The sequence below is a fragment of the Polypterus senegalus genome, chromosome 17, assembly GCF_016835505.1.
Source record: "Polypterus senegalus isolate Bchr_013 chromosome 17, ASM1683550v1, whole genome shotgun sequence".
Lineage (NCBI taxonomy): Eukaryota > Metazoa > Chordata > Cladistia > Polypteriformes > Polypteridae > Polypterus > Polypterus senegalus.
The window spans coordinates 17,437,504-17,509,016 of NC_053170.1; the positions used below are offsets into that span (position 1 = coordinate 17,437,504).

Here is a 71,513-nt window from a genome sequence, read left to right on the forward strand (position 1 = left end):
AAAGAACCACAAGGCCTGAACAAACATTTTGGGAAAGCCTGCACCATCACAGGGCCAACCCGGGACACACTGGAAGCTGTTATGGATGGTGGCAAAATGGGATGATGCAATGAAAAATCTTCTTTGGGAGATATGTCCTCTTAAATCACTTTTGGCCAAATGTGTGCTAAGAGGTGCCTCTGGGGGTCTTTTCTACCTGCTGCAATAAGGCAATTATGTCCCCCAACCCATGCCATGTCCCAAACTAAATGCTAAAACTCTAAGTTCAATTTGAAAGTCCTGCACAATACACCTTTATTATTTAATGATTTTATTTGTGTTTGTGTGTTGAGGAGGTTGTTGCAATGAGAGATTTACTACTCTGTTTGTTCTATGTTCTCACTTTTTACTTAATCAAACTTTTTTTTTTTTTTTTTTAGAATGTTATTTAAAGTGTTTGTTGTGCTGGCTCAGTAGATCAGCAGGACTGGCTGCCCATCAAATCCTGTCGTTCAGGGGTCAGCCACACATAAACTAATGCTGGTGCTCCCTCTAGTGGCCAAGGAGCTGCAGGAGAGCAGGTCTGTGGCCAGTGTTTCTTCACTATGATCATAGTGAAAAGTCAAGCAAAATGACACCTTTTATTGGCTAACTAAAAATATTACAGTATGCAAGCTTTTGAGGCATTCGCTTCCCGGGTCCTCCCTGCATGGAGTTTGCATGTTCTCCCCGTGTCTGCGTGGGTTTCCTCCCACAGTCCAAAGACATGCAGGTTAGGTGCATTAGTGATTCTAAATTGTCCCTAGTGTGTGTGTGTGCGCCCTGCATCACTTCAGACCGTTACACTGAAATGCTAGAGAACTCTTTGCAGCCCCAACTGGAAAAATGGATGTGATGGATGCCTCGTGTCAACAGGATGGACCAACAGCTCATGCGGCATGGAGATCAATGCAAGTTTTATGGGAGCTGATCTCCGTACACGGCGATGTTGGGTGGCCTTCACATTCTCCTGATCTTGTTCCATGCAATATCTTCTTGTGGGGCTATCTCAAGTCAAAGGTATACACACACCAACCTCAAAACCTTGAAGCTCTCAAGGATGCTGTTCTCCACGAAATCTCTGCTATTCTCCTTGAAATGGCTGAACGAGTCATGCAAGCATTCACAAATCGTCTTGAAGAGTGTATCGCTAATGATGGACACCACCTTGAAGACATCATTTTTAAAACACAGTGCGAATTTGTTTTGCGTACCCTTTCTTATATCGTAATGAAATTTATTTTATCTGGTAGCGTTTGAAATGCGGTACTTCTTTTATAAATGATTATACATTGTATTTTTGTGGGAACGAAAGTTATCTTTTAAAGCAAGTGAAATACATATATCTCTTTTTGCACCATATTTCTCTTGTCTGATCGTTTCCACCATTGCAGAAGGGATGGGTATTGGCTCTGGTCTGCCCTGCATCAAGAAAGAACACATCCCAAAGGAGAGAGAGAGAGCGCCCCCTACTGGATACAAAGTCGCAAGCACAGTCCACAGCTCCCTTACTTCTCCTGTCTTGGGGTCAAAAGAACAGGAAGACCACAGAATTCTGAGTAAGCAACCAAGAGAATGCGTTCCTAATGGACAAGGCACTGCTTGCTACAGGTAAGAAGGAGCTGTGCCATCAGAGTGAACATGCAGGTAAGAATTTCACCATCCTCTGTACACATGACAGTAGTGATCTTATGAAACTATCATGGCTGATAGAAAAGCACATAGACAAAAAGCGGGCACAATAGTTGGATTTATTAGTAAAATGTGCCCAGTCATAAATCCATGGCAGCACACATGCTCATTGTTCCTGGTCCATTCATTGCCCACCATCTTCCATCATCCTGCAGTTTTTGATTAGTTGTGCTGGGCTCTGAAATGAAGAAGTAAAGGACAGATTTTACCTTACTGAAACAACAAGAAAAGGAAACAGATGAAAATAAAAATGTCAAATTATTATGTATGTAGTACTGTTCTGACCCACACAAAGTTGTTTACATAGAGATGGGTGGGCCACTTCAACCCTCACCAATGTGCAGCGTCCACCTGGGTGATGCAACAGCAGCCATTTTGCGACATTACACTCACCACACATTAGTTTTTAGGTGGTGAAGGGATGAGAGATAGTAAGCCAGTCAGAGATAGAGGATGATTAGGGGGCCAAAATGACTAGGCTTTGGTAGGCAATATAGCCAGGACATCGGGGTACACCCTACACTTTATGAAGAGATCTTTTATAACCACAGATAGTCAGGACCTCAGTTTTACATCTCATTTTATGCAGCACAGTGTCCCAGTCACTGCACTGGGGCATTGGGGTCCACACTCATAAATCGGTGTGAGTGCCCCCTGCTGGCCTCGCCAACACATATTCTAGCAGCAACTCAAGATTTTCCTAGATGGTCTCCTATCCAAGTATTGGCTGGGCCTGAACATGCTGAGCTTCAGACAGTATCTGTATTTATTTATTTACTTACTTACTTATTTATTAAGTGCCTCGTCAAATGAAAGGGTTATGGGAATTCCAAGCCTATTCCTGCAGCATCAGACACAAGAAGGGAACTGGAAGGGTGCCAGTCCACAGCAGGTCACATTCATGCCTATTTATATTAATCGATAACCTGACCTCCCACCACACGACCTAGTCAGAGGGGATGCCAAACTTACTAACTGTGTTTGCTCATCTTGTCCCCTGAGGATGTTGAATTACATGACTACAAATCACAGGGGATGAGGTTGACTGGGTGACCCTTTCTCTAACCATCAGTAAAGTGCTGTCCAACTGCGCCAGTGCTACATGAATTCTTTCCAGGTACAACAAGTTCAGCTGCAGTTTGTTCCCCAAACCCCCCTTCCCCACACTTCATTCAAGGTACGTAAAACACAAGACCTCAGACAGGTGAGCTCCTCTTCTTCTCCTCTTTTGTTGGGTCTAAAACACCCTGGTTCTTTATTCCTTGTCACTGCATTTTATTCATTGGACGTCCAACTAAGCACTCATTGGCTGAGCAGGAGGAGCCACAGACCAGTGGGACTTGGTCACTGGAGATGTTAGATTACATAATTGGTGACCATCAGGGCACACCACAAGTCTGTGTCTGAAAATCACTGGACAGGTTGTGTAACATGATGGGGCCATGACACGTCTTTGAGCTGTGGGATGATACCTGGATCTAGACCTATACATGCACAAAGGGAGAATGTGCAAATGTCACTCGGACAGCAACTTGGCTGGGACATAAAGTGAAGAATAATGGACCAGTGAGGCAGCAGTGCTTCAAGCTAAGCTATTGTTGTGTTCCCTCCCTGGCTGGGGTTCAAATGTCTCATGTTTCTCTATTTTGATCAATTTTATGTTATCAGAGTGGATTATTTAGTCTTCCTGTGTCAAAGTGTATTCCGTATTCCATCTACAGTCATGTGCCGATTTTACAGCTGGTCAAGTTAAAGCAATTTGTAGCTGTGGCCGAGGGTGACAGGAAAACAATAGGGCGATGCTGTTCTCAGAATTGCCAAATCGAGTCGCAGCCACACATTTTTCATTATTATTGTTGTTATTTCACAGGGTCTTATGTTTTCTGACTCTTGGAAGGCTCTTTAATGTTTGTTTTGTTGGGCGCTGCTCCGCATGGCTATTTCTTTTGTATTCAGCCCACACTGCCTTCTTTCCGCCGATGTTCCTCAATCTCTATGGTGCAATACCCCAGTTTTCCCTATTTTAAATGACAATTGTTTCACCAAGGGAGCAGTTTACAAGCACGATTAGGGGTACCCCTTGGTGAGACATATCGTGCAGTGCTGCTGATCGGTTAGATGAGCCAACTTACAATGGCAACCTGCTGCCTTCCAGTGGGTGAGAAACAGTGCCTTATACACAGATCTGGTGTGCAGCCACCGAGACGTGAAGATCGGTTTGGGCGACTCTGTACCAGCGGTCATACCAGTGACTCGCACCAGACCCTCGGAGCCTCAGTTGCAAAGACATATGGCTAAACGGAGCTATATTTTGAAACAGGACTGTTGTTTAGTGGGTGCTTCCCCAATTGGCTGGGCCACCTGTCCATCATTGCATGGGACAGCCATTGGACCTCTAAAGGCTGAGGAAAACCCGTCCATTGCAGTTCATTGAATGCACTTGTGGTGGTGGTGAGTTCTCCTGTGTGTTTTACTTTTTAATTATTTTGTGGAGTCCTGGATTTTTGACTGTATGCCCTGATTTTTGATTTTGTTTGCTGGACTTTTGATTATCTTCCTTGCATTGCCTTTGCCTATTCAGCCATTCCCTGCTGTGCCTTTTGTACTCTTTGGAAATGTTTAACAGAGATTATTTATTTTATTTATTTTTTAAGAAACCTTTCATGTAGGACAATTATTTATTGCCCTTTTTGAGTGATAGCTGGGTTGACTGACCCCCCCCTCCCACTTTACTTTGTGACTCTCAGATTCACAACTGCTGTCTGTATGACAAAACCAGACAATCAAAATAAAAAGATAAGATGGGTGAACCGAGAAAAGTTGAGGAGATTGCCACTGTAGCCGTTTAGACAAAATAGCTGTACAGCGCTAAGAAGTCAAACTTTACCAGTCTGACATGTCTGCTTGGCCAGAAGCCAAGCATACTCAAACCGTCCTGCTGGCTCATATGAGCACTTTGGGTGGGGTGCTGTGGTATAGTGTTACCTTTTGTCCCCTTGGTCCAGTAGATGGTGATACTCTGTGATTTCAGTCTCCAGCTTGGACTTGATGCCCAGCAGCACATTGTACTCCTGCTGCTGATGAGCGGCATCTGTCTTGATTTGCGTCAGGTTGGCCTCCATCCTGTGTATGAGAGCTTGCAGCTCAGCAAAGTGGCCGCTGTTCTGTTCCTCCGTCTCCTGCAGGCTCGTCTCCAGAGTGTCATTCTTAGGAAAACAACCGTCCCCAATGTTAGTTGTGACACCTCAAAGGGCACCAGCTGACTTTTATTTGTGTTCATGTTACAACTTACCATGCTGAGCAGAGACCTCAGGGTGATCTCCAAGACCTGGGCAGAGCGTCTCAGTGAGGAGACCTCTGCCTGGCTGGACTGAAGCTCGTCTGATGGGCAGGCTTCTGGGTGACTGTGGCTTTCATACTGCAAAGGAGCAGAAAAGAGTGAGACTCTGTGTGCACTCCCACACCATCACCTTTCTCTGACCCATGCACAGGAACCATTTGGAATAACCAGGTACATCTTTAGGGATGTGGAATAAATGAGCTAAACGCGCACAAACACAGGGAGATCCTGCATATTACAGGTGCACAATGACCAGGAGTGGGGATTTGAACCCAGAGTGCTGGATCCCCGTAGCAGATGCCCTGAACACAGTGCCACTCTGGTAAAACAAAGGAATTAGAAATGATTGATGGTCAGTTATTCCCAATCAGTTTGGGTACAGAAAGGGAAAAGGCCATTCTTCACTTAATCCAATCATTTCTGCTGTGCAGCTCAAAGACGGGCACAAAAAGGAAAACTAATAACCAATGTTGACCAAAGTGGAACGCCCAGCCTCACAGGGGCTTTAACTGGTGAGTAGTGCTGGGCGATATGGAAAAATCATATATCACGATATGGATTATTTTATATCACAATAACGATATATATCACGATATACCACCCACAATAAAGTACGTTTCCAGTTATTCTCTGAAAAGTTTGACAAAAATATCATTGCATACTTTTTTTTGCAACTTTATTTTGAAGTGACATTTAACTGAACTGTCACAAAACCACAAGATGGAGTTTCTTTGCGAAAAAGTTCATTTTTATTCTTGATTATCACTGATATAAAGGGTAGAGTATGCATTGCATAGCGACAAGACATTATCATTCATTTGTCATAGCCTATTTAATGCAATATTTTCTTTAGTAATTGATAAAATTAGGTTAGAAACGATAGAAGAGAAATAGGACGATAGACACTTTTCTATCGTCCCCACGATATATATCGTCATATCGCCCAGCACCACTGGTGAGCATAGACTCTGACTTCTTGTATAGCTGGACTGGCAGATCTATGGACTTTGTTGGTCTCGCGTTTTCAGTCACTTGTGTCTTGGTCAGTGCTGATCATTTAATAACCCCAAAACCCACCACTTGTACCTTCTTACCGTCCACAGTCATGGCATTTGGGCCTAATGAACAGGAGGTGCAGCCTCACCGTATTCTTTAGCCAGCTGTCCAGCTGTTCAAGGCTTCTCTCCAGAACATCTGCACATTGAGCTCTGACTTGGTCCATGACCTCACCAAGGCTGTCCTGCTGGGTAAGCTTCACGTCCACATTGATGGCTCTGTCCAGTTGACCACTGGCCCTCAGTAGATCCTGCAGGGAGACAAAAGAAACTGGTCAGCCCACCCCATTGGCAAAACCCAGTTTTTTAAAATACCATTTTTTTTTTTTAATTAATTCATTCCAGGGTCTTGGCTCCGCCATTTTGTGCTTGTCTGTCATTTGAGATTTTGTCATCAAAATTCACCTATAAAAGATGGTGGCTCATAGCTTGTGACATCCATGTGTTAAGTCCTATTTAAAATCCACCTCATTCCCCGAGCTATTTGGGAAAACTTAACACAAAGTTATAGTAGGATGTTCTTCAAGTGTTTGAGTTTTGGTTTGTTTCACACGCCCTCTGACCCCGTTTTCCCCATATCCTCAGTAGTTTGGTTTGTGGTTGTACCCCCCCCCCTGTTCACTTCCATCCCATTTCATGCAGATCACAACCAAAGGATGGTCTACTCAGGGAGAAGCTAACATGAAAAACCAGAAACCCTGAGACTCTTGGCTTTTGATGATCCACTTTAAATACATTTCTGTTATCCTGCCTGTTGACTTTGGGTCCAAAATGACTGCTGAGTTTAACGGTAAGCAAACCCCACTAAGTCTCCCCTTTTCACTATGAAATTTCCTAATGTAATCTTATTTACAAAACATTAATTGCTTTAATTTCAAATGCTATGTTGTCATAGAGACAATGCACAATTAGGCTACAACTTTTGTCTTTAGGGTAATTTTTTACCCATTATATATTAGATCACTTAGAAACTAATATACCATTTATACTCACGTATAAGTCAGGTCTAGAAACCCAAGAAGTTGATCATAAAATCAGACCCCAACTTATAAGCCTGTTCAAAAATGCGACAATAAATAAATTTTTTTTTTTAACATCTTGCTTCCTCCAATCTCGCACCAGTTCCTCAGACACATCGAATTTTGTTGCAGTGGCGCAGTTGCTAATTTCTTTTGCCACTTCAACAACTTTTAATTGAAAATCAGCTTCATATTTTCTTCTGATTGAATGCTCCATCGTAGATAAGGGATGCTCTTACGATAAAGGTGTATGAGGGTGTGAGATACACAAAACAGTGCAAACGTCGCTTCAGAATAGTTTGGGTATTACTGTGTGGTCACGTAGGCACAATACATAGGAAAAAAAGGGCCGTGTGCTCTGTGGTGACTCTCTCAGGTGCGTGTTAGCATATCATAATCTATGGTACCAATAGCATGAGTTTTCCATATTCGACTTATACGACCGACATTATAAAATACTGGAAATTATATGTTAAAATCAAGACCCGACTTATCTGCGGGAGAACTTAAATGCGACTATATACAGTAAGTCATTATTCTGTTCTTTGAGTCATTTATATCCTTTATATAGACCCCAAGAGTGTATTATTCCCCCCTCCTTCCTTGTATATGCTGCGCTTTGTCACAAGTTTTTTTACTTCATTTTCTCCCCAGACCAGCTCTTTGTACGTTCGTTTCATCAGCTTCTCTAGTTGCTCTTCTTTCTTATGAGAGCTTTTTGTCCTTATCCATTACCACTTGATTCTTAATTTGCGTGTGTGCGCGTGCATGGGGGACTTGATTTTAATTTCAAGGACAAAGTTATGAAGTTCTTTTCAATAAGAACACAGAGAGCGGTTGGTAGTTTGGTGAGTGCAATTTTTTGCAGTAACAACCACAGACACATGGAATAAATGACCAAGTTGTCTGGTGGAGAGGAAGACTTTAGAGATCTTTCTATATCGACTTGATGTTGATGTTATTTTAAAAAAATGTAGGCGATTAGGTTTGTCGAGCTGGTTGGACTGAATGGCATCTTCTCATCACAACTGTTCTACTATTGCCATTGACAAAACAACCTCCCCATTTCTAGCAGGGTCCTAATATAAGTAAAGGTGCCACGCCAAAGGCCTCATTCCTCTTTCCTCAAATCATGATGGCATACTTCTCTGCCCAAGAAGCTCTTTGCTCGATTTTTGACAGTCATATTCAGGAAGATTTTTTTTTTTAAAATAAGGTAGACAATACAGCATAAAACTCAGAGCTTGACTCTGCTTCAGATGATGGTGAAGATTGTGAAAGGGTGACATGGTTGTCCAAAAATGGACAAATAATCTTATTTATAAAACTTTGCTTGGATTCAAGTGTGAAAATTTGCATACGTCAAAAAAACAAGAAAATGTGCATGACAAAAAAGAAAGTTTTATAAAATCTGGGTTACGCATATTTCCATGCAATGTACTCTTTATATATTACAATCACTGAGTAAATGTGTGTACGTGAGCCCGCCTCGACTGCCACTCCGAAACATCCACATATGCAGCATGTTAATCAACCTCATACATATGCAATTATGATGCTGCAGAACCTCATTGGCTGGTAGAGCAGCCTCCCACCTGACCCCACCCTCTACATTCAAGAGTAGCTGGCCGTGTTCCACAACTGTGAGTGGAAGATCACGTGCGCCATCACAGCACCTCTCCTCTGTGTTCTGGGGGTCCGAGAAAGGCGTAAGGCGCCATCCTCTGAGTGGGTAGCTGCTATCACCTGAAGTGAAAAACTGAGGGTTCAGCCAGTTACCTTAGCAAGAGGATGGCCACCACATACAGCACCAAAGTGACTTTGCCTCTAAATAAATGAATCACTGGCTGACTGTGGCCACTGAGACACGATGTTTGCTGATCACGTCTTGTGCATTAATGGACTGTCACTGCTCACAGTTAACAAAAGCAGCTTCATTCTTGCTAGGTCTTGCTTATCACAATATAAGTTCAGTGAAGTGCTCCAATTATGTTAGGAAAACAGACACCGATACAAATTACCTTTTTATGTTGGCACAAACATGTCATGGTTCATGTATGTTCACTCACACCATATGAAAACTGGATGTAGTGCCTCACTGCTCGGTTAATGGTTTCCAGCATAGCGGGCATGACGGAGTGAAGCTTGGGCTGAGATACAGATAAGTGATAACAAGTAGCTGATATAAGCTGACAAAGAACCACAAAAAATTCTTCAGTGTAAATGCGCAGCATTGGCCCACTTAAAAAGTAACTAAAATATGCCTGTGCATCACATTCATCACTTCTGTGGTGTAACAGGTTGGGCACGTCAACACTCATTATAATAACAGCGCACTGATATGAGTTGTTACTAATGTGAGCCGTCATTTAGCTGGTTTGGCATCATTTCCTAGTTTCTCTATAATGTTGCATACGCATGGTCACAGCTGTAGTAAATTTACACAATGTTCCCCACGTCACGTGTTCTTTTATAAATCCCAACATTTGCATGGGAAGCTGTGTCTGCACATTTCAAGCCACTTTTTGTGAGTACCCAAGCTTTATAAATGAAGCCCCCGGTCCTTGACACCACCATTCGGTGTCCTTGTGCTGCTGGTATTGCAGCACCTCAGGGCCCCTTGCTTTAGCAATTCCCAGTGCACAAGGCAGGGCCTCAAACTCCCAACTTTAGTTCATACCAGCCTTGGGTTTGGGGGAATCAACATGGGGGTGTGGGGGGGTCAATTTAGGATCTCAAGTTATCCTGCATCTCTTATGGAAGTGGAAGAAAAAAAACCCAGAAGTAGAAAAAGTGTTTGGTTGGGTGAGGGGAACATGTAGACTTGGCAGAGGAATGACGGAGTGTGAGCTGGAATGGTGAAAGAGCTTCATAGAGCAGATGGATGCCTTTACAAATTCTTGATGGTCTGACCTCCTTGTGGTTAATCTTCATGACCAACTTCTCCTCCTGCAGCTGCTGGGCCTCCTGCGCCAGGCCGACTCCTGCTTCTGTGATCTCTTCAAGGGTCTTCCTCAGGTCTCTTATGAAGGCCTCATTGCTGAGCCTTTCTGCCCGCTCCTCCTCATACCTAAAGTCACAAAAGAAGATAGACATGTGACACATAAGAGGTCAGGGGTCATAGCAGTGAATAAAGGTGGAGTGAGAATGGCAGAAGCAGACTGCAGGGTGTGCTATAGAGGCAGAGCCACCAGGTGACCAGAAGACCCAATTACAACAAAGTCACACAGAGACTCACAAAGCAGGGACAGAGTGTGGCAGCAGTGCACGCTATCACATTTTCATTTGAACACACAGATGTTAGTCTACATTTTGTCTTTCGTCCACACCACCTTGGCATTTTAACTCCCTAAAATGGAGACTTTTAAAAACATCGACTTGGTGGTGCAATGTGGATGGACAGAGTTGGTCAATCCATTAGACATCATAGGCAGCTGCCATCTGAGGAGCATCATTTATGAAAGTTAATGAGCACATTCTCTGGACACCGGGGGGTCATAGAGAAGTCATAGAAGTCTGATATTAATGTCCCTGGTGTGTGCACAAAGGGGGGGCTGTTTGTGCTCCTGGAGGCGCATACTCTCTGTACACCGAGGGGTGAAGGTCGTTGGATTGTGATAATGAGTGGGTGCCGTTAATTAAAGTAAGCCTGAGGGGTATATACCCCCATTTGTCAAACTCTGATGATCCCGAGTGTGCACATTGCTACCTGCCATTTATGAAATTAAAAGTGTGCCCACCTAGCGGAGTGCTCTCCTTAAAGTCTGCAGTATATGCACAAAGGGGTGCTATGGACACCAAGGGAAGATGGGGTGAAAGGTCATCGGCGTCCAATAATATGAACTACCTGTTATGTACGATGGACCACGCCTAGAGCTCCAAATGGACTTTGACCGTTTCTATTGATGGGTGAAAATGGAGAGTTTTAAAAATGGCAGACCCTACTCGCGCTGTGATTGGTTTGTGCTCATTACGTGGCCCGTTCCTGGTTGGATCCCGCTCATTACAATGTCTCATTGCCTGATTGGTCACTCTTCACTATAACCCAGCACAGAGCCATGGCGCTGCTTGTGTTGCTTACTCCTGTGCGTCTTAGTTTTGTTTTTTGCCGTTTGAGTGCTGCTTATGTGCTCATGAGGCAAATAATTTACCAGATGCTACAGTTTTGAGATAATCCCATGGCTGGCAGTTTTGTCATTTGTTCAAGGATTTATCCACCCATGTGTACGTGCCCAGTGTAGGCAAACATCTGTGTCGTATGCATTTCCAGCTGTTTTAGTAAAGGATGTGAGAACGATAATCTAGACAGAGATTATTTTCACTTTAGAAATGTTGTAGTGTGGACACAGGAGAGATGAAACAATGGTGGCACAGAGCTTGCCAGTGAGACAGAGATGCCAGTGAGGAAGAACAGATGGAAATGTCATGAGTAGTACCAGGTGCCAACAGGCAATGAAATGAGAAACATGGCAATAAACTCTGAAGTACTCTATTGGGGGTACTGGCTGAAAGCAAAGTGGCACAGAACCTGCCAGTGCACAGTATTATAGATGGGTGCCAATGCATATAGTGCCGGACAGAGGTGCACATGAGCAATAACAAAGCAAAATGTCAATAAAGAGCTTCATGTGCCAGGAAAAATTCCTAGAAAACTTGGTGCAAATGGACAATATCTGAGGGATGGGCAGTAAACAGTATATTAGGATGCCAGAAGGATGTAACACAGGTGGGTGCGAGTGGTCAGAAGCAGAAGGGCATGCACTAAGTGAACAGAATCAGAAAGAAGTGTCAGCAAATACTCCAACCAAGAAAAATGCCAGTCAGGAGTGCCAGAGAGGTGAAAAGAACCAAAGTAATTCTACAGAAAGGTGCCCATGAACAGCAGAGTGTCAGCAAGAAGTGCCACCGACTGGCCTCACAGAAGGGTGTCACTTAAGAATGCCAGGCCCACCTCTGGCCCCCCGGGGCTCGACTCCACATTCCTGAGCCCGTGACACATGGTGTGTTATTTGCACTCACTTTGACTGCAGCTGGAGGGCAGCCAGGTGCAGGTTGTCCACTTCGGTTACCAGACGGGACTTGTCTTGTAAGGCAGCGAGAATCTGTCAACAGAACACAAGAAATAAAGTAAATGAGACGTGAGAGCTGAAAACACAGAAGGGCGCCCATCACCCTGTAGGACGCTGTAAGGTCACAGCCTCAGTGAGAATCTCATGCTCCAGTGACTTCCTCCACGTCCCCTCCCAGGTTTACAAAAGGCTGATTCTAACAAGCAGGCCACCACGCCTTGGGGGGCCAGAGGCTTCTTTTAGGGAAATACCGAGGTTGAGAAGGAGGTGGGGAACACTCGGTCCCCGGGCCTGATGGGGCAGGCCGCTGTACATTTATGAGAATCCAAACAAATCTGATCATCCATCTCCTGAATGACGGCAGTGAGGTGCAAGGTAGGAGCTAATCCCGCCAGGATGCCAGGCCCACTTGTGTTGATGTCTACTCTGCCAATTTAACTGCAAACAAATCGGGGGGACCAGACCCACAGGGACATTCATCTGCACTAATAAAGAAAAGGATGAATTACAGAGGATGTGTAAAGTGATTTAGACCAAATGCAGGGGCATGTCTAGATGTAAGGTAATGGAAAACTGGCCTAATCCAATTCAGGGAACTCTGGGGCGGTTGGGGGGCCAAAGCTTATTTCAACAGCAATGAGGTTGAGGCAAAAACCAACCCTGGATAGGTCGCAGGTCCATCTGAGTCACCCACAAGTCTCTGGAAGTAAAAAGAACAATGAGAGGGTCTTGAGGAACCCACACAGACTCAAGGGGCATACTGACTCGATCAGGGTGGCATTCTAACCCAGCAGCCGTGTTGTCCACTGGGCCACTAATGTCACCCCATCACTTGTCATTACCTCTTTAACGGCAATTTCAGGGTTTCCCTGGCTATCCGGTTGCTCCTCAAATGTGTTTATGTTTACTTTTGTTCATTTAGCAGATGCTTTTATCCAAAGTGACTTACTAAAGGGGTCAATGTAATCGAGTAAGCTGGGGACTGTTGTGAAACAAGAAGGTTAGAAAACTGACCCTCACAAGTGAGGAGCTCAGAACGACTCAGGAGTACTTCAGCCTTCGTAGCTACCAAGAACCTCATGTCAAAACCATTGTCAATTAGATAATAAGATATTCACGGAACAGGGGCCTAATGCATAACGCCGTGCGTAGAATTTACACTATAACATGGCATAAGCACAAAAGCGGAAATGTGCTTCCGCACAAAAAAATCCAGATGAATAAATCTGTGCGAATGCCAATTTCCACGTTCCTCCGCTACATAAATCCCGGTCAGTGTAAAAAGTAACGCACGTGCACACGTCTGCTGTTCCGCCCCGTTTCCTCCCAGAATTACACCTCTTTGAATATGAAAATCAATATAAACAGCCCTTAAGCTCAACGTTCTGTGAAAAGATAATGGCAAAAGCACGGGGGGAAATAGAAGAATTTCAGCGAATACCAAGTGGAGGCAAGGAAAAACGTACTATTTGTTGGTTTAAACAGTGGTACAAACAACACAAGGAAGTTGATCGAGTGACATAGCGTATCGGAGAAACTCGAAAGCTCAAGTTCACAAAGTCGCGCAGTGCCTGAAATAAAAAAGAAGTCACATATCAAAGTCACCATGAAAAGGTGAGTCGTAGCCCACCGTCTAAGTGTCATATGAAAGCTTATTAGAGTACAGAGAAAACAAAATAGGCACACAGTGGGGAAAAAAAAGCACGAAATGTCAACTTTAATCTCGAAATTTCCACTTTAATCACGTAGTTTATTTTGTCATGAAAGTAGAACATCATAAACTTCATCTTAAAATCATTTAATTTACTAGTTACTCAAATCTCATTGCAACTAAAGTTGTACGTTAAATGCTTTGTTTTGTATTTGATCTTCTATGTGCTCTATGTGTGTGAATCACTCCGTGCTTCCGGGCTTTCTCTTCCTCTGAACGGGACACAGAATCCATTACATTTGTAATATTACAGCTCTCTGAATAATTAAAATACTGAGATGTTTAATTGATATCATTTTCATGATGATAGGAGTTAAAGCATGTTATTAAACATGGGAAAACGGTGGCGCAGTGATTGTTCATGTCTCATGCAAGATGCTTGCTTTGCCTTGCACGACCTTCGATGAAATAATTTATTGTAGCAGTACTGTCTCTTTCAAACGTACTAACCCCCAATTCCTGTCCTTACTTTTCTTTCTCCAAGTAACCAATCACCACACAATCAGCTCTGTAATAGACGTTAAGCCAACTGTAAGCTTGGAACGCCGAATCTTCAAAACTTATAAGGAACTTTGAATAATCTTCGTAGTACATGTTTAATTATTCTATCCATCTATCCTTCCAGTGTCAAGCCAGTCCCAGCAAGTATACAGCGTGAGGCAGGAACAATCTGTGAACGGAGCGCCAGAGCTTTGCTAGCACTGTGACACCGTGTCCTCACATGTTTAATTATTAACAATATTGATTATTTAAATGAAGTTAAAGTTTTATCTGTAATCATATGTAAATATGCGCTTTATAAAGAGGCTCAGGCTGTGCAATATTATAACTGTAGTGCAAGTTTACAGTGAGGTGATTGTACTTATAAGTACTAACAGTTCTACAAGGAGCAGTTGATGGACTGATTGAGTGCATTTAGAGCTCTTGGGATGAAACTCTTTCTGAATCGCGAGGTCCATACAGGAAAGGTTTAAAGTGTTTGCCATGTGAGAAGCAGTTCAAATAGGAAGCATGGCTGAGGCAGCGTGTGCTTGATGCTGTATACCGATAATTCTCTTTCCGATCAGCTGCTCCGAGTGGTGCAGTGAGAGTAATATGGAAAAAGATGATCTGCTGTGGCAACCCCTAACAGGAGCCGCTGAAAGAAGAAAAAGAAGGTGCAGTGAGAGTAACAATGCTAAAGCAGCTATGGTATTTGGAATAGTTTGACTATTCTGTGGACCGTTACATTGTTACAGGTCAATTACAATCAGATGCATTAAACTAATAAACAATATGCAGTTAATTTCAGTGTATTTATAAAGCCACGTCAGGGATGTGGATCTAAAAAAGAAAGGGTAACCACACAGGAACAGTAGCACTGCTTTGACGCTGGGTGCTGCCAGTCTGCAAAACTGAGCACAGAACTTGCGTACGCCAGGGTATGAGCCACCGTGGAAATGTGCATGGTTTTATGGCAAGTTTAGGTTTTATGCATTGCGTGGAAACAGGCTTACGCAACATTTTTTTGCATACGCACCGTTTATAAATGTGGCCCCAGGAGAGTCTTTGAGTGGGCGGTGGTCTTCCACACTCTCTAGATCTCACTACACTGTTAGGTGGCACCACTTCAGGCTTCCTCTGAGCCTCATCCTCCTCCACCTCCATCTTGGTGCACCTGACTCCTGACCTGACCAGAGGGGACTGGGCGGTCTCATGGTCTGGAATCCCTACAGATTTTATTTTTTCTCCAGCCGTCTGGAGTTTTTTTGTTTTTTCTGTCCCCCCTGGCCATTGAACCTTACTCTTATTCGATGTTAATTAATGTTGATTTATTTTGTTTTATAATTGTGTCTTTCATTTTTCTATTCTTTAATATGTAAAGCACTTTGAGCTACTGTTTGTATGAAAATGTGCTATATAAATAAATGTTGTTGTTGTTGTTGTTGACTCATCCTTTGCCTTGCCCTGCATCCTAGCAGAGATCCACAAAATTAGAATGAGTGAATTCTGAGAGACTCACGTACAACGATAACCTCATGCAAAAATGGACGTCTCTTCTTCAAACAAGTCTTTCGTGTTACAGGCTGCCTGTTTGTGGTTCCGGTGCTTGTCCTCCTGTTCTTCAGAAATTGTTAGACTCACATGCTGGATCGCACACGCTGCTGTGGAGTTTGCTTAATCTAACCAGAACTTTGGAATTCTTCTCCAGTTAGCCATGGGACCAGACCTACTGATTTTTGCACAAGTAGTTTTTGAGAGACCTCATTTATCTAAATATACACGGGGCATACACATGTATGGAGGCAAACACGAGAGCGGGCACTGAAAGAAATGAGTAGGTGAAGGTAGCTGACCAGAGCACATTCTGAAGTGCAAGAACTGAACACACACACACCTCTATCGTAGACAGAGGCATTTTAGCCACTCCGCACCGATCTGTTTGACCCATTTGTGTTTAATTTCAAGTTAAATCATTTTCAGGTCATTCATGTCATTCAACCCGTCTACATTTATTTGTGTTGTCCCAAGGGTCGCCCTCCGGCCTCATCAGAGGAAAGCACTAAGCACCCCGGGAGACCATGGGGGGTGGGGCAGTGCGATCACATACTCTCCTGTCTCTTTTGTCACCCACCAGTCCACTCCGAAAAGGCGCCCACTGAGGAAAAATTACCCCGCCCCCTTTGCGGTCTATGAGCTGTAAAAGCAGGAGGTGGCGCCATGGGGCTCCGACCCGGAGGCCTGACCGCTGTTCAGGGCCTTTAAGCCGCTGGCTGTGTCCTGCTTGTGTTTATTTACTGTACCATCAAACGCTTGTTAACTTGAGTAAAATGAATGAGGGTGGGGGGGTCATCTTCACTCCAGTCTTACCATCACGTATAATTATCATAAAAGTTAATGGACTTCATTGTATCATATTGTAAAATCTTCTTGACTTGACTTCACTAAAGGGGGTGGACCACCCCATCCTGATTTCTCTTCTGTGTACTAACCATTAATATACAGATATAGGAAGGACACTCTGACTTTAGGGAGCTTCAAAGCTCGACTTGATGCTGATTTGGTGGGCAAGTGTTGTTGGGCTGGATTCACCTTATCTTCTTACCTAACAATTCATGGCACCTGCTCCGGGGTTGGTTCCTGCCTTTCACCCAGCAGTGACAGTATAGACCCCCTGCCCACCCTCCCTTAGATTAAGTGGGTTTAATAATGTAAATATCCATATGAATTATTTTCCTCTTAATTCTCTGCACCCCTCTGATGGACTAAGCCAGATGCCCAAATCGGTCAGTCAAGTGCTGATAGTGGTAAGGACAACATATGGCTATGTGGCATGACACCTGTCATTTTAGCACTGTGCCCCCAAGAGAGAGTCGGATGGAGAGCTATTTTAGGTCCTCCACACTTTAGAGTCCATTTATTCAAACTTCATTAGTATGAGCCTAGCATTTTGAAATGTGCCACTGGACAAGGGCCATTTTACTGCTCATCTTCAGAAAGTGCATGTCAGTATGTCCTAGTGTGCCCGAGTAAGGTTGACGCAGGGTGAAAGACAGCGTGAGGGTCACTTTGGGGGGGATTGGGTGTCATTCTGCTGTGCCCCAGGGCTATTTCTGAGCAGACCCCTGTCTCAGTGTGCGGCTCACAGCCCTCCACTCTCTTTCAAATGGTCACATAGTCAAATGATCTAATCATCCATCCTTCCCACAATCCCTCCCACCAAATCCTCTGAAACTCAAGTTATCAGCCATTCACAGTTTCCCCAACTAGGACCAAAGAAAAGGTGTCCAGCCAGCAGAGGGCAGCACCTCCTACCTGATCACACAGGCAGCTGATGGCCGCCATGTATCCACTCGTGTCCCGAGGCTTCAGTGACCGCGTCTCACTCCATTCGCGGATGTGCTCCTCCAGGCTGCAGTTGGTGGACTCCAGCAGACGCACTCTTTCCAGATAGGAAGCCAGGCGGTCATTAAGGTCCTTCATGATCTCCTTTCCACTGCTGCCCACATACATATCAGTCAGAGAAGAATCCCCTACAGTCATGGAAGTGACCTGAAGACTCGTCCCAGGGATCCACCTTCTCTTTTCAACTACTGCCGCTCCGACAGGTGGTAATCCATGTGGATGTATCAAACTATCGGTGTTTGTAACTGACCTCACAGGCCTGATTCCAGAAGTTACCCCCTGGCTCATGATATCCAAGTGAGCACGGTCCATGTGTTTTCTGTTGACGCACATGACTGATCTGAGAGACATCGTTCTGTTTTCTGCTTTCTCTAGAGTCCCCAATTTAGCAGGATCTACAGGAACAAGCTCCTCCCTAGCAAGTAAGACTGATCCAGCAGGCATAATGAAGGACGGACCCTCTTGTGGCTGTAGAGTGGACTCATCGGGCATCATGGAGGCCGGACCCTCATCTGGCTTTACAAGTGAAGCAGCAGGCCCATTATCAGCTAGCATGAATGATCCAACAGGCACGATGAAGGCCGGACTCTCACCTGGTAATAGGACTGATCCATCAGGCATGCTTGAGGCTGGTTGGTCCTCTGGTAGTAGGATTGATCCAGCAGGCATAATGGAGGCCAGACCCTCACCTGGAAATAGGACTGATTCAGCAGGCATAATGGAGGCCGGACCCTCATCTGGCTTTACAATTGATGCAACAGGCCCGTTAGCTGCAAACATGAATGATCCAGCGGGCATGATGAAGGCCGGACGCTCATCTGGGAGAAGAAATGATCCAGCAGGCATAATGGAGGCAGGTTGGTCCTCTGGTAGTAGGATTGATCCAGCAGGCATAATGGAGGCTGGACCCTCCTCTGGCTGTAGAGTGGACTCATCTGGCATAATGGAGGCTGGACCCTCATCTGGCTTTACAATTGATGCAGCAGGCCCATTAGCTGCAAACATGAATGATCCAGCGGGCATAATGAAGGCCGGACGCTCATCTGGGAGAAGAAATGATCCAGCTGGCATAATGTAGGCAGGTTGGTCCTCTGGTAGTAGAATTGATCCAGCAGGCATAATGGAGGCAGGTTTCTCTTCTGGCTGTAGAATTGACTCATCTGGCATAATGGAGGCCGGACCCTCATCTGGCTTAACAATTGACGCAGCAGGCCCGTTGGCTGCAAACATGAATGATCCAGCGGGCATGATGAAGGCCTGATGCTCATCTGGGAAAAGAAATGATCCAGCAGGCATAATGGAGGCAGGTTGTTCCTCTGGTAGTAGGATTGATCCAGCAGGCATAATGAAGGCAGGTTTCTCCTCTGGCTGTAGAATTGACTCATCTGGCATAATGGAGGCCGGCCCCTCATCTGGCTTAACGATTGACGCAGCAGGCCCGTTGGCTGCAAACATGAATGATCCAGCGGGCATGATGAAGGCCGGATGCTCATCTGGGAGAAGAAATGATCCAGCAGGCATAATGGAGGCAGGTTGGTCCTCTGGTAGTAGGATTGATCCAGCAGGCATAATGGAGGCTGGACCCTCCTCTGACTGTAGAGTGGACTCATCTGGCATAATGGAGGCTGGACCCTCATCTGGCTTTACAATTGATGCAGCAGGCCCATTAGCTGCAAACATGAATGATCCAGCGGGCATAATGAAGGCCGGACGCTCATCTGGGAGAAGAAATGATCCAGCAGGCCCATTATCTGCTAGCATGCATGATCCTGCAGGCATGATGAAGGCCGAACCCTCACCTGGCAATAGGACTGATCCAGCAGGCATGATTGAGGCAGGTTGTTCCTCTGGCTGTAGAGTGGACTCATCGGGCATAATAGAGGCCGGACCTTCATCTGGCTTAACGAGTGACTCAGGAGGCCCATTATTTGCTAGCATGAGTGATCCAGTGGGCATGATGAAGGCTGGATGCTCACCAGGAAGAAGACATGATCCAGCAGGCATAATGGAGGCTGGACTCTCATCTGGCTGTAGGTTTGATTCACCAGGCTTGATGAAGGCGGGACCCTCACCTGGCAATAGGACTGATCCAGAAGGCATGATTGTGGCAGGTTGCTCCTCTGATAGTAGAACTGATCCTGGTTGAAGAGTTGATTCCACAGGCATCACGGAGGGTGGATGCTCATTTGGCAGTGGGACTGATCCAACAAGGTTGATACCAGTGGGCTCCGCATTTGCATTCATTTGAACATGCCTTCTGCGGTTATACATGACTGACCCGACGGGCATTATTCTGTGCACTACTCTCTTCGGTTGAGTACCTGAATCAGCAGGCTCCACTCCAGTGATCTCCTCACTAGCCAACATAATTGATCCAGTAGGCATGATAGAAGGTGGCACTTCATCTGCACCTTGAAGTGATGCAGTAGGGCGGTCAGCAGCTGGCACTTCTTTTAATGATCCAGCAGGCATGATCACTGCTAACTCCTCAGCTAGCCCTGTGACTGACTCAGCAGGTGTGGCTGCAGCAGACCCTTCATCTGGCTGTTGCACCGATCCATCAGACATGATAGCCGCAGTAAGCTTCTTGCTGACCTGCAAGTCCAGCTGAGTCTTGCTGAGATTCTCTGACCCTGAGGCGTGTGATTCACCTGCTCCCGGCTGAACCTGTTCTGTCACTGAATGGCCGGCTTCAAATTTAGCTTCAGCCTTCACAGACAACATCACACCAGGAGGCGAAAGAAGAAGTTGCTCTTCCAGCTCCCAAATAAATTACAGGAGTCTGCGGTCGAGATCTGCCCCTTTGTGCTGATTGGTTATTGGTAGAGGGGGAGGGGGACACCTCTGGAATTACTTAAACGTTGTAGAAGTGGAGAGCCCGCCTTAAGCAATTTGGGAGTTGCATATGTGGTTGGGGGGTGGGGGGTGAGAAAGTCACACTAGACGCCTTGTATCAGGAGGGCATGCAGCAGTGAGTGCCACCTAATTGCTCGTGTGGGTGGACGAATGTCCTGTAAACTACAAATCTGACTGCACACTTGGCGTGAATGTTCTTGGTAGTTTTGTACCCCTCAAGCAGTTTATTGTGCTTCCCCCTCCTAGTAGTCGGCACCTCCTTTGTAAACCATAGCAATTGGATCTCCACCCCTTCCCCACATTTCTCATGATAAATTGGTAGATGGTTCAATTTCTGTCCCCACCCAGTACTTAAGTAAGAAGAGGAATCTTACTAATCCACCTTGGTGGGGTGTGGTATCTTACAAGTAACATACAAGAGATTGCATTACAGAGCATTGGGCAATCTTTTGGCATCCATGAGGTATGATAAGGCCTGCAAGCCTCTGGAATTTGCAGGTCGGATGAGAGAAGGTTGGTCCACTCATATCCTGACTATGGAGACCTTCACTGTTGCACTTGCCTCACTCCTAGGTGACTGATGAATGCCCATGCACTGCGTCGTCCTAGATAACAAATCCTGCCACCACCTAAACCTGCTTAGCCAGAGCAGGGTCTCGGGGAAGCTGGAGCCTATACCAAAAAGCTTCAGGTACAAGGCAGGAGGAATCTCAGGACAGGACACCAGGCCATTGCAGGGTGAACGTGCCCACACACATGGGCCAATTTAGCACCATCAGCCCACCCAAGCTATGTGTGTTTAGACTTTGGTAGGAAACTGGAGCACCCAGAGGAAACCCAAAGTAAAATGGGAGAGAACAAGCAAACTCCACACAGGGACTACCACTGCTGTCCTAGATGATGATGATGCCCATTCTAGAGAAATTCTGTAAAACGGGCATGAGGCTGATCACGCCATCCATCAATGATGATTTGACCATGGCTATTCCCTGCGGGGCTAATAAACCAATGCCAGGAGACTTCCCTCCTGAATAAAGTGTGCTTCTTTAGGACTGTAGGTCCTTATTGTGCGTCTAGAAAATGGCCAATCTGCCCAGAGCACCTGCGCTGGTTGTAATGAGGGTCTGCACCTTCCTATCCATCATCTGAGTGCTGTCTGCTCCTTGAACTTAAACATGGCCAAGGTTTCAGATGCCAGGGGTTGAACACCTCAGTGAATACACCAACCATGCCATACTGTCAGTTAAGTGTTGGCCATTCTGTGGGCATCAGGCTTAATCAAAGTTTATAAAGATTTGAAGCAAGAGACTGTCAGCTGAAATTCAGATTTTCTCAAAACTGCTAAAGAAAAAATACCGTCGGGCCAAGGATTTCAAGACAAACCCGACACAGGGCAGGTCCACACCATAGTAAGAGTGCCAACTGCGTGAATGTCCCTCTCCAATGGAAAAGTGTGTTCAGGCCATGTAAATTGTTGCCTAGCAGCTGGAAGGTGGGCGTGGCTTAAACAGGACAGACACACCCATTGCACATCCTGCTGATGACGTCCCTTAGGCAGAGACCCCCATATGATCAAATATGTGGGCATAATCAAAACTTGAGCTTTGTGTAAAACAAAAAAGAAAAGTTGACTAATTTATTCAAGGAAATATGAACAGATAAGTAGTTTTAATCTATTGAAAAAGTAAGCCATCCCTGGCTGGCATAGTTGGTTTTGCTGCCAATCTTTGGTAGATGTTTCCTGTAACTGTCCAGCAGTCTCAGACATTGACTGGTAGATGAAGTTCATTTCCACTTCTGACGGCAGAGTTTGTTCATTTACGTGATGTTTGAGGGGTGTCTTGCATGCATAAGCCCCCTCACACCACCACAGTATCTCAGTGGGTATTCAGATCTGAGCTTTGACTTGGCCATTCCAGAACCTTCCATTTCTCGATGGATTTAGGGTCATCGTCATGTAGCAAAGTCCACTTTCAGCTGTGCTTCAATCTTCTGACAGGTGGTCCCATTTCATCCTCTGGTACAATGAAGATTTTGTATTGGAGTCCATTTTGGTGATCTGCCCAGACCCTGACGCAGCCCCAAACCATAACACTTCCTCCACTGTGCTTTACAGTTGCTGTTGGGTTCTTCTGGTCAGATGCTGTCTTGTGTTCCACCAAATATAATAATAATAAGTATGCTTTATTTATATAGCACCTTTATGTCGTATGTCTTTGCTTTGTCTGGCCAGAGCACACTCTTCCAGAAGTCCTGGGCCAGGTTCCACTCTCACATCGCGATGTATAAAAACTAAACTTGCCGCAAATTTGCATATGCACATTTCCACTTTTGTCCGTACACCATGTTTTAGTGTGAATTCTACACACGGCATTATCCATGAGGCCCCTGGTCTTTTTCTCTGTGTTCATGGGCAAACTTTTGTCTTGCCTTAATGCTCTTTCTGGACATCACGTGCCACGTTAATCTAATTTGCGCCCTTTTTAATGGTGGACCCCTGCACTTTGACATCAACAGCTTGCAAGATCAACCTGTTGGTCCCGTGATGAAATTCTGTAGGCCTTAGAGACGTCGTTCTGCTCTTGCAGGGTGTGGTGTTATGGGTCCACAGCTCGTTGAGCGAAGGCCATTTTTAAATAATCACCGCACCCGAGTCGGCTTTGTGAGGGGGGGCGATGTTGTAGCGAGCACAGGTGAGGAACTGCCCACATTCGTGATTGCTCCCGTGGCTAATGCTACAGCTGTGATGGCCCCGCGTCATTTTAAAAAGAAGCGCGAGTCGGTTTTGGGGAGGTGTAAAAAAATGGAGAGAGGAGAAAAAGAGGACGGAGGTTACAGGGAGCGAGGAAGCATGCGGTGCAGGAGAGACAGACACGCGGTGTGTGTGTGTGGTGAGCGCGCGATCGAGCGCTCTAGGGCAGCTGTAAGGAAGCTGGGTGTTGGGCAAACACCCAGACGTTTCAGTTGGATGTCGCTCCCGCTGAGCGATCAGGTAGCGGAGTGACCAGGAAGGCGATGGCCGCTGAGAGGCCATGGAAAGGCAGCGAAGTCGGAGACTTGGTGGTTGGAATCCCAACGTGGGCGACCTGGCCGTTGGTGGAAACCAAGTTCTCTGAGGCTGGGATGAGTGCCATACCGGAGCCAGGGTTCGGGAGGTCTCCAGTCTCATGCGTGTGTTTCAGGAGGGCAGCTGCAGAGAGCGTCTTGCCTGCTGCTAAGCCCTAACGGGATAGGCAGGTGAGACGCTAATAGAAACGATGCACCGGATTTGTTATTGTTTTAAAGATTGCTTCCTAAAGAAGATTTTTAACCTCTCGTTTTAAAGGATTGTTTTTTCTTATTATTTTAACCTCCACGTTTTACCTTTAATGGATTATTTATTTAATGAAGAACTTTTGAATGGACTGCACTATTTATTTGAACACCTGTTTTGTTGACTGTTTTAATAAAAGCACTGTTTCACTTTTAACCATCCCCTTGCTCAGATGCTCAATTATTTGCCTTCATTGACTAGCTCACTCGGTTTCATTATCGACGGTGTGGGGTTCAAGTGCTTCCAACAGCAATGGGAGTGTGGAGCCTGAACCCACATCGTCACACAGGGGTGGCCTGACCTGCTCAAGCTGCCCATTGTTTCCAGTCTCTTCCACTTGTAGAGGATCTTCTGGTGGATTGCCAGTTGTTTGGAGATCTTTGTAAATCCCTTCCCAGACTCCTAGGCATCCATAGCCTACTTTGTGAAGGCCTCAGAAAGCTCTTTTAGTCTTGGATGGCGATAACGCACACACACACACCTCAACACCGAAGAGCAAAGCAAACTCTGTGTGTGAGGTTTAAATAAGAGCGTGTCAGATGAGGTCCTCCCTCATGATGTTCTGATCATTTTCACCGGACTCTAGTTTGAGGTATTTAAGGTTGTGATAAATGGTGGAGTGGGCTTACTTTTTCCACATGCGACATTTGTATTTATGTTTCTTTAAATTATACAGTGGACTACAAAATGTAAACATGGCCTGATGTTTGTTATCTACGGATGCTGTTTACATGGCGGTCAAATCTACACACGTCCACCATACGTTAAAAGAGAAGAAACATTTCCTGGGGTGCACTTACTTTTTCACATGACTGTATATATACACCTGTACATGCTGGGATATTAACATTAAGTCACACCACGGCCCACCTGCTGCAAATGGGCCCTCTGCCCCACCCTTCATTGTATACACACCATTAAAGTGACACCAACACCGAGAACTTTATCCAGCTGCTCTTTTATTGGAATGTCACCAGACAAACGGGGGTGTGGTGGTCACTCCTGTCCACCAGGCTGATAATCCAACCCCAAGGGCCGTCAGGTAGTAGTCTTCTGGCCCAGCTATTTGAAGTCTTCTGTGGGTGCTGTCTTTCCGTCTGCCATCTCTGCCCCAGTCCTGGGCACATTGTGGGGGGTGTTGCCTCCACTTATTTCTTTAAAAATAAATAAAATAAAAACGTCAGAATGAGAGGCTTAGCAAATGTGAAGCCACCCCAGGCCAGTCGTGATGGCTTCTGCCTCCTGGCACATTCTTTCCCCCTCTCGGCGTTTCGCTCCATTAAGAGAGGAGCCCCCCGGCGCTTTTTTCACTGTGAGTGAAGGAGTGGAAATGGAGGAGGGTTACAATGGAGCCAGCAAGTCCACACCGGTCAGGCTCAACTATGTAAGCCAGTAATACTCCATTGTCAATCAAGGTGACAAGGTCACAATTCCTCAGGGGTCTTAAGTAAGTCTCCTATCACGACATTCTCAGACTTCCTTAATCCAGACTGGGGCCACATGGCACTGGTCCATCACAGGGCACTTCATACCCACCCTGGGCTAATCTGCAGACCCTGGTCATAGCAGAGCCCAGTTAAACATGGGGAGAACATTCAAACTCTACCCAGACAAAACAGCCAGCAACTATGAGGCAGCAGTGACAACAATGGTACCACCAGGAGGCCTACCGCCCAACGTCGTTGCATTCTCACACCCTATTAGTCCGATTCACTGACACAGAGCGCTCCAGAGCTTATGCCATCAGCAGGGGGCGCCAGTCCATCACAGGGTACACCTACCCACAATTAGCCAATCTGCAATCACCAATTACTAAGAGAACATGCAAACTCCTCACAGACAAATGCCCAGGATCCATCCATGAGACTGCAGTGCAAATAACGGTACCACCATGATGTCAGCAGTCCAGTGCTAGAACATTCTCAAACCTCCTTAGTCTAACTCTGAGGAACAGGGGACTGGACCCGACAGCTCTGTGCATGGCACCACCCACAATGGACCACTTTGCAACTATCCATCTTTTGGGATGAGAAAAGTCAACCAGAATAAAACCCATCTCAACCCCGGGAGGGCAGGCCAATGCCGGGACACTGGACCCATGAGACTTCTGCACTTAATCGTTGTGCCACTTTTGCTATTGAATTTCATAACAATACTCTCGGACCTCCTTGATCCATCTCAGGGGGGCTACAGCCTATGTCGGCTGCATCGGAGACACCAGCATTCACTATTGCACGGTGCCGGTCAGCATTGCTGGTACTCGGGAACAGGAGAATCAACATGACAATGACAGGGTTCAGCGCTTGAACTGTGTCACTCTGCAGCCCCCTAAAACCCAATCTCTTATATAGCACCCTGTACAATTCTTATATTCATTGTATTTGGAACAATCACATACCCTTTAGCTTGAGGTCTTCTTGCTTGTTTGGGTTCCTTGGAGACAATGGCGGTGAGGGTGGCAGTGGCAGTGTTTTTGACAGAAGAGAAAGAAGATTTTAATTCAGTTGGATCCAGTTTGCATTCGTGATTGAAGTCACACTCAAGTTGCATAAGAAACAGCAGGCACACTTTCCCCAAATAAGCCCCCCTGCTAGTGACTGACTGCTCCCCCTCCCAAAGCACACAGAGCTGGGACCCTCACTGCCCTCCGCTTTGTCGTTTAATAGATGCTTGCACAGCACGTGCTTGATGGGACAGGAGACTTGGAACCTTAAGGCTGGACTTTGCCATTGGTCAAGCCAAGACCCTTTATTTTATATAGAGCCTTTCTACAGGAAGCTGCACCTGAAGCATCCTTACAAGTACAGAGCTCTGGTTTAGCTGCTGACATTTATTTATTTATCTGTTATTAATTTATTTATGTCCATATTTGGAACTCTGGCAAGTTTGGTGACCCTGAACCAGCTGCTTTGGAGTTTAGAGCCCAGCACCCCCACGTCACAGAAGGTGGGCTCCCTGTCTAAAATTGTTTTGTGGCCATGGTCACATCAGATAATGGCAGGTGTCACCTGTATACCGTAAATGACAGTAATGGTCACTGTGGCTGGTGTTCCCTTGATAAACATGAAGAGTGGTCATTTGGGTGGGGGACCCCTAGCTAAACTCTCATAGTGGTCCTACAGATGTGTACTCATGGTAAATAATTGTAGTGGCCCTTGACGTCGGCTGAACAAATCCAGTCCACTATTTATAAAGGTCTTAATTAATGTTGACTTATGTTTATCTTTTATTGTGTCTTCTATTTTTCTATTTATTTTGTAAAGCACTTTGAGCTACATTTTTTTGTATGAATATGTGCTATATAAATAAATGTTGATTGATTGATTGATTGATCATGCTGCAGCTCCCTGGCAACCACAGCTGAACAGAATTCTGCCAACTTCAATCTGTGGCCATGCATATGGTGGCTGAATGGACATCCTCACTAGTCAAGTGTGTCATTAAGCTTCTCTTCTAACTGTTGCCATTTCCCAGCCCATAAAGCACGCAGTCCCCTGGTGCCCCCCATGCCCTTGGCACAGTGCCATTCCTGCCTCTCGTTTACCTTTTGTCCTCCATGTCCAGCAGGCGGCGATACTCCTGGATTTCAAGCTCATGCCTGGTTTTGAGGTCCAGCAGCGCCTTGTACTCCTCGTCCTGCCGTGACGCGTCCCCCTTGAGCTGTGCCAGCTCGGCCTCCAGCTGGTTGATGAGGGTCTGCAGCTCGCTCAGCTGTGTGTAGTTATGCTGCTCCGTCTCATGCAGGCTGCCCTCCAAGGCTTGTTTCTGTTGGAAAGAGGAAAGATGGATATTAATGGGCTCAGGTCATCATCCTCTTGAGACACCAGAATGGGGCTGCAGTCAAGTCAAGTTTTTCCTGCAGTTATCCCTCTGCCATCTCCTTGGGTCTGACTAACATTCTGTAGGGGACAATGGAGGACTTTTGGCCTGGCTGCCTATTCATAGCTGCTGCTTAAAATACGAGGATGACAATGACATGTCAATCATCAGAGGGGTTTAAGGGGCAGTGTGGAGCAGCCTGGCACTGGAATCTCTCAGGCCCTCCACCATTCCGCAGGTCACATCAAAAGCCTCTTCTCATTGGTGCGCTTCACATTCGAGGCCCCAATCAGCTTCTGTCCCTGCTGTCTGTCTCCCGTGTCACACGCCTTCCAGTTTAAACACATTGAATTGACTCCCCGGTGTGAGTGTGCAGACGGTGATGTGCTCTCTAAGACTAATGTTCTAAGACTGCCGCAGTTTAGGAGATACCGCGTGAAGATGTAGCGGTGGTCTACTGGCAGACTATGAAGTCCATTTGTTAACCCACTTAGTTTATTTGTTGGGGGGAGCGTCCGTTCTCTGGCTCAGCTTTCGCTCATTTTAATACGCTTTGCGTTATAAATGTCCTTGTCTCTAAAAGTATTAAAATGACCACCGAGGTGCTTTACGGAATGGAGAAAGACAATTAACTTTGCGAAATGGCTCGGGGATCTCTTCTGTTGGTCACCAAGAGTTGCAGTTCAGGCTCTGGCCAACGGGTGGCAGCAGCACACAAGTTTTACAATCCTGGCTTCTCGGCGCGCTTTGAAGCTCGACAGCCCCCAAACCGACCCGCAATGCACCTCATGGCAGGCTTGAACCTTTGACGTGCCTTGTGGGCAAACTCCTCATAATAAGCCTTGTGGGCATAACTGCTCGAAACCAAGAAGTGCCAGCACGGTTGTTTCTCGAGGATCTTAAGTGGTCCTGCACTGCTGTGCGCATAGTATGACTTGTGACGGACAGGGGTCCCGTCCACCATGGTGTTCTGTTCTGCATCCCTTAGCACTGACATGAGCTCCGCACTCCGGAAATGAGAAATGGCGGCACTCAGATATTAACCTCGCCTTTATAGAGTGCTTTCCTCCCCACCTGTCAATTATATAGTGCCTTACGCATCTGTCTTTCGTATAGTGCTTTCCCCTCTATTATATAGTATCATAAATATGTATGTAATAGAGATGAAATGCACTATATAAAAGATCAATGAAAGGAAGGGCATTATATGAAAGACAGATGCATATTTAAGGCACTACATATCATTTATATAGTGCCTGTTCTCCCAGTCTGTCTCTCTAATATATAGTGCCTCACATATCCATCTATTTGTTACATTGTGCCACTCCTCTCCATTTATCTTGTGTATATTGTGCATTCTCTCCCTACCTATTACAGAGTGCCTTAAATATGTATCTTTTATATATAGCGCCTTTCAATCCGGTCTATCTCTGTAGTATATAGTGCCTTACATACCCATCTGTCTATTAGTTATATAGTGCCATTCCTCTCTCTTTATTTATCTTGTATAAAGTGCTTTCCCTCCCTAGATATGTGTTCTATAGTGCCTTAATTATATAAATATATTTAATAAAGTGCCTTTTGTTCCTGTCTGTCTTTTAAGTATATAGTGCCTTACATATTCATCTGTCTATATATTGTATTGTATAATTATCATCTCTGTTTAACTTGTATATAATGCCTTTCCTCCTTACCTTCATTTCTATTTATTTATCTTGATTATAGTGCCTTTTCTCTTACCTATCTATTATATAGTGCCTTAAATATGTGTATTTTTATATAGTGTCATTCCTCTCTATTTATTTGCCTTGTATATATTGCCTTAAACATGAATCTTGCCTTTTATATAGCGTCCGTCTCTCTCTGTTATATAGTGCCTTACATATTCACCTGTGCATCTCTTATATAGCGCCGCTGTAAGTCGTGATTGGCCAGGGGTGTGATCCTGGTCTCCACCCTAACCAGCACGCCGCTGCACACACAAATCCCTCTAACGGCACCTCTCCTGGCGTTTGGCCATCCCGCCACTTGGCTTGTGCTCTTCGCTCTTCCCATTCGTTCCAACTCGCTCCCTGCCCGTCCTCGTTTCGGCGACCGGCCATTCCAGACGTTTCTTTTTTATGATATTAAGGTGGACCTGTGATGTCTCCAGATGCGGTTCAGCCCCTTTGTAGGTGGACACCCTCCTAGTCTGACCCACTGGAGCCCCTCCAATTCTCAATGAGCTCAGAGCTGGACAGAACGGCTGAACACAGCCACGGCGGCCCACTTCAACTCGTCTCAGGCTCCCTGGAGGGGAAACGGCAGGAAGGCGCAGAGACTGTGAAGACTCCTCCCGATAATGGTAGGCCTGAACTGGAGTGTAAGTGCTGTGAGTGGCAGACAACCAAGCCACCATTATGGACCACCAAAATCACACCAGACGGCCGTCAACACTGATGTGTGCAGATGGCCACTGGCTTCAGTTCAGAGAGGCTGACGTCTTCTCCTTCATCGACTCAGCTGCCCCCTAACACCCTCATTGGGCGACTTGATGGCCTGTAGGATGTGGACTTGTGGTCCAGTTCCCCCTTAGGAGGACTCACATATCAGAGAAACTGACGGACAGGGGGCTCCTCACAGCCCCTTTGACCACTTTCCTGCCCAGGACCACCTATGTGCCAGGCCGTGCCCACACTTACCAAACTGATCAGCGACTGCACCTCAATCTCCAGGCTCTGGATGGTGCGTTTTAACTCGGCCAGCTGGTTGCGTCCCGACTGGAGCTCCTCGGTGCTGCTGGACACTTGCTGGTTTAGGTCGTCAAACTGTAAGAAGACAGAGGGTATGTGAGATGGCGCATAAGAGGTGGGCACTCATAGACAGGACACAGTGCCCACAAGGGGTAAGATAGAGGCCCACAGCCATTCTCCACCCAGTACCTCGTTTGTATTTATCTGCTACTTTTACCCAAAGTGACTCTCAAATCGTACTCACAACTTGGGGAAGTGATTTCCACAGGTGACAGTGGTGGGATTAGAACTTGCCTTCTCGTTTTTTTATTCTCTTTTCTAATGTCTTTCCATGGTGAGCAACAGAGGGTATACGGTACTTGGTTCAATACTGACCCAAGATGGGGAAGAAGCTGCAATTTTCTGATTTTATATAGTGCTTTTCAACAGTGAACTCCATTCCCATGCACCCCATAGGCACAGTGCTACTATTCCTTGTCTCTAGAGTGTGACAACACTCAGCATTTAGGGACTTGGTCACTGAAGGTGTGTGCCTGTTGTTTTATATAGCTAGATGGCTGACATATGTGGCAGGACTGTTTCATGAATGCTGAAGTGGGTATGGTGCCAGGGTTTGGTGACTGAGCCCACCACAATGCTGTCAGCACTAGCTATGGATCCTCTTGTCTGTATATAGCGCCTTTCCGTAGTCGACTTCACTCCATTGCATCATTTATGTGGTGCTGTACTGGCAGTGCTGACCGTTTCATACGACCCACACAGGGTCAGAGGTCAGTGAAAGGTGGAAAGTGCCGTCTTGTCACTCAGAGTCACAAAGATGTCGCAGATGGTGGCAGATCTTGTAGTTTCTTGATTTAATGTAGCGCATTTAATATTGTGTACGTAACTTTATGTAGCGTTAATTTAATTTAATACAGTAATTAGCATTCATATACTGTAATCTCTCCATATATAATCGTATATATAAACTCCAACGTCTGTCTTTCTGTATGTCACGAGAGAACTTCTTCACGGATTTAGATCGGGTGTTTTTCTGTAATTTGCATGAAACTTTCGGTTGATTTTGCGACTTCTCTCGTCGCGCTAAGAAGCATAGTTCGCTAGCGGTACCGATTTATTTGTGTGAATCCGAGAGAGAGAGGCTGCAGGCCGAGGGGAGGGGGTCGGGACCCTACTCACTCATGCGTCAGCCTCGGGGTGTATTTTACATCCTCTTAACTAGCGAACGAGGGAACTACTTCACAGATTTAGATCGTGTTTTTTTTCTGGAATTTGCTTGAACATTCCGGTTGATTTTGCATCTTCTCTCATCACGCTGAGTATCATAGTTCGCTTGCAGAGGGGCCAAAGAGAATGGGAGGCGTGACGTCAGCAGTGGGGAGTCGGTCTACCTCTCCGTTTCGGAGTGTAACTTGCCTCTACTTAGCTAGATTTTTTAACTTGTTTTGTTTATTGATTTTTTTTAAGTTTGTCCTGTTTCATTAAATAGATAGATAGATAGATAGATAGATAGATAGATAGATAGATAGATAGATAGATAGATAGATAGATAGATAGATAGGAAAGGCACTATATAATAGATAGATAGATAGATAGATAGTAAGGATATAATAGATAGATAGATAGATAGATAGATAGATAGATACTTTATTAATCCCAAGGGGAAATTATTATGCGGGCAAAGCCGCGGGGGAACGGCTAAGAGTTAATATAACATTCAGTATAATGTAGTGTAATTTCATATAGCACCTTTCACACAGGGGCGACCCTTCCAATGCCCTTAACAGTAATTTGCATTTCTCAAGTAAAGCCCAATGTGATTCGCTCAGGTGGCTGGGGCCGTCAGTTCATATAGCGCCTTGCCACCGTGAATGCTAGCCGACAAAGCCCACTCTACAGGTACATGAATGTCATTTCTCTGTTGTTGAGACTGACGAGGGTCGGGTGATTAGCTCGGGGTCACAAATCAGTTACAGGAGAGAGCGACTCTGTAGTGCTGTTGCTTAATGTAGTGCCTTTCCCATTAGGAGTTTTAATTCCAATGCATTTAACAGCGACTTCAGTTCATTTCCATCTTGCTGTATAATACGTGACTTGCCTGGGCTCACAAAGCTGTCCCTGGCCTTGAGGTTGTGTTGTTTGATATAGCGCCTTTCCACACCAATTCTTTATGTTTGCACTGTAGTGATACTGAAGAACTGCCAGTGTTGTGTTTGGTAGTGTCTGAACCACTAGAGGGCAGCACATGCCAAGGTATTCACCTGTGATGACTAAAACAGGAGGGGCAACGAGCAATTGGCACCATGTTCACCTGACTGTGCCTGGCATCACCCTGACTGTAACAGCTCTTGCAATCAATAATAACCTGTGAAAGTTGAGGTCCTAAAGTCAGGATGGCAACAGAGAAGAGCAACAGTGTGCCCTTTTAGCCTACCTGGGCACTCACTCTCACCTTCTCCCATGTCACACTGGCATGCCAGTCTAGTGCCCACCCCACACAAGCTTGATAGCTCTGCTCACTCCTGTGCCCAGGTGGTTGGCAGGAGCATTTGCCCGGCTCACCTTCTTCTTGTACCAGGCCTCGGTCTCCTGCTGGTTCCTCTCGACCGCCTCTTCATACTGGGCTCTGATTTCAGCGATGGTGCTCTTGAGGTCGACCCCAGGGACAGCATCCACTTCCACATTGATGGTGGTGCCCTGCTTAGCCAGCAGAGTGTTCATCTCCTGCAGGGACAAAGGAGGAAGATGGACGGATGGGTGATCAGGTCCCAGTGCAGACAGGTGCCCCCTATGCCCACGTGCCACCTCCTCACCTCTGTGTGGTTCTTCTTCAGGGACAGCCGCTCCTCCTTCAGTTCCTCCACCTGCTTGTCCAGAGTGTTTTTGGCGATCGTCAGCTCGTCCAGCAGCTTCTTCAGCCCCACCGTGTCGGCCTCCACGGCCTGCCGCATGGACAGCTCAGAGTCGTACCTTATTGGGGAAGGGGGGGGCAGACGATAGACAGAGAGGTGTGAGTGGGTGCAGATGTCACTGTCTTGGCACTCAACCCAAGAGACCAAGAAAAGCAAACAAACGCACTTCATTTTATAGTCATCGGTGGCCAGCTTGGCATTGTCAATCTGGAGGACAATCTGGGTGTTGTGTTGATTGGAGGCATCGAACTGTGGAGATCAGCAAGAATTCAGACATGAGCGCCCTGGGCACCCGTGGGCACACAGTCATCACAAGGTTCTAATACTGGATTCCAAAATCTGTTAAATCAAACTGACAACCTGGCCTGGCACAGCCCCCCTTAGGAATGGACAAAAAGCCACTGCCAAGCATCAATGGCCTTAATAAGAATAATATGTTTTATTTATAGAGTGCCTTTCCCTTCACTCTGTACTCTGCCCATAAAGACTGGCAGCTGAACAGCAGACAAAAAGCAGCAAATCTGTGAAGTAAATGCCTCTAACTCTGGAATGCCAACAGAGACCCAGCAGAGGGCAAAGGATGACACCTGGCATCATGCAGTGTGGTCATTTAGCAGTGCTGGCAAGGACCAGAATACCAAGGAGAGAGTAATCTTATGGTGGACCTAGTGGATGGCAACAGTGCCCTCTTACAGCCCATTGCGGCACTTCTTGTGTGATTTTGGGTTATACAAAAATAAATTGTATTGTATTGTATTACAGCCCTGGCATAAGGCAGAATTGTCTCTTTATGGACTTGGCACAGGATGGCTCTTTGCTTTTTTAGCACTGACAGTAGGCACCACCATCTCTTTACAACCCTGGCAGGAGTTAGTGTGTAACTATCAAACTCTATTTAAAAGGCTGGCATGGGGCAGCAGTGCCACCTTACATATCCAGAAGAGGGCAGCACTGTAGTGTCTCTTTATATGCCTGGCAGCAAAGGCCAGCAGTGTCTCTTCACTTCATTGGTGGGGCAGCCCTACCTCTTTTTAAATGCTTGCCATGTTCCTGACAGATGTGGTCTCTAGTAACCTGGCACATACTAAACAAAGGGCCAGTAGTGTCTCTTTACATCGCTGGCAAGGGCAGAAGTATCTATTTAAATTCCTGGCTGTCTTTGGCTAGGGTGGCATGGACATCCCCTGGCACATACCCAGCAGAGATAATCACTGTCACTTAATACCCAATGGCTGAAGCAGCACTATCGCTTTATAACACCCTTGGCACGTCCCTGGCACAGGGCCTTTATACCCCTTTTTAAATTCCGGGAAGAGGAAACCTCAATCTCTTAATTCTCTGGCACATAACTCAAGTACTCCCTGGCAGAGACACCACTATCTCTTTATAAACCTGGCAGAGGGCACCACCATCTCTAAGCCCCCCTGACACACACCTGACAAGAGAGCTTTAGTGCCTATTTACATCTCCGGCAGATGTCACTGTAATCTTTTAGTCCCCTGGTACATATAGGGTCTGGCAGAGATAACCACTGTCTCTCTTGATACCTCCTGGCAGAAGGCAACACCATCTGTTTACCTCACTGGCACATACCTGGTTAGATGCCACCATGCCTTTTCTACATCCCTGGCAGAGGGCTGGCGACAGGCACAGACATAACACTCTTTTCATTTGGTGCTCTCTTTTCCAGAGAGCGTGCAGCTGGCCATGGCATCTTCATCTTTCTTGGAGTGCCTGCTGAACTGAGCTCTGAAGATGCCCACATGAAACCCCCCCACCCTCACCCACCTGGTCCTGCAGGTTGGCGACGGTCCTCTCGTACTCGCTTAGATCTCTTGGCACCGGAGTCTGCTGTTTGTACCAGTCTCGGATGTTCTGCTCCAGACTGCTGTTGGCCAACTCCAGTGTGTGCACCTTCTCCAGGTAGGACGCCAGCCGCTCATTCAGCTTCTGCATGACCTCCTTCCCATTGGGAGCCGAGGCAATGCTGGGCATAAAGAAGAAGCCCCCCCCAGTGCCAGACAGCGCCATGGACTGGCTTGACCTGGAAATGGAGATGCTCTGCCCCCCTGCACCCCCACACACACTGGGGGGGCGGCGCAGCAGCTCAGATGGTAAGACTCGACTGGAGTATGTGCTGATATCTGCCCACATGACTGATCTGACTGGCACTACCCTGTCGTGGCCCTCTGCTGTGGCACTGATATGGAGCAACCTGTGGGTGGGGCACCTCAGCCCCTCCCTGGGAAGTAACCAATTGTGGCAATGGCACCTGTGGACAGCCAGGCCCCCTCTGATGTGACAGTGAAATGGAGAGGAGGGAGTGGTGAGAGACCGCCTGCAGCAGCTGGTAACTTGAGAGCAGGGTGAGAGACCACTAGGGGGCGTCACAACACCTGCAGCTCTGCTGAAAAGCCAGGGAATGCAGGGGGCACTGAAGGTGTGGAATAAGGCAAAGTTACTGCACCCGCTGCACTGCCAGGAGAGCTGGCATGAGCTAGAAAGTACAGGGCATCCTGCACCACTTGGCAAAACAAAATGCCAGCTGCAGTAAAACCCCTGTGAAGAAGAAGGTTTACTACACTTGCTGTCTCACTAGGCTTGGATGATACTTAGAGTGCCTATGCCTGTGTGAATACAACTGTGGGCACTGAATAAAGCAAAACAAAATCATCACCCATTGCCATACTGCCCGATAGGCAAAGGTGGGGGGAATGGGCCAAAAACAAAATACTTTATGAGCACTAAAGCAATTTTGACTGCATTCAGTGCCAGTAAGTGACCCATAAAGCAAAAAAAGAAGCCATCTGTGCCCAATGCGGGTATCCCTAGGTGCCCTATAAGTCAAAATGTTGGCTGTGCACATTGTGGGCATCTGTAGGTGCCCTAAAATCCAAAAGCTGCCTCTGCTCAATATATGCAACTCTAAGTGCCTTATAAAGCAAAATGCTGTCTCTGCCAATGTGGGCAACCCCAGATGCCATATAAAGCAGTCAATGTGCCCAATCCAGGCAACTCTAGGTGTCCTATAAAGCAATATGTTGTCTCTGCCTATGTGGGCAACCTAAGGTGCCTTATAAATCAAAACACTGCCTGTGCAAAATGCAGGCAACTCTAGCTGCCCTACAAAGCAAAACATTGTGCCAACAAGGGCAACTCTAGATGCCATATGAAGTAAAAGGTCTGTGTCCAGTGTGGGCAACTCTAGATGCCCTTTAAAGAAGAAAGCAGTGTGCTCCCAAAGTGGGCAACTCTGGGTACTTTTAAAGGCAAAGGTCTTACTGTGCCCAGCGCTAGGGTTGTGTGGCCCACCACTACTGGAAAGACCATACTTTTCTATGGTACAGTACCAGTATTTCCAAAGTGGTGGCACCGGAAGCAAATACCTGCTTTCCACTCAGCCCACCCACGACTTCAATAGATCAGGCATGTAAAATGGGCTTAAACGTGCCTGAGACTTCCGGAAATCACAGGCATTGACGCGATCGAGACTTCACAGCGGGGACCCCCAGTTGTTTTGACTTTATTGAGACTTCACCCCCCCCTTCTTTAACATGGTCAAGACCGCTTATGACTTTGCTGAAAAGTTTATGCTATCAAGAGGGAAATGGTGCTTAGTGTGGTGTGATGGCGCAGCCCACCAGGGAGGCTGGAGTAAGACCAGGGTGGGTGGGGGATGTGGAGTACCTCTTATTTATTTCTGAAGCGTTTTGGTACCAGTACTGGGGTCCAAAAGTTGGTATCGATGCCAAACTCAAAATTTGTGCTACCAATCCAACACTGCCCAGCACCCCTCTAAACTTGTATGAAGGCATGCGGTGCCATGCTGAACATCTGGCATAAATGTTTACATCTGCCAGCCCCCACCTGGACTGGCAGACTGTAAAGAAGATGCTAGCACTGCTGGGGGGCATGCCATCTGGTGCCCCTCTGCCTGTAGTACCCAGTGATCTTTTCAGTTCTCTGTCAATTGTCTTCAGGTTTTCTTTCTTCATTTTCTGTCATCATTCAAGATGCACTCTTTGAAAGGTGGTGAGGTGTAGGCATGAATGTTAATGGCTTGTTCTACAGGATGGCATGGATGCCACCTAAAGCTCAATATCAGCAGCATCTTAGGGCCTCAGACAGACAGCACTGGGAGTTGCCTGAGAGAATTCAATGCCTACTCACCGAAGACCATGAGAACTACCAGCACATGTCAAGGCGCTTTATAAAGAATTACTGACCTGACCTCCTCGGTACCCAGGGGGCGCTCTAACATCCTTCCGTCCAGCAATCGCACCAACTCTGTTTGTCATTTATGTGCTTGGACTGATTAAAGCGGGGCTCAGTCACTGCATTTCATCAGACAAACACCCGCTAAGCACCCAGAACCAGCCACTGGCACTGTGGCACTGGACAGCATGAACAGCTACAGAAAAGGCCATTAGCAGTAGGACAGCATGTGACCTGGGGGTCTGAGGGGGCATAGAAAATCAGCACGCACATCTACACACTAGGGATGAGGATGAGGCAAGAACGTCTAATGGAGCAGTGCTCTGCACACAAATGGGCGCCCACAAGGCGGAGACTGGCCTCAAACCCTGCCCTTCTAGCTTTTCTTATGGTTGAGTTCACATGGCATGGCTGAGAGCTGGAACTGGTAAGAACTGGCATGTCTACTCAAACATCTGCCTGCTCTACAATAAAAACTCTTTAAATGCAGGCGGCCATTTCCTCGATACCCTGTCACCTCAAGAATGCCCTATGAAATTTCCCTGACCATGCTGGGTATCTTCGCTAGTCTTCTCTGACTGAGAGGCATGGTCTATTGCAGTAGCATCTGGTGCCATGGTGGGGACCAGCCTTGGACAGAGTGCCAGTCTGTCTCGATACCCACTAACAGATAAGCTCAGTTTTACAGCAGGCAAAAATGCAGGCATTCATTGCCCAACAACTATTGTGCCCAATGCTTCACTGGTTAGCTTGTGTAGCCTCAGGATGCCCACCTATTAATACCATTGCACCTGTGGGAACCAATTAGGACTCATCCCAGTCACTGGCTGGTCATGATGCCTCTGACTGCTATAGTAAGAAACATTGGCTGCCCGGAGGGGGATTCTCTCAGCGTTACCCGTGACACGGACACATAGGTCACTCCCTAACATATCATCTCATCTGACCACCTACTGGAGGGCACTCTCTGAATGAGATGCCCTGTCCATACATGGTGCTTCTCCGAAGAGTCAGCATCTACTGCTCCAAGGTGCTGAGTTTGAACCCGGTGCTGGTCATTACCAGTGTGCCATCCGAATAACCTCCTTGTGTCTCTGTGGGGTTTCTTTTGATGCTGCTCAGATCCACTTGTGAAACTGACTGGATCTTCTAAATTTACTGCCTGTGGGTATGCGAGTGACTATAGGGCCCTGCCTAGGGTTAGCCTCTAAGATATCTGAACAGCTAATACCCCCCAACCCCATTATAAACCTCTCCCGGTATTGGCACAAATACTCCAGCTGTTTTTTTCCTGATGACAGGGTCACGAAACACCAAAGATGCCCGTCTCTTCTCATGTTGCCCTCCAGCACTTCCCAGCTTTGTGTGTCAGAACTGCTGCCAGTCTGGGCTCGAGTGACCCTGGCACTGCAGCTGAGGTGAACGGGGTGAGCAGGGGGGAGATTAAGCTATAGGCCTCCGCCTGCCTATTCACATAGATATGAACCTGGGAGTGGCCCTCATCTGCCAGCTAGGGGGCAGCTGTGCCCCATGGCTAAATCTCACTTTTGAGAACTTGAGACGGTGGGCAAACCTGCCAGACAGACTATCTTTTACCAGCAAGCCGCTGGTTATCCTGCCCACTCCCTGAAACTTGATTCTTGCATTGAGAGGGTGCATCGTTTTTCTTTTTCTTCGGTGGGAGGATGCCCATCATACCCTAATTTGGAACCGCCTTGAGTCAATCATCACAGACATCAAACTTTGATAATGTCACAGCTCCCCTCGGGCACCACCAGTTGTGACAGGCCAGTCAGACCAGCAGGGGCAGAGCACAGCAGCTGGGAGCGGAGAGTTAGTGACTGGCCACAGACCCAGGGGAAGGACCTATCACTGCTGAGTGCTGGCTGGGAACTGTGCCCAGAGTGCCACGCAGACCTTATGCTCTCAAACTGGTGTCCATTTTCTAGCCCACCTGATGTTCACCGGGGAGTCCATCCATAATGTCAGGGTTAGGGCCTCTCAAAAACGCCACAAAGTCAAGAGATGGTAGACCATTGGATGTAACAATCTGATGGGATCTAATGTGGATGAGTCAGCCACAAAGAGCTCATCAGAACAGTGGAACCGGGCAAGAAATCAAAGAACACAGAGAAGAACCATAAAGTAAGCACGCAAGGAACAAAGAAATGAAACCTCAAAAGGCTAAATTAACAATGAATGGAGTTACGGAAAGCCAAGTTTTGAATAAATAATTAGTCTGAAGTGTTTGGCTGGCGAGCATCACAATGCGTGTGGACTGTTTTAGGAATATTTCGGACAAAATGAAACACAGAAATACGCAACGTGAAATAAAACCCGTCAGCGCTGAGAAGACGGACTCTAGCGAGTCCTTTGTTTTGATTGGTGAATCATTAGCACGGGGACGCGCTCAGTCTCAACTGCGCACACGCCAACCAGCCACGGGAGTCTGAAAGTGCTGCTCAGCGTTCTGACTGTGCGCGTCTGTAAAAAAAGAAAGAAACATCTGAGCAGCATTAGAATTAAAGCCCCAAATTCATCATCATTTACGTCCACTCAACTGACGAGTTCCCATTCACTAAACAGAACTCGCAAGAGCCCGTGAAAAAGCCCATGCCCTCCGCTGAGACTGTGCGGGTGCCAACCCTGCTTCAAAGTCCATCCATCCATCCATTATCCAACCCGCTATATCCTAACTACAGGGTCACGGGGATCTGCTTGCTTCAAAGTCGCCATTTACTTATTGCCATTTTCACAGTTCGCAGCGTGTTTTTATTTTATTAATTCATAATATGAATGGGATTCCAATTCCCATAGTTTTCTGTGCGGTTTCACTAAAAGTGTCAGTTATCACATGCTTGCGTTAACGGAAACAGTCCATGAGCAGGATTCGTGTTGTTTTATTGGTCCCATCCCTTCCGGGAAAGGCGCTATATAAAAAGGACACCCACGTCGAAAAATATTGTCTTTGAGACAATCGCCGAATGCTTTTTGTTGGATGGTCTTATGAAACGGGATACTCGTGTGTACCCCAACCCCCGAACCTGTGCTCATCTGTTTGTTGATTGACAAGCCATTGTTAAAAAAAATCCAAGTTAGATTGAAATATACGCATATTTTCATTAACTGATTAATTATAATTACAGACCAATTTCAGGTGTACCTTTCGTTTCTGAAGTACAGTAGCCTACTTGAAAACGGAGTCGGCACAGAACGAGAGTCTTCACCTCACATATTCCGGTTTACTTGACAAGCCCCAGTTTGGCTGTTGTGTCCATCACAGTGCGTGAACAGCGCTAGTTAGGCAGGAAATGACATTTTAATATCATCAGATGAAGGAAACGCTACAAGGACTATGTTATTAAAGTGTTGCATGGATTAAGTAACAATTCAGTTACTGGGATTGAGGAGCACGAGGCAACGACCCCTGGAGTGGGACTTATTGTGAAAGGCGATAGATGGATAAATTGAGAGGAAAGACACTATATCGCATAGAGAGAGAGACAGAAACGGCACTAAATCACAGATACACTGTATTAAAGACAGATAAGCAGACAGAAAAGGCATTATATTAAAGACAAACTGGAAAGGTGCTATATCATATATAGAACCATATTAAGACAGATAGAAAAGGAACTTTATATATATTTATTTATATATACTGTATATATATACATATATATATATATATATATATATATACTGTATATATATACACATACTAAGGGGGTGTGCCCCCTAGTTGCTTCACTTGCCCACCCCCGAGGGCGCGCTTCACGCTAGCCACTTCGTGTCTCTGCCGCTCGCGTTCTGAATGCACGCTAAGGAGATGTGGACGGATCAGCTGCTGGCTGTCTGCTAGCTGCTGCAGTGCTGTGTGATCTGCATGTTGCGCTGTGCGACGATCATTTAAAAGGCTGCATAGCAGCTGTCCTTTAAGCTCACTTCCTTGTCTCATGGGACGTTAAAGTGTCACCGAGAAATTGATTGTAAGTAGGGTGTGATGTGCAAGAAGTCTCACAGCACTTTAAAGTGTCTCTCCGAGATGATCACGTCTCGACACAAGATTTATATATATATATATATATATATATATATATATATATATATATATATATATATATATATATATATATATATATATATATACAGAGAGAGACAGAGAATATGTCAGATATATAGACAGTATATTAAAGACAGATAGAGAGAAAAGGCACTATGCAGGTATATATACTGTGTGTATATATATATACTGTATATATATATATATACAGCATATGATAGCAAGGGAGAAAAATAGGGAAAGGCGTTATTCCCTAGGTATTGTTTTACAGTGAAATAGTGTGGCCACTAGGGGGCATCACAGTGCCCCAGGTACAACTGCACAGACACAGGTCCCATGTTCAAGAAAACCTTTTATTTTAAGAAACAAGTTTTCTTCCACGATCAACAATTCAGTTCAGTTACTTTTCTTTTCTCTTCTCCTCCACTCCTCCCCGGTGAGTGTTGTTCTTCCTCTGCTTCCTCTGACTCCCAGATTGAGGTGAGGCAGATCCTGTTATGTAGTAGTCCTTCTGGGTCAAGCACCTCAAAACAGGGGCACCTACTCTTGGCAGCTCCCTGTGGTGGCACCCACCGCACTCAGGAGGGTTGCCCAGTGAAACTACAATTCCCATGTTGCCCCCACCCCAAGTATGCACATGAGGCAATCAAGTAGGGATGCTGCCACCTAATACATTCAGGGAGTATGCAGCCCTGATTGGTGGTCTTCCCATCTGTTTAGGCTTAGCTGTCCAACCTAGGAATGGAAGCATCATCCAACTTGGATAGGATATCCATCCCTTCAGAGCTTCCATACACTCTTGGAGACTTTCATCCAGGCAGTGGTCCATCCTTGATGTTCATTAAAATAGACAGGAATAACATAAAGTGCAGAGCACAGCAGAAAACCAAAGCCCCCTGCCCACACTCACGTGCATGAGCTGGCACTCTTTATAAGATACACCTACCATATCTTCAACATACAGAATGTAGGAAAATTGCCAATGTGCCTATTATACCTGGTCAGGGTGCAGATGGGCACCTTGGCAGGAGTCTTTAAAACATCAGATGACTGTGGTGCCCCAGTAGCGCCTCCTGGCACACTTGTGGTGTAATGTGCTAATGACTGTAGGTGGTATAGGAAGGATTATGGAGAGGATGGGCAGCATTAGTCTTGGTGGTCTCTCATTTGTTCCCTATCCACTTTTCTGGCACCATAGCTAGTGATGGACTTGGCATAGACAAAGTCTTAGCAGTGCCAAGCTGACGTCTTGCCTTGAGGGGTGCTGATTTTGTCTTCAGCGTTCATATTAACCTGGAGGGTCGACTGGTAGCCCTGTATTTTATTTTATTAATAAATCTTCTTGATTTATTTGCACATTTTGTTTTTAAATGAAGTAGTGTCAGGGAGTCTGGAAAAATGGACAATGAAACACTAAGCCCACGTTTACTCAGCACACCGCTCCCACCCCACCAAATGGTGACCAACCACCACACCATCCATTGTCAAAACCTGATTAATCCAGTTGAGGTCAAGGAGGGGCCGTGGTCATTCAACACCACTGAGCCCAGCCAATGCTATAAAGCCAAGCCTGGACAGGGAGTGCCTTTCAATCTTAAGTCAAAATCCTACACACACACACACACACACTCATAGGCAGGCAGAATTCCCTCAACTCCTTTTTGGGGCTGTGGGACAAAAAGCAGAACACCTGGAGAAAAACCTCCGGGGGCACAGTGGGAGCGTGCAGGCCTCACACGAACGGACCAGGTGGGCGTCAGCAGGCCGAGTTTCGGGGACTGTGAGGCAGCAGCCCTGACCACTGTGCCTCCACATCCAGCATTGCTTGTTAATTTCAAATCAAACATGGATGCACTTTCTGCATGTTGAAACATTTGCACTGTAAACCCCCTCCACCACCCCCCCCAAAAACAGACCCCGCCGACACCTCTCACTGCATTCCCTCTAACTCTGGAAATCTGCAGGACTTTCTTGCTCGACGACTCCTTAGCTGGGGAATACCAAGGCCTGACAGACTGTCATCTTCACTGTGTGAACTGCTGCCTTTCTCAGAGTATCATCTGCCAGCGCCATTGTTCCCATTGTTCTCTTAAATTACGGTAAATGGCGATCGGGTTACCTGAGAGTAAAGGGCCTTGGGGTGTGAGGGGCTCCTTCGTGTTGCTTTTGTCTCCCCACCACTGAGTCGACTAAATGGTTGAAGGAGCTGCATGTGTAACAGCAGATTATGAAGCCATCAAGTGAAGTCACTACATCTTCCTAAGGTACATGGAGACCTTCCTCATTGGGGGATTGAGGAGTTTGGGGCTCATACCAGACAGCCTGGCATGTGGGCGAAAGGTGACGGCAAAAGTCAGCTTGAACAAGGGGAGTACACATCAACTTCACAGATGTAAAACCAACCACTGGAATGGCACAGCACCCAGTTATACCAACTGCAATGGACTGCCAAACAGCTCAACATAACTCAGCAGTGGGCCAAGTGTACTAAAAGATAGATGGATGGATTCTGACATGCATAAATACTGGAATCACTCATCGTGTCCAGCAGTTCAAGGTAATTTAGTCCAAAAAAGTACAACATGAAAGCTAAAATGGTGGCCAGGAGGTTGCTAAATATGTTTTATCTTCACTGTGAGCACCAAATTCACTAATTTACTCAACTGGCTTCTTCCCTATCAGGGAGCCTGATAGTATCCTTGCCGCACTGAACATAAGCCAAAAACCAACCCAGGAAGGGATGCCAGCCTTCAAAAGGGAACATACAGTGAACTATACAGAAACTTCAGTATGGCCAAACAACAGGCCCAGACGGCTTCTTCCAGAACCCTTAAAATTGTTGAGAACTAGGAGTCCCATTAGTGTTGTGGGGCCAGACAAGATTCTCAAACGAGAATACGTGTTTGGGGACAACCCATTAAAAAATGAATACAAGATGTTAAAAACTTTTGCAAATTTACTTAAAAACTGAGAATGGAATAAGAACAGTCCCTTCGCTATCATCCTTGCACTTTGGCTCTGTCACACCCCCTTCTATTGATTCATCATTGAGACGCTTCTGCACAACCTTTGGAGTTCACCTGTGGTCAGCTCAGTTGATTGACATGATTAGTTAAGGAACAGACCTGAAAGGTCCACAAGTGAGCAAAAACCAAGACATGTGGTCAATGGATGTACCTGCAGAGCTTAGAGTCAGGATTGTGTTGATACAGAGATCTGGAGAACAGCACCATGGCCTCCATAATTCTTAAATGGAAGAAGTTTGGAACAACCACAACTCTTACTAGAGCCAAACATCCTGCCATACTGAGCAATCCGGGGATAAGGGTCTTGGTGAAGCCTTGGCATTAGGGGTCAGACAGACGCCTCTCCTCATTTTAAAGACACATGAAAGCCTGCTTGGAGTTTGCAAAGGACACCTAAAGCACTGTTCCTCAGCCACTGACACCGGTGGGCTGCTAGTTGCTGTTGCTTATAATGGTAGAGGCAGGGCCGTTTGAAGGAATTTGGGGGCCCCAAGCAAAATGGACATGGAGGCCCCCCGCACGCACGCACGCACGCACGCAAAGGAACCACAGCATAGCCATACAGTTTAAATTCACTCACACTTTATATAAATAAAAAAGGTTTACAGTGCAAATACTGCTGTTGCATATACTGTGCATAAATAAAAAAATGTTTAGAGTGCAAATATTGCTGTTGCATATAAAGTGCATAAAATTTGAACATTTTCAACAATTGAACATTTGCAAAAAACACCACTGTACCATAAAATCAAATATACATTAAAAAAGTGCACAATAACTAAATCCAACATATTTAAAAACACACACACACATACATACTCACATTAACATTTTTCATTTCTCTCAAACATGTGCAAATTATCTAAAACTGCTGTTTGCGAGCCTTGTTTTCTGCAAAGGCAATCACAATGTCCTCCATGTCCAAAGACTGGCGAACATCCCGCTCAATTGACATAAGTGCCAGTCCTGTGAGCCTTTCTTGGCCCACCGTGGACCTTATGTAATTTTCTCTTCTTTCTTTTTTGGCTTCCTGAAGCATAATTCCGCTTAATGACTGCCGAGGAAGTTTTGTATTTTGCCGGCAGCAGAGATCGCGTGGTTGGCTGGGTGCTGTCAGCGAGGGGGGGCCCCCTTGAGGGGGATCCCGATAACAGTGTCATTGCACTTTACTGCATTCACTATCAATGGGGCGCTGACACAGTTTGTCGCTGCATTTTATTCTTAACCAGTCATTGTCTTGGGGCCCCAGGCCAGCTCGGGGCCCCAAGCAATTGCTTGGTTTGCCTGCCTTGTCGCGACGGGCCTGGGTAGAGGGTCATGGTGGGTCACAGCGCAACAATCTCAGACTCCACACTGACAATTTCATGACACAGGATTTGGACACAGGAAGGGAAGTTTGCACTAACCACAGTGGAATGGTTATGGGGTCATTCGTGCTCGTCCACTTAGATACATTTATTACAGTCTGGGTTGGTGAGGCTGTGCAATGCGCAGCCGATAAGGACTAGTGAAAGTGAAGGAAGCTTTATTAAACGCCATACATGCGAAGAGGGAAAAAAAGCACGGAATAAGTACAAACATATGTTAGATGTGAAGCAAGCACAAACACAGCAGCACTGGAATTTGGCTGCAGAGCTGCCCTCAGTCCCGAGTTTTAAAGCGGCACATCAGTCGATGCACAAACTTCGACACCAAAGCGCTTCAGTCTCCGCAGGAGCAGTCGCACGTCAGTGTTCATTGTGCGCATGTTTGAGTACATCCGCGTAAACACTACATTTCCCAGCAGCCTATAGCAAAGACTTATGGATATCGCCGATAGGTTTATTTTTTGATAAATTTTTGCTCTTCTCCGTCAAGACGAACAGTTTATTTAAAACCGTATACATACATGACACACACATAAGCAGAATGTAAGTGAATAGTTTAAACGTGGCCCTTTTTATCGATCTTGTCTCAACGATGTCGATGTTAAAATAAAACAGCATTCTGTAAACCACTTCGTCCAAATCCTGGCCGAGATGGCATGAGATTTTATCAGGTTGTTCTGCCATCCGAAATTTTTAGATTTACCCTCACAAATTGTTTCTGGTAGAAAAATTAAGTGTTATATGTGCTAATGACAAGTAAAAATGAAAAAAATGCAGTCTGATCCTGAGAGATTTTTTAAAATCGCGTGAAATTCGAGTATAGCAGCAGTGTTCCGCATGCGCAGTCTTTGAAAGACGATCCTAATAAGATATACTTTTTTAAATAATAGTTTGATTTAATACATTTAAAGTATAAATGCAGCTAATTTTGTTACTGTACTGTATATAATTCAGTCCAGTTGTTTGTGGTCTCATAATTGATTTTCGTTATACAGGGTAAATATATTAGTTTGGGCTGGAAAGGGGGAATAGGGGAGATAGGTGGGGAAATAAAAGTGATGGGCGCTCGGTGCACAAGAAAAGGAAAGGAGAGGATGAAATGCAACTCACGGCTTCGGTGTATTTACTCATCTTTTAGGATGAGATGTTAGAGCACCGGAGCGTCTCCCGGCAGCACCGGGCGCAAGGCAGGAGTCAAAGGCGCCGTGATGGCACCGCGTTCCTCTGCTTAATAAAACTTAATAAATGTGGGCTTTAATTGACTGGGTGTATTTTTCATTTGTATCTTCATTCAAATACTAACCTCCCATTTTAATGTCAAAATGCTTCTTTATTAAAATAAAGTTTTTTAAACAATTCCGTTCATTTTGGGGTCCCTCCTCGTATGTCATCATACTCGGTAGAAGGGCGCCTATTAATACAAAAAAAAAAATTATAAATTTACAAGTGCGAATGTATATTTTATACGAAATAACCACTTTAGTGCCGCCCACAGAGGTCCTGTGTGTGAAACTGCGCTACCGAAATGAATGTCGTTGCTGTTGCGGTTTCTACTTTTGCTTTGTAGGAGAAACGTCCACAAGGTGGCAGTAAAGACCCGCTGCTGTCTTCAGCCCGAATCAGCCCTGTGCGTGTCAGAGAGGTTTGCGGCGGACTGGCGCCCCTTTCCTGCCGTGCACCTCCTGCTGCCTGGACAGGCTTCACCTGCTGACTCTGAACTGGCTTAAGTGGGTTATCCTCCTGTGTGGCGCAGTGGTGGTTAGTGCTGGGGTTTGGGGGTCATTTGCCTGTGTGGAGTTGGTATGTTCTCAATGTGATGGTCTGCCTGTTCCTTCCCTCCCATATGTCCAGATACTGTGGTCCCAGACAAGAATGGCTGGCTGGCTCTCTTCAGTTCCCTTTCCTGCCTTGTGCTCACTGCTGCATGGACAGGCTTCAGCCCCCCTGTGACATTGTACTGGACTGGGCCGGGTATGGTTACTGCCAGCTTGAACGTTTCTACAACATGAGCACCTTGAAAGGGTCACAGAGGGTCTGAATTTGTTGCTTTGAGGTTTATATAGTGCCTTTACATGGTGGATACTATGCCTTACTAATGTAGTCTTTCCACATGCCTTGTAGCTTCAATGATTTGTTCTCTTAGGGTCACAAGGGAGTGAGTGGGGGGCTGCATTGCTGCCATTTCTAGTTTTTATAGCCTCATAGTGAACATCATGCCCGCACTCTTTAATGCCAAAATTCAATTTTTCCAAGAGGTCTTCAGTTTAAGGAGTCCATGGAGGGGGTGCAGTCGGATCTTTGCAGTTCACAGTCCAACACCTCATCCTGCCTGATCTGTGCTTATGAAGAGTTGGATGGCGGCATGGAGTGCAGGGGTCCAGCCTTGTGCCACACACGTTGTTATCCCCTGGCACAGGAGTTCAGTGTCCCTGGCAGCTGCAGACAGGTGGGACAGGCGCTCAGACCAAAGGCAGCCAGACCCCTCGGCCATTACTGGCAGTAGTGCTGTAAGAATTATGTTTCTGGACTTCTCTAGTGTCTTCAACACTATCCAACCTCTGCTCCGTAGGGACAAGCTGACAGAGATGGGAGTAGATTCTTACCTGGTGGCATGGATCATGGACTGTCTTACAGACAGACCTCAGTATGTGCGTCTCGGGAACTGCAGGTCTGACATTGTGGTGAGCAGCACAGGAGCACCACAGGGGACTGTACTTTCTCCCGTCCTGTTCATCCTATATACATCGGACCTCTAATACAACTCGGAGTCCTGCCACGTGCAAAGGTTTGCTGACGACACTGCTATCGTGGGCTGCATCAGGAGTGGGCAGGAGGAGGAGTATAGGAAGCTAATCAAGGACTTTGTTAAATGGTGCGACTCAAACCACATACACCTGAACACCAGCAAAACCAAGGAGCTGGTGGTGGATTTTAGGAGGCCCAGGCCCCTCATGGACCCCATGATCTTCAGAGGTGACTGACTGTGCAGAGGGTGCAGACCTTTAAATAACTGGGAGTGCAGCTGAATGATAAATTGGACTGGACTGCCAATACTGATGATCTGTGTGAGAGAGGACAGAGCCGACTATACTTCCTTAGAAGCCTGGCATCCTTCAATATCTGCAATAAGATGCTGAGATGTTCTACCAGACGGTTGTGGCGAGTGCCCTCTTCTATGCGGTGGTGTGCTGGGGAGGCAGCATAAAGAAGAGGGACGCCTCACGCCTGGACAAACTGGTGAGGAAGGCAGGCTCTATTGTAGGCACGGAGCTGGACAGTTTGACATCTGTGGCAGAGCGACGGGCACTGAGCAGGCTCCTGTCAATCATGGAGAATCCACTGCATCCACTAAACAGGATCATCTCCAGACAGAGGAGCAGCTTCAGCGACAGACTGCTGTCACCGTCCTGCTCCACTGACAGACTGAGGAGATCATTCCTCACTCACATTATGCGACTCTTCAATTCCACCCGGGGGGTAAACGCTAACATTATACAAGACTATAGACTGTTACACCTGCCTCGCACTCTCCACCTTGCATTTTTTAACTTGCACTGCATTTTTATCACTCTTTAATTAATATTGTTTTTTATTAGTATGCTAACTGCTGGAGTATGTGAATTTCCCCTTGGGATTAATAAAGTATCTATCTATCTATCTATCTATCTATCTATCTATCTATCTATCTATCTATCTATCTATCTATCTATCTATCTATCTATCTATCTATATAGTGCCTTTCCTATCTATCTATCTATCTGACCACACCAAGCAGAGCCCAGGTGGGACGGGGACTTCTTTGACTGAGGAGTTTCTCTTCAGGTCGGTGGGAGTAACCAGGTCAGTGTAGACCCCCCTACAGTTATCTTTGGGATGTTGGAGAAGTTGGAAGAGATCCACAGGGACATACAGAGAACACGCAGACTCCTCCAAGATTGAGACCTGGCCCAGATTTCCAGACCCCTGGAGGTGCGATGCGATGTGAGGCCTGGTGTGTTATGCGTGGCACCAGCATGGCAGCCAGCAATACAAAGAGAGAGAGAGAGCGCGTTGTATTAAAAGAGGAAGGCAAGTGACTGGAGGTGGTGAAAGGCTCCCTGTGTGCCCCCACTTACCCCCCAAGGGGGCGGGGGGGAGGGCACGCTGATTTCAGTCCCAAAGTCCTCAGTGGCCGATAGCTCAGTTAATAAAGTGTCTGACTTGTCTGTTAGCTCGAAGGGCACCGTGCCACCCTTCAGCGAGGCTCAGCTGTTTTTAATGACTTTATTATTCGGTGCTTCAGTGGGGTTCATGTTCTGAGTGCCTTCAAGCGCTGCACTTCTGATGCCACAAATGCCATTTCCGTTTTCACGCTACTTTAGGGCACTCCACCAGACCTGCCAGGGCAGAGCGAGGCAGCAGTTTGTGGTTTGGAAAAGTCAATAAAAAAGGCAGTTACACCCCGCAGTGGCCACCCTGTTTACACAGCAGTTGTGCCAATGAGGTGTAAAACTCACAGCCACCACTGGAGGGTCACGTGCACAGCTCGGCATTACCAGCAGGGCTCACAACATGGCGGCCGTGGCAATGAATATTCGGTGGGAGAGGGTGGTGGATATCTTCATTAGTCATGTGACAGGAACTTTGTGAAGCCGGGTATGTGGGGATGGCACTGGCAACAGCGAGTCGAGGAAGGATTTGATGCCCAGATGGCAGGCCATCACAGTGCCCAGGTCACCACTTTCCACCACCTGCTGAGATGTGGCACTCCCCCCCTCAAACACCCATGAGGTAAGACCCCATTCACAGTGTTCACTGGGGTCTCCAAGCATCCTCAGCTTGCCCCCTGTGTGAGTACGTGTGAATATATCCTGTAATGACCTTGCTACTCCCATGACTGGAATCAGCTGGCATGACAAGCTTATTATGCCATCTGCCACTGAGTGGTGACTGCTGTGCAGTAGCATCGGGGCATCTTAAGTAGTATATTTGCTGATTGCTTTGCCCTGGTGGCCGCCAGTGTCATCTTTAATGGCAGCTCTGCCTGGCACCATCTTCTAACAGACTCACAGATATGCCTGACATGACCTCCGCTGTCACCAGAGCTGTGCCCGCGTGTGGGACATTAAGGGACGTCAATGGCAGTCCGCTACACAGTGCCTTTAAATAGTCTCGAGACCCTTCACTTTTCATGCATTTTGTTAGGTTGCCTTTAATTGGCTCGATTCATTTTTCCCCCCTCATCAATCAACACTAAATACCCCCAGAATGACTAAGCGTTTAAATGTTTTATTGTAAATTTATTAAACATTTAAAAAAAAACTGAACTCTCATGCTGACTCGGGTGTGCAGACCCTTTACTCAGAAGAACGTTGAAGCCCCCTTGGCAGCCATTCCAGCCTGGCGCAACAATGTCCCCACACTCATTTCTCTCTCAAGCGCTGTCACGATGGATGGAGACCCTCAGTGGTGGGCTGTTTTCAGGACCCTCAAGAGATGTTCAAGTCTGAGCTCTGGCTGGCCCCCTCAAGGACGTTCCCAACGTTGTCCCTACGCCTCTATTATGTTCTCCAGCCTGGCTGGAGGTCTGCAGCAGGTTCTCATTAAGGGGGTCTCTGCACTTCGCCTCGTTCAGCTTCTCCCTGAAAAACAACCCCACAGTTTGGCTCGACCAGCACCATCCTTCAGCGTTGGATGGGCATAGCGCAAGTGATGAGAGGTGCAAGGTGACCCCCCAGACTTGACCAGTCCAACTTCGGCTTCACCAGGCCAGACTTGTGCCAGTGCTGCCAGTAGAGGCTCCAGCTCCCCGCCTGCTATTCTGAATAAGTAGAAGAAAGGGGTGGATGGACGGAGAGATGTGTTAGCGAATACTAAGAAAGAACAAGAAAATGTCTGCACTGCGTAACACTCGGGGGGCTCAGTCAGTTTGATGACTTTGGTGATTGACGTTTTCTTACTTTTGTTTATCAAATATTTTTGTAGCCGTGAGACATCTGCAGAACTGGTGCGCAGTGACTTGTGTTAGTAGACCACGATACGCTTGTGGGGGGCTCAATGACGCTATATGATGCCATTCATTGATCAATCACTTAACTGGCAGCATTTGTGTAAGTTAGGGCAATGGCACGAGTGTGCCCTACATATGTGGCTCATGCCCGCCTTGCATCCAACACTTCCTGTGGATGAGGGGGCTTGTTATTTGGACGGGTGGCCGGTTATTTGATTTAAGCCCTGCACATCGCCCTCACCCAGTGAAAGGGCTGTTTAGTGTGCTTTGTAAGAGGGATTGAAACGAAAGGCGCTATATAACACCCACAGGTCCTGGTGGCTTTGGCAGTTTGCTCCTGCTGTGGTTTGTCAGTACCAGAGCTCAGCATGAAAGGCGCTATATAATGCCAATACTCATTGATTGGCTCATTTACATACACTGGGTTTATTTTTCATACGGTATGAAAGGCGCTATATAATCTGAATTTTTACACACGCTGCCTCTGATACACTAGAACTGTAAGCTTAAAATGAACTCGATTTAGAGCATGTGCACTAAAAAGGCGCTATACTGTATATCTTAAGAGTGACCGATTGGTTGGCTCACCTGCATACAAAGTCCACACCTGACACTCGCGGCACACAGTCTTGTTCCTCACAGTCCGATTGTCCACTGGGGGCCATTCTCGAAATGCCAAGTGACTTTCATGTGCCATCTGGCAATAAAGAGTGGAGAGTTGCAATGATGGTCGCCCTTCTGGAAGTTTCTGCCATCTCTACACAAGTTAACTGGAGCCCAGCCAGAGTGACCACCAGGGTTTGGCTTACCCGTCTTATTGAGGCTTTTCTCCCACAGTTGCTCCATTTGCTTGGCTGGTTGTTGGTCCAAATATCTTCCATGTAAGAATTATGAAGGCCTTGGTGTTCCCGGGACCCTCCAATGCTGCCAACATTTCTAGCCTTACCCTCTGATTGGTACTTCCATACAATCCTGTCACCGAGCCTTGCATGCACCCGCGGGACCCCCCATAGACTGGATTGTGTCTCCAACTAATTAGTCCAGTCAACTGAACTGACCAAAGATGGACACCATGATAGGCGCAGAAATGTCCCGGTGGTGCCCACCTGCCTGGCTGAAGCTGAGGCTCTGAACACTGGGGTCTGTTAAAAGTGTTTCCACTTTCTCATTCGGGTGTGATGAGTGTCCCCTGATGAGGAAATAAAAAAGAATTTTAACAGTTTGAACTCAAGGCTGCAACACAACAACACGTGAAAACAATGAAGGGGTCTGCAAGCTGACTGACCGACACCAGGATGCCATCTCACAGCCCACCGACACCTTCACGCCATCTCACTGCCATCGCACTGGCAACCGACACCAGGATGCCATCACGCTGCCGTCCAAAACAGGGTGCCATCTCACTGCTCACTGACACCAGGATACCGTCTCACAGCCCACCAACACCAGGACGCCATCTCACAGCCCTCCGACATCTTCACGCCATCTCACTGCCCACTGACACCAGGAGGCCATTGCACTGGCAACCGACACCAGAACACCATCACACTGCCCACCAACACCATGACGCCATCTCACTGCTCACCGACACCAGGATGCCATCTTGCAGCCCACCAACACCAGGATACCGTCTCACAGCCCACTGACACCAGGATGCCATCTCACAGCCCACCAACACCAGGACGCCATCTCACAGCCCTCTGACACCTTCACGCCACCTCACTGCCCACTGACACCAGGAGGCCATCGCACTGGCAACCGACACTAGAACGCCATCACACTGCCCACCAACACCATGACGCCATCTCACTGCTCACCGACACCAGGATGCCATCTCACAGCCCACCAACACCAGGATGTCATCTCACTGCTCACCGATAACAGAACGCTATCACACTTCCCACCAACACCAGGACGCCATCTCACTGCTCACCGACACCAGGATGCCATCTCACTGCCCACCAACACCAGGACGCCATCTCACTGCTCACCAACACCAGGACACCATCTCACAACCCACTGCCACAGCCCATCAACATTTGCAGTGCCCACCGTATGGACCGGGGTCCCCAACTCCAGTCCTGGAGGGCCCAAGTGGCTGCAGGTTTTCATTCTAACCCTTTTCTTCATCGGTGAGCAGTTTTTGCGGCTAATTAACTCCTTTACCATTCCCTTGAATTGACTTGTTTTTTAAGATTTGCTCCTCTGAGTTGCTTCATTTCTTTTCTTAAATGGCACCCAAACAGAAATGAAGTGTGATGTGAGTGAGCCAGCAGAAGACCACCTAAGTCTGGGCCTCAAACTCCAACCACATTCACTCCAACCAGTTGCTTAATGAGGCGCCAAGCCTCGTTGTTAATTAAACCCGCTCTTTAATTCCACGGCTTGTTGCTGATCTCATTGTGTGATAGTTGAGTTTCTCTTTTCTGTTCAAATGTTTTGGGGACCTGAGCAGATTATCATTCCTGAGACCCTCATCTTTCTTTATTTCCACTTATTATATGATGGACACAGTTTGCTGGTCTCATTTTGTATCTTGTTGATTGGCTGCTAATTAAGGGGTCTGAGTCTTCAAGGGCAACTCAATTAAAAAAAAGGAAAAAGGAGTGAATTGGCAGTAAAAACAAAAAAAGAGTAAGAATGAAAACTTCCAGCCAGTGCGGCCCTCCAGGACCCCTGGTATAGACATTAAAGACCCCCAACCATGATGTGGCCCCCTTTAGAACAATTTGCCCCCTGCTTCTCTTTGGGTTTTTTTTACACAGAGGGCACAGTGTGGGCAGCACTGGTGACTGCGCCATCATGACCATTCATAAAACCAACACTCCCCTGGCTGAAACCAAGTCAGTGAGGGTAACCAAAAAAACGGGGCACTGAGCCCCCCAGAATTAGTCTGGGCAGGTTCTTCAGATAAGAGGAGTGAGTCTTGTTAGAAGATCCCGTCCTGCCAGTCATGCCCCAGCCACCTGGCACAGTGGTCAGTCAGTGTTGCCAGTTTTCAGACCTGAGTGAAGCTGGCATGTTCTCCCTGTGTAGCTTGTGCCCGTTATTTCATGGCTGTCTTTAGTTCAACACACACATCCCAAAGATGTCCACATTGATTGATGCCCAGTCTGGGGATGTTTGTGGGTGTAGGTGGGTGGTCTGGGGTACCGATGGCTGTAAGCCCTGGCTGACATTTTGACCCAGAAGAGCAGTTTACAAAATGGACCGATGGAGGGATGGAAGCTCAAACCAGTTATGTGGCATCATGAAGCTGAAGGCTGCAAAAATTAACAGTGGGTTCAAGACAGGCACCCCACCAGGAAGGAGAGCGCAGGTGCCAATCAGTCGACAGTGGGAGGAAATTCGCCTGAATGTGGAGAGAACATGCAAATTCAGGGAGGAGGCCAAACGTCATCCCAGCAGACCGCAGGTTATGAATTTGTGGAGAGCCGTTAAAAATTTGCATGATGTGAGTGGCCTGGGGGGGGGCACAGCAGAATGAGCTCACAGCTTCACGGACCGCTGGCCCAGTGGGTGCCTGCTGCCTTGTGCCAGTGCTGCCACTAGAGGCTCCAGCTCCCCACCTGCCATTCTGAATGAGTAGACGGACGGACAGATGGAGGGGTGGATGGACAGAGAGATGTGTTAGCGAATACTAAAAAAGAACAAGAAAATGTCTGCACAGCGTATCTCTCGGGAGGCTCAGTCAGTTTGATGACTTCGGTGATTGACGTTTTCTTACTTTTGTTTATCAAATATTTTTGTAGCCGTGAGACATCTGCAGAACTGGAGCGCAGTGACATGTGTTAGTAGACCACGATACGCCCGTGGGGGGCTCAATGGCGCTATATAATGCCATTCATTGATCAATCACTTAACTGGCAGCATTTGTGTAAGTCAGAGCATGGGCACAAGTGTGCCCTACATACGTGGATCATGCCCGCCTTGCATCCAACGCTTCCTTTGGATTTGGTGGCTTGAAAAGTGAAAAGTTAAGCCCTGCGCGTCCCCTCACCCAGTGAAAGTGCTGTTCACTGTTATTGTGCTTTGTAAGAGTGATTGAGACGAAAGGCGCTATATAACACCCACAGGACCTGATGGCTTGGGCAGTTTGCACCCGCTGTTTCAGTCTAAGAAGTTGCTGGGGTTTGTCAGTACAAGAGCTCAGTATGAAAGGCGCTATATAACACCAACACTCATTGATTGGTTTTTCATACAGCATGAAAGGTGCATTATAATCTAAATCTTTACACACGCTGCCTCTGATACATCAGAACTGTCTGCTTAAAATCAAAGGGTCTGCATTAAGAAAGGCGCTATATATACCTTGATAGTGATTGATTGGTTGGTTCACCCGCACACACAGTCCACGCCTAACACTTGACTTGTCTGCTCAGCATGAATGTCCTTAATAAGTGTGCTCAGTCAGAAAGGCGCTATATAACTTTACTATTTATTGATTGATTGATTGATTAACTCACACTGGCCACCTCTAATACATCAGAACTGTCTCTTTGACATTAACTTCAGTTACAGATAGGAGCAATAAGAAAGGCGCTATATACTTTCAATAGTGATTGGTTGATTTTCCCAGTGTTCCCATCATGTAATTGTGATTGGTCAGTTGATTGATCGATTGATTGATTGATTAATTAATTTACACACACCATCTGCCTCTAATACACAGGAATTGTCCGCTTACATTTAACTTGATTTAAAGCGTGTGCATTAAGAAAGGCGCCGTATACTTTGATAGTGATTGATTGAATTGTCGGCTCAGCATGAACTTCCTTAACAAGCATACTCAGTAAGAAAGGCGCTATATAACCTTAGTATCGATTGATTGATTTACTCACTCTGTCAACCTTTAACACACTGGAATTGTCAGCTTAACATGAAGCATACTGAAAGGCGCTATATACCTTGACAGTGACCGATTAGTTGATTTGCCCACACTGTCCACTCCTAATACACTGGAACTGTCTGCTCATCAGTAACTTGCCCTCTAAGTGTTCGCAATAATGAAGGCACTATATACTGTACCTTCAATAGCGATTGATTGATCGATTGAGTTTCCTCTCACACATTAGAATGGTCTGCTTAACATTAACTTGGTTTATAAAAATGCTCAGTTTGAAAGGCACTATATAACCTACATACTGGTTAGTGGGTTGATTGAAGTACACACACCGTCTGCCTCTGACACACTGGCATTGTCTGCTCAACAGTAACAATCAGAAAGACGCTATATACTGTCACTAGTGATAGATGGGCTGGTTTGCTCACACTGTCCACTCCTTATACACTGGAAATGTCTGCTCAGCGTTCGCTTGCCCACTAATGGGAAGGCGCTATATACCTCAAGAGGGTTGGATTGGTTGGTTCACCTGCACACACAAACAACTCCTAACACACTGGACTTGTCTGCTCAGCACGAACTACCTTAGTCAGAAAGGCGCTATATAGCTTTAGTAATAATTGATTGATTAACACACACTGGCCATCTCTAATACAGTTGTGCTTAAGAGTTTGTGAACCCTTTAGAATTTTCTGTATTTCCTAAAACATCATCAGATTTTCACTCAAGTCCTAAAAGTAGATAAAGAGAAACCAGTTAAACAAATGAGACAAAATATTATACTTGGTCATTTATTTATTGAGGAAAATGATCAAATATTACATATTTGTGAGTGGCAAAAGTATGTGAACCTCTAGGATGATCAGTTAGTTTGAAGGTGAAATTCGAGTCGGGTGTTTTCAATCCATGGGATGCCAATCAGGTGTGAGTGGGCACCCTGTGTTATTTAAAGAACAGGGATCTATCAAAGTCTGCTCTTCACAACACATGTTTGTGGAAGTGTATCATGGCACGAACAAAGGAGATATCTGAGGACCTCAGAAAAAGAGTTGTTGATGCTCATCAGGCTGGAAAAGGTTGCAAAACCATCTCTAAAGAGTTTGGACTCCAATCCACAGTCAGACAGATTGTGTACAAATGGAGGAAATTCAAGACCATTGTTACCCTCCCCAGGAGTGGTCGACCAACAAAGATCACTCCAAGAGCAAGGCACACGTGTAATAGTCGGCAAGGTCACAAAGGACCCCAGGGTAACTTCTAAGCAACTGAAGGCCTCTCTCACATTGGCTAATGTTCATGTTCATGAGTCCACCATCAGGAGAACACTGAACAACAATGGTGTGCATGGCAGGGTTGCAAGGAGAAAGCCACTGCTCTCCAAAAAAAAACATTGCTGCTCGTCTGCAGTTTGCTAAAGATCACGTGGACAAACCAGAAGGCTACTGGAAGAATGTTTTGTGGACGGATGAGACCAAAATAGAAGTTTTTGGTTTAAATGAAAAGCGTTGTGTTTGGAGAAAGGAAAACACTGCATTCCAGCATAAGAACCTTATCCCATCTGTGAAACATGGTGGTGGTAGTATCATGGTTTGGGCCTGTTTTGCTGCATCTGGGCCAGGACGGCTTGCCTTCATTGATGGAACAATGAATTCTGAATTATATCAGAGAATTCTAAAGGAAAATGTCAGGACATCTGTCCATGAACTGAATCTCAAGAGAAGGTGGGTCATGCAGCAAGACAACGACCCTAAGCACACAAGTCGTTGTACCAAAGAATGGTTAAAGAAGAATAAAGTTAATATTTTGGAATGGCCAAGTCAAAGTCCTGACCTTAATCCAATTGAGATGTTGTGGAAGGACCTGAAGAGAGCAGTTCATGTGAGGAAACCCACCAACATCCCAGAGTTGAAGCTGTTCTGTACAGAGGAATGGGCGAAAATTCCTCCAAGCCGGTGTGCAGGAATGATCAGAAGTTACCGGAAACGGGGGTCACACCAGATAAAGAGAGCAAAGGTTCACATACTTTTGCCACTCACAAATATGTAATATTAGATAATTTTCCTCAATTAATAAATGACCAAGTATAATATTTTGTCTCATTTGTTTAACTGGTTTCTCTTTATCTACTTTTAGGACTTGAGTGAAAATCTGATGATGTTTTAGGTCATATTTATGCAGAAATATAAAAAATTCTAAAGGGTTCACAAACTTTCAAGCACAACTGTATATCTGAACTGTCTCTTTAACATTAACTTGATTTATAGACAGGAGCAGTAAGAAAGGAGCTATATACCTTAATAGTGATTGATTGATTGATTGATTGATTGATTGATTGACTTGTACAAATCATTTTCCTCTAATACACTGGAGTTTTCTCCTTAATTTAGTTCATAAGCATGCTCATTTAGAAAGGCGCTATATAAGCCAGATATTGCTCTTTTGATGGAGTCATTGACTGATTCACTTTCTACTTTCTACCTCTGATGCAGCTTAACTTTTACTTGATTTCTAACAGTGTGTACTAAAAAGGCGCTATATGTGCTCAGTAGGATCTGATTGGTTTTTAGTTGGTCTGCACTAACTGCCCACTTCTAGTACACTGGAAATATCACAAGGCGCTATAAACCCTCCATTGAGATTGAGCAGCTCATTTATGTTTCCACCCTTCTTCTCTTCTCTTCTCTTTTTTTGCCTTTTGCGCCTGTTTATCGAGCACTTCAGCCTTGTGACTTCAAGCACACCCACCGAAGGCCACTGAGGACCCTTCAATTGGCATCAGGGTCTCTACAGCAGGAGTGTTTCAGAAGCCCCCTCGTTATTATGCCTCCTGTTTCCTCCAAGCATAAAACACACAAACTCCTTCTCACTGATCAATACCCCCCACCCCAATCCCAGCCCACTAGCCCCCCCCCACACACACTCCAAGACAGAAGACACAAAGACATGGGTGTGCTGCTTGAATGGTGTCCCCTTTTATTGACTTTATTGAGTTTTGAGCACAGTGGGCTTCTCGGCCCTCTTTCTTTCTTTCTTTCTTTCTTGTTCGCCTGTTGGCCGGGTCATCTCTTGTGTGCTCACGTTGCCGAAGGGGCCGTGTGCCTCCACGCTTACTTGCCACTGGTCACACGAGTTGTGGTCACAGTTGTGACTGTACCACCATCTGGAAAAAAAAATATCAAAGTAAAGTGAGACACTCAGTGCTGCCAACTGGATCATGGCACCCACTGGCATTCCAGTTCCCATCCTATTACCCCTCCAATAATAGGCAGTGCCCACTCAGCTACCCGCCTGTTAGTTAAGACCCATGGCTGTGTCAGTCCCAACTCTTGGAGATGTGAATGGAGTTAAAATATTTAAAAACTTAACAAAAAGAGAAAATATTTGAAAACTTACCTTTGCCCAAATTTGTTGTTCTGAAAAAAAAAAAAAAAAGAATTAACAATAACCCATAAATCCTGAGGAGGGCATCCTCAGACCTTCACCACTCTGCCAGAATATGCCAGTTATAGACAATGGGGCAAAGGGAATAATGAATACAACAGAATAGGCTTCTTTTTATATAGTGTCTTTCACATAGTGATCACCATGCCATGGCGCTTTACAAGGGGAACTGTTTAAATGTTATATAAGGTCAATTGAATGGGCACACTCTGGGTCACACAGTGAGTCCGTGGTGGGGACTGAACTGGCAGCCTTTAAGATTACAGTAATCTCAGTGCCTTATCCAATAGGCCATTCAAAATAAGGACCCCCAAATAAAAGCAAATGATCACAGCAAAATAAAAAATAAAATCCCCCCCCCCCTCATTGACTGCCACCTGTTAAATGGGCATCAGGTAAATCTCCCCAAGTGCCACCCAGCAAGCCTCTCAGAGTCTAACACCTCAAGATGGAGCTTTGGGTTTGTTAGCTTATGTTGTGGTTTGTTACACACGAGGTGGGCACAGAATACAGTTTATTATTATGGGATGTAGCAGTAATTTCATTGTATCTTGACGCTGTGTTAACCAATATATGACAAATTAACTTAAACCTAAACCTAATTAATAAAAGGCATCTGAACCCTTACTGCCGATGAGAAGCAGCTTGAAAGTAGCATTAGCCCCCTCGCCCCCTTCAGTCCCACCGGAGAACTGCAATCTGGTAGGCTTTAGGCTTTGATGTGTGTTTATATGCCCACCACTGCACCCCCTTGTGCTACAGGCAAGAAGAGCCTTGGCTTTGAATTCCATGTGTGCAGGTGCTCACCAACTCACCGCGCCCCCTTGTGTCGCACAGGAGAACTGCAGCCCCTTGATTTTGAGTCTGATAAGCTTCTAGGTGCACGTGTGTCTATGCCCACCTTCTCACCACTACACCCCCTTGTGTCATGCAGAGGAAACCACATGCCGCTACCCTGGGTGTGACGCCCACTGTGTTCACCAACTCTCTGTGCCCCCGGGTGTCCCCCATTGGAAACAATTAGATAAACTTTATTAATCCCAAGGGACAGCAGCAGAAACATAAAACCAAGAATACAGCCAATCGATCAATTGATATGCAAATACAAATAAAGAAATAAATAAATGGATGTTGTTCAGATATTTTAAAATGTTATTTCAAATAAACTTAACAAGTGCCCCGGGAGGAACCATTAAAATGCCAGATAAAAGTGGGCAGAAAACACCCCCAGAGGTGCTTCTTAGCACACCGTGGTGCTCCAAAAGAGCGCCTCCTGGAGGGGATGGAGGGGATTTCTCATGATGGCACAGACCAGGCTGCTCCCTGTATGTCTGTGCCCACCTACTGTGGCATTCAGACTGGTGTTCTCCTGGTCCTACCACCTCACTGCGCCTTGTTGTGCCCCACAGAGGATGCGTAACTTGAAGGCTCTTGGTACGGCCCCACCCCGCCCCTTCAGTGTGTATCCCCCCGGTCACCCAAGCGGGGCTCACCTGGACTCTTCTGTTTCCAGAAGACTGCGGTATGTGGCAATCTCCTGCTCCAGCCGTGTCTTGATGTCCAGCAGGAGTTTGTACTCACTGGACTGGCGCTCGGTGTCCTGGCGCACCTGTGCCAACTCTGCCTCTAGTGCGTGGATGGTGTTCTGGAAGCCCAGCAGCATGTTGCCGTAGCGGGCCTCTGTTTCTGCCAGCGTGTTCTCCAGGGCTGCTTTCTAAATTTGCAGACAGAGAGTTAGGGTGGCATATGAGGTGAAGCTGCGGTGGCCGGCCCACCCATGAGCCCCACACTGACCGTGCTGAAGAGGGACTGCAGCTCGATTTCCAGCCCCTGGACGGTGCGCCGCAGCTCGTTGATTTCTGTCTTGCTGGTCTGAATGGCTTCTGTGCTGCTGGCCACTTCTTTGTTTAGCGTTTCAGACTGTGAAGGTGAACAGAGTGGGGGGCATTAGTGTGGTGTCAAAGGCTACATTAAGGAGAGATTGAGTAGGCGTTGTCTGCTCTCTGGCGCCCTCCTGCTGCTCACCTTGGTGGCGTACCAGGCTTCGGCATCCCTGCGGTTCTTTTCCGTGACCCCTTCGTACTGAATTCTCATCTCCTCCAGTAACTTGTTCAGGTCCTCCTGGGGGGCCGCGTCCACCTCTACGTTGACCGTTCCACTCAGCTGAGTGCGGAGCGCCTGCACCTCCTAGTGTTTAGAGAAAAATGAAAAAAAGAGGACAGTGCTGGTCAGCAAGTGAAGCAACAGGAGTCACACCCTGCTCTATGGGGGTCCCACTGAAGTACTGACCTCCTCGTGGTTCTTCTTCAGGTAGGCCAGTTCATCCTGCAGGCTTTCGATCTGCATCTCCAGGTCGGCTTTGGTCAGGGTGGTCTGGTCCAGCAGTCGGCGCAGGTTGGCAATGTCGTTCTCCACGGACTGCCTCATCATGAGCTCATGTTCAAACCTGTTAGGCACAAGAGCAACAGCAGGGAGGGGGGTCACCAGGGGCTACACAGAACAGGGCCGGGGACTTCTACAAAGAGGCCACTTAGGGGAAGGTCAGAACTGAGAGTGGGGGACTTCTACAGAGGGGGCTTTGGATTGTGGGCAGTGCCATGTTGGCTCAATTTAGGCTTCTACACAGAGCCCAGCCCACCTAGGAAAGTCGGGGACTTCTACACAGGGTCACTAGAAGGTAGACAGTGCCAGGTCCATTCAGGACAGTTAGATTCTTCTTGAGATGGATCAGCACAGAACCGATTCTGCTCAGGAGAGTCGGGTCCTCTGCACTGGGGTCACAAGAGGGTGGACAGTGCCATGTGGACTCAAGTTCATTAGACACTTGCACATAGGGGAGTCAGAGACCCCTACACGGGTGTCCACCCATAGGACAATTAGAGGCCCCTTCCAAAGCAGCCATCACAGTCTGGATGAAAACAAGTGACTCTGGAAAATTCAGAATGGTCAGATATACCACAGAGTGTCCAGAGCCTGTAAGCCCACCCTGCAGAGTGGTAACACACAATGGGGCCATTCACGTTGACCAGCTGAACCACCAAGGGCTTCGTAGCTAGCTGGACATGAGGCAGCCGTCTAGAGAAGTGTCCAGGCCATGTGTAAGACAGACTTATGACGGTCATTTCAGGTTTCAGCACACCACCCAATAAGTATAGTCAGAGACGTATTACAGAGGGTCCGCACTTGGCCCGACAGGACAGCATGTGTTGGTCACTCTAGATCAGGCTGGTCCAGGGAGATGACTACAGACACTAATGAGCCCACATTTGGTTGGCATTAAACCCAGTTAGGTGCCCAGAGATGAATAACACTTACTTGGTCCTGAAGTCGTCAGCTGCCAGCTTGGCATTGTCGATCTGCAGCAGAGTCCTGGCATTGTCCAGGGTGGCATCATTGATCTGTGAAGCAGAAATTGTACTTTTAACAGATCAGTATGCCTGCAATGAGCCCTCGCCTGACACCTGCCCCACATGACCTCCTTTATCCTTCATTTCACCTGCCCATCGTGCCCCTTTACCTTGTCCTTCAGGTCCTGGATGGTCTTCCAGTAGGCACTGTAGTCCCGCTGAGCGATGGGCGACTGCTTGTCATAGAACTCACGGATCTGCACCTCCAGCTTGTGGTTAGCAGCCTCCAGTGAGCGCACCTTCTCCAGGTACGAGGCCAGACGGTCATTCAGGTTCTGCATGGTGGCTTTCTCGTTCAGGTTGGCCACCCCACCCACCTCCACACTGCTGAAGCCCCCACCCATACCTCCTCCCATTCCACTTCCAAAACTGTAGCCACCTCCACTGCCCCCTCCCAGGGCACTGGACAGGCTGAAGTTTCCTGAGCTATAGGAGGAAGGACCAGAGGAGACCCTGTTGGCCACCGAGTAGGAGATGCGGTTGCCCGAGCCAACACTCCCGCTGTACATGCTTTGTGCTCGGGGTGCCGACCCCGAGGAGTAGACGGATGTTTGGTATGATCGACGAATAGACATGATGAACGAGGAGTGCTGCTACCTGCCAAAGTCGGTGTCACTTAGAGCCTCGAGTGTGGAGTCCGAGTGAGCAAGTGAGTGAGTGCCTGCCCGCCCGCCTGCTCACTTGCTATATACTCTGTCAGATGGTCATGTTGCCGAGCAACAGGGCGCCTCCCCTGAGTGCTGCTAATCTCGGAGGGTAGAAAGGTGCATTCCAGAAGAGCGCTGCCGCCGTTGCCTGTTTGCATTAAGCTGGCAGGATCAAGAAGCAATCAATCCACCCCCACCCCCAAACCCACCCTAACCAGGTGTGTTCTTGGAAAGCTGCCAGCTCTGCAGATTCTAAAGCAGCGGCCAGGTAGCTGGCCATGGAGCGGGCACACCCAGCTTAATGAAAAACAAAAGAAAGCCTGCTGGGCTTAGCGGGCGAGGAGCTCGAAAATAAGCAAACCCCACAAAGGCGCCTTTGTTGTGGGAGATAACGGCTGGCAGCGCCAACCTTGCAGACCCTGAGCCTGCTGGGTCTTTGCCTCCATTTGATGTGAGAATTCGATCCTTCGCAAGGCAGGGTAAACAGCTGGTGCCCGTGCCACCTGTGCCCTCTGACTGAGCGTGTGCAGAAGGGCTGAACACGAAAGGCGCTTTATAAGACTGAGGAATGAATGAACGAATGGGTCAGACTCTGCAAAAGACACTGTAGGTGATTTAAAATGATGCCGGCAACCTCAAGGAGGTCCATCTACTGAGTGCTTTGTGTAAGGCGCTATAAAAATTCAAAAGGCAACATAACCTGCAGGGCCGCGTCCTTGAGTGACCATGAGGCGCCGTATGTGAACGAAATGACATCAGCAACCCTCAAAGAGAGCTTTGTGTAAGGCGCTATATAAAACCAAGCATGAATGAATGTCTATTTAGAGGCAGGAGTGCAAAGGGAGACTCCATTCATAACCTGCAGGACTGCGACTTTTGGGAGTCACCGTTAAAGGCGCTATATAAAAGCAGGGCTAGGTTAACGGTAAAGGGGTATGCACTAGATGACTTCAGCTGCCTCTGAGGACCCCCTTGATTAGTTTCTTATCTCACATAGCGCCTTTCTAAAGTGCCACCATGCAAACCTGGTAAGCAGGGTAAGTGGCCTGCTCAGGGTCACACGGAAGGCCGGACACCGAAGCCGAACTGGCAGCCTTGCTGCTCCAAGTCCAGTGTCTGAGCCACGAGGCCACATGGCATTACGGCTCACTGTGAAAGGTGCAGAAGGTGACACTGTGAGTCAGGGGTGCCAGGGCCAAACCTGGCAGCACTGGGTGCAAGGCAAGAACCAACCCTGCACAGGGTGACAGTCCACTCTGAAAGGCACTATATAATATTAGGAGCTCTCTCCAGGTGACCTCTGCCATTGAGGTGTTCTGCCAGCCTAAGGTGGTGCCCAGTTGGCTTTTTCAGAAATGGAATTTGAGAAAATCCAAAAACTAAGAAAGAAGACGAGCGGGATGTAGTGAAATGTCAGCTCCAGGCCCAAATGGAACCCCCACCACCACCTTGTGTTCCAGGCTGGCTGCTGGCTCACTGTGCGTCACTGAAGCGGTCGGTTTGGCATGTTCCTGCCTGCTGCCCAGCACCTTTCTAAACACATACCTACCCCCTCTTTCTGTTTGGACAAGGCAGCTCTTTTATTCCTCTGCACTCGGCCACACCCTTCGGCTGCCCGCTCTCACTTTCATACCTCTGTGGCTTTCTGCCGCTCCTGCACTCCTCTGGGCTTTCATCTGCCCTGCCGCACCCTGGGCTGCCCAGAGATCATGGGGGCTTTAAGGCCGCTGCTCCCCTAGCTGTGTGCCCAGTCTGGTGCTGCATTTCTCTGAGCCTTCTCTCTAACTTGTGCACTGATGACTGTGGGGGGGTAAGACCTCCAGTGCCCCTTAGTGCAGTGGTGGGGAAGGTGCTGTGGTTTGTGGGCATCAGTGGGACATTCTTTAGTTGTGAGGTGAGGGTGTGAAGGGTCAACGCTCTGAAAGGCGCTATATATTAGTCTACAGAGGCCAGGGCTTTCTTTTCTTTCCTTTCTGTTCCAGTCGGTCAGAGTGTGAAGTTGAGCTTTTTGATTTTTTATAACGAGTCTTAGGCTGCTGCAGCAGAACAATAATAAAGCAGCAGGCTAAAGTGTCATGGCATTAACATGTGAAGGAGCCGGTGCTGGCCGGGCACACGTGTACCACACATTACACAGTTACACACACGTTAAATTAACAATTATACACACAGGCAGAGCTACATAACATGCACAGTTAATGTACACAAGGAGGCACATATGGACACGTGTATACATAGCACTGACAGATGGACTGTACACACACATTGGCACGACATGCATGGCATGTTACATGTAACAACAACACAAGGACATGCATCACTCACACACACTTCAGCTAAATGTACACACACTCTCACCGTAAACGAACACAGACACACACACACACAGTACAAGCACACACACACACACAGTACAGACACACACACACACACACAGTACAGACAACACACACACACACACACACACACTGTACAGACACACACACACACACACACACACTGTACAGACACACACACACACACACACACACTGTACAAGCACACTGCCACTACACACACACACATGCATCACATGTACCTGCAATCACATCACACTCCAGGGTGACATGAGGTGTATTTACATGTGTGTTTACATGGGTGGGGCAGACAGCCCCAGTAGGGGACACTTTAAAAAGGAAGAAGGAGGCACAAAGCGTTGGGTACCTCAGGCGGCCCAAAGGGTGTCTCGGCTATCAATAGAGAAGGGCTGTCTGAAAAGGGTTCCGTTGAGACAGCAGACGTCAGCCTCAGTGTGCTTTCTAGGCAGGCCTGCCGCCAGGGGGGACAAACGCGAATCTGGTCCGGGGCCCTAACGGAAGGGGGCCCCTTCACGCTTGATTGTTTTTGGCATGTGGGGACCCGGGGGAAGGCAGAGGGGCCCACACGTGCCCAGTTGTCTGGGGCCCAAATATTTCTGGCGGCAGGCCTGTTCTAGGGCACTACGTGGCATTCTTCTTGGTTTTCTGAAGGAGTCCAAATGCTGCACGCCACATGGGTGTTTTCGTTTTGAGGATCCCAGTAGAAAAGTACAGAGACAGGCCGAGATGAGGCAGCTGAGTAAACACTGATGTCCACATCACACGATTAGCTCAACATGGATGCCAAGTGAAGTGATAAAGTAAAAGTGTACTTTGTTTTCAGACGCCGATGCCTCGCAGTCAAGAATGTTTGGTGTAATCACTCGGGTTGATTAAGCCCTCATCAGCTTGACGGGCGTGTGCCAGCGTTGAGCTGCCCGTCCTGTTGCCTCTCCTCTTTTGTCGCGTCCTTGGCTTTATCCTCATCCTCGGTCATCCAGGTGACTGACTTTTGTACCCGTTCCCAGGCTGCTAACTTTCACACATTTTCTGGCACAAAAGTGCACATCTGGTAATCCGTTGCCATGGCGATGCTCGCACAACAATGCCCGCAGGGTACACGACGCATCTTCCCATTACAAATCCCCTGTCAAGTGCTGGGCCCCTGTAAAGTAGCAGCTTTGTTGTGAACCAGACCTTCCAGAATTTTCTGTGAGTCATTTGCATCTCACCTGCCCCAGGTGTCTGAAGTTATTTTGGGGGCGTGAAGGATGACATGCCATGCTAAGGACCTGTTTGACTAGGATTGGCAGATTACCTAGCCACCTCAGCCTTCACAGGTCACCCAGCAGTCGTCAGTGCAGCACTGCCACACCTGGTCGAGTATGTGTGGCTGATCCATCCTTCTTGGATTGGCACTACGATCCCGTATATGACCCCATAAAGCCATGGCACTTAGACCACCAGCTGGCAGCTAAAGGCTCAGTTTGCTCACTCAGTCACAAGGCCAACCACCAGGTGGCTGTTGTGTCACAAGCGTGTGAGTGTGGGGCCAGACAAGGACCCCGCAGAAGAAGCTGCCACAAGCAGTGGGCAGTAAGGACCTGTCACAGAGTGGGCACTTTAGAACAGACACGGGGCAAAGTCCAATGTACACTGACTCTGGATTATCTGCAGTTATCCAAAGCAACTTACAAATGAAGGAAGTAAACATAATCGAGTAACATTAGGTTGGGTCTGTTTGTTCAGCAAGGGGAGTAGGGCAGATAACAAAAGTTGACTGGCACAAGTGAAGATGTAATAACTCACACATTTACAACCATAGATTACAATCAGCAAAGCAATTAAACTTCAACCAAGAATATGAAATATCACAAAATTTTTATTTTCTTCATCAATCGCTTCTTAAATACGTTGAGGGAGTCAGCGGTTTGGATGGAGGTGGGCAGCTCACTCCGCCAGCTATGAACTAGACAGGATAAGAGTCTGGATTGAGACTTGATTCCACACAGCAGTGGCATCCCCAGGCACAGTTCCCTGGCAGAGCTGAGTGGGCGAGCTGGAGCAGGGTACCTCACCAGTGTCTCCAGGTACAAACGCGCTGACACATTGACTACTCTGTAGGCAAACATCAGGGATCTGAACTTCATGTGTGCTGCTATAGGGGGCCAATGCAGTGACCTGAAGAGAGAAGTGGCACGTGCCCGTCTCAGCTGGTTAAATACAAGGTGGGCCGCTGCTTTCTGGACCATCTGCAGCAGTTGGATGGCACATGTGGGCACTCCTGCCAGGAGGGACAAGACCAAAGCCTGGACGAGAAGTTGTGCTGCATACTCATATCAGGTAAGGTCTGATGTTGTGCAGTGTGAACCTGCATGAAGGAGAATGGAATTGAATTGAACTTGCATGGACAATCACCTGGCACTCTTGCACACCGGCGGGCTGAAGTGCTCAAACAGAATAATTGATTCCTATTAAGATTGAGACCACAGCAGTAGTAGACCTTCCAAATGAGTATACGGCGTGTGATATTAAAGCAGAGTTTGAAATTGTGGATTAGCAACAGCAATAGGTGCCCTGTGGCCTTTAGGCCTAATAGCTCGTCTCAACCCGCTGTTCAAAAGAGAAGAAACCAAAGAGTGTACCAGCTGGTTTCCCAGAACTAGCACAAGCCACAGGAACTCTGGCAGGTAGATATACAATCAAGACTGAGGCGTAGTACCGAAAAAAGCAAAAATAGTGGAAATATCGCAGAGAATGGCTCCATTACCAAAGTGGACCAACCTACAGAGTTGCTGGCTTCTATGGCAGCTGTTGTATGCCACGGGAAGATCAGGATATGTATAGAGCCCAGTGGCCGGAACAAATGGCGCACCACAGAAGAAGTTGTGCCCACCATACCGGGAGTTTTTCAGTTTTAGATGTAAATTCTGGGGTCCTTCAAACAGAACTAGATGAACCGTCATCATTTCAAACAACATTCAGTACCCCCACAGGATGGTTTAGATGGCAGCTGTGAAAGGATTCAACAAACACAGGAAAAGGTTTTTGGAGCTGCCAGAGATGAAAGACTGGTTCAGATGAAAGTAATAGAACAAACAGACAGGCAAACATGGCAGGTTTAAAACTGGCCAGGGGAATCGAACTTTCCCATGGTTGATCTTCCAATGAAAAAGAGGAAGGATCAATGCAGTCTACCACCCCCTGGTCTGGCATGGAATTACTCCATTTTGAGCCCTTCGTTTGCCTCCCATGTGCCCATGAGCATGCCCAGAGCGTCTACCCTTTGGTCTGAAAGTTTTCAGCATATGATGGGTGGAATGCTAGAAGGCATTGACAGAGCTAGGATATCATGGATGATATTCTTATGGCAGCACCCACGATGAAAGTGCATGATAGACTGTAGTTCTCTGTAAAGTAAGAGAAAGGGCACCAGGCTCTAATCTAAAGCTTCATTTCAGCAAGTGTCACATCCGACAAACCTCAGTGCCTTACGTGGGACACCTAATAATGGCCTGAAGCAGTGCAGCGCATGGCAGCACCAAGAGACAATGATGGTGTCCGGTGATGGTGTCAAAATGTGTTCTGAACCTCAGTGAAGATTTTCCACTATGCCAGCTACTCAAGGGCACGGCAGAATTTCAGTGGCAACCAGCACAACAGAAAGCCTTTGACAGACTCAAGGAACGGCACACACAACTTCCAGTGCTTACGGTTTATTAGATCTGGTAAAGCCTGTGGAGATATTCTGTGATGTCAGCAACAGTGGGCTACGAGTGGTCCTCCTTCGAGATAATCAGCCTGTCGCTTTCTCATTGAGATCAGAAGCGGCACAAATAGAAACGGACCTGTCGAGAGGTTTACTCACCTTGGCAGTAACATTCATTTCTCTGGTGACTCTTCCTATGAAGTCAGTAGAAGGATTGGGAGAGCATAGTGGGGTCATGAGGTCGCTGGAATGGGGTGTGTGGCGCTCCAGATATCACTGAAAAAGGACGAATGTCCAAGTCTTAAGAGTCCTGGGGCTTCCCGTCTTGCTATGGTTGTGAGACATGGACGCTATCCAGTGACCTGAGATGAAGACTGGACTCCTTTGGTGTCTCTTGGGTGCCGCTGGTTTGACTTTTTGGTTTGGCTCACGGAGTCCTGAATGAGGCACATGACCTGCATTGAAAGGGAGAGTCAGTTACGGCAGTACAGCCATGTGGCACGATTCCCCGAGGGTGATCTGGCTTGTTGTTGAGGACCCGAGTGGCTGGACCAGACCAAGGGGATGCCCACATAATACCAACCGTATATACTTGCATATAAGTCGGGTCTTGAAACCCAAAAAATCAATCCTAAAATCAGACCCTGACTTATACGCCCATTCAAAAATACGACACTTACATTTTTTTTACATCTTCTTGCTTCCTCCAATCTCACATGAGTTCCACAGACGCATCAAATTTTGTTGCAGCAGCACAAATGCCAAATTCTTTCACCACTTCAAAGACTTTTAATTGCAAACCAGCTTCATATTTTCTTCTGATTGAACGCTCCATCGTAGATAAGGGATACACTTACGATAAACGTGTATGAGGGCGTGAGATACAAAAAACACAAAACAGTGCAAATGTCGCTTCGGAATAGTTTGGGTATTACTGTGTGGTCACGTTGGCACAATACATAGAAAAAGGCTGTGTACTCCGTGGTGATTCTCTCAGGTGGGTGTTAGCATATCATAATCTCTTGGACCAATAGCGTGGGTTTTCTGAA

General features: G+C 46.9%; 3 protein-coding genes across 3 annotated transcripts; all 3 read right to left on the minus strand.

Moving 5' to 3' along the window:
- Positions 1-1,750: 1,750 nt before the first annotated feature.
- On the minus strand, positions 1,751-20,513 carry LOC120517929 (fibrous sheath CABYR-binding protein-like). Its single transcript, XM_039740453.1, has 7 exons — positions 17,700-20,513; positions 12,144-12,226; positions 10,038-10,194; positions 6,195-6,356; positions 5,003-5,128; positions 4,696-4,916; positions 1,751-1,888 (listed from the first exon to the last, which is right to left on the minus strand). Exons 1-7 carry the CDS (start codon positions 20,511-20,513, stop codon positions 1,873-1,875), a joined length of 3,579 nt encoding a protein of 1,192 aa, XP_039596387.1. The 3' UTR covers positions 1,751-1,872.
- Positions 20,514-24,900: 4,387 nt separating this feature from the next.
- LOC120517986 (keratin, type I cytoskeletal 19-like) lies at positions 24,901-35,581 on the minus strand. The gene is made up of 8 exons (XM_039740531.1): positions 35,210-35,581; positions 33,588-33,670; positions 33,323-33,479; positions 33,072-33,233; positions 30,459-30,584; positions 27,503-27,723; positions 26,357-26,391; positions 24,901-25,112 (listed from the first exon to the last, which is right to left on the minus strand). Exons 1-8 carry the CDS (start codon positions 35,573-35,575, stop codon positions 25,021-25,023), a joined length of 1,242 nt encoding a protein of 413 aa, XP_039596465.1. The 5' UTR covers positions 35,576-35,581; the 3' UTR covers positions 24,901-25,020.
- Positions 35,582-59,874: 24,293 nt separating this feature from the next.
- Positions 59,875-64,444, minus strand: LOC120518116 (keratin, type I cytoskeletal 19-like). The gene is made up of 8 exons (XM_039740719.1): positions 63,883-64,444; positions 63,681-63,763; positions 62,655-62,811; positions 62,391-62,552; positions 62,160-62,285; positions 61,859-62,079; positions 60,318-60,337; positions 59,875-60,084 (listed from the first exon to the last, which is right to left on the minus strand). Exons 1-8 carry the CDS (start codon positions 64,345-64,347, stop codon positions 60,032-60,034), a joined length of 1,287 nt encoding a protein of 428 aa, XP_039596653.1. The 5' UTR covers positions 64,348-64,444; the 3' UTR covers positions 59,875-60,031.
- Between the last annotated feature and the right edge of the window lie 7,069 nt (positions 64,445-71,513).

Excerpts from the sequence above, each read along its gene's own strand:
- LOC120518116 (XM_039740719.1), bottom strand. The coding sequence starts at position 64,347 with ATGTCTATTCGTCGATCATACCAAACATCCGTCTACTCCTCGGGGTCG. Across the intron at positions 62,080-62,159 it reads TGCAGTCCCTCTTCAGCACG|AAAGCAGCCCTGGAGAACAC; the intron begins GTCAGTGTGGGG and ends CTGCAAATTTAG. Across the intron at positions 60,338-61,858 it reads CTGGAAACAGAAGAGTCCAG|AACAACAAATTTGGGCAAAG; the intron begins GTGAGCCCCGCT and ends TTTTTTTTTCAG.
- LOC120517986 (XM_039740531.1), bottom strand. The coding sequence starts at position 35,575 with ATGTGGGCAGATATCAGCACATACTCCAGTCGAGTCTTACCATCTGAG. Across the intron at positions 33,234-33,322 it reads TGAAGAAGAACCACACAGAG|GAGATGAACACTCTGCTGGC; the intron begins GTGAGGAGGTGG and ends TTGTCCCTGCAG. Across the intron at positions 30,585-33,071 it reads AGGCCTGGTACAAGAAGAAG|TTTGACGACCTAAACCAGCA; the intron begins GTGAGCCGGGCA and ends GTCTTCTTACAG.
- LOC120517929 (XM_039740453.1), bottom strand. The coding sequence starts at position 20,513 with ATGTTGTCTGTGAAGGCTGAAGCTAAATTTGAAGCCGGCCATTCAGTG. Across the intron at positions 10,195-12,143 it reads GCCCTCCAGCTGCAGTCAAA|GTATGAGGAGGAGCGGGCAG; the intron begins GTGAGTGCAAAT and ends TTGTGACTTTAG. Across the intron at positions 4,917-5,002 it reads TGAGGTCTCTGCTCAGCATG|AATGACACTCTGGAGACGAG; the intron begins GTAAGTTGTAAC and ends TGTTTTCCTAAG.